This window comes from Mobula birostris, chromosome 13 (assembly GCF_030028105.1).
Source record: "Mobula birostris isolate sMobBir1 chromosome 13, sMobBir1.hap1, whole genome shotgun sequence".
NCBI lineage: Eukaryota > Metazoa > Chordata > Chondrichthyes > Myliobatiformes > Myliobatidae > Mobula > Mobula birostris.
In genome coordinates this window covers 102248936-102319386 of record NC_092382.1, presented here as the reverse complement: position 1 = coordinate 102319386, position 70451 = coordinate 102248936, and the positions used below count along the sequence as shown (strand labels likewise).

At 51.1% G+C, this 70451-nt stretch overlaps 2 protein-coding genes across 2 annotated transcripts; one reads left to right on the top strand and one right to left on the bottom strand.

The window, feature by feature from the left end:
- Positions 1 to 9730: 9730 nt before the first annotated feature.
- On the bottom strand, positions 9731 to 33817 carry LOC140207222 (uncharacterized). The gene is made up of 9 exons (XM_072275628.1): positions 33736 to 33817; positions 33352 to 33438; positions 32798 to 32869; positions 31015 to 31134; positions 27695 to 27811; positions 22045 to 22227; positions 15138 to 15280; positions 13645 to 13709; positions 9731 to 12601 (listed from the first exon to the last, which is right to left on the bottom strand). The coding sequence occupies exons 2-9, from the start codon at positions 33416 to 33418 to the stop codon at positions 12412 to 12414; spliced, it is 957 nt and encodes a 318-aa protein (XP_072131729.1). The 5' UTR covers positions 33419 to 33438; positions 33736 to 33817; the 3' UTR covers positions 9731 to 12411.
- Positions 33818 to 43405: 9588 nt separating this feature from the next.
- On the top strand, positions 43406 to 51783 carry LOC140208132 (C-type lectin domain family 10 member A-like). Its single transcript, XM_072276614.1, has 6 exons — positions 43406 to 43490; positions 44158 to 44247; positions 46644 to 46757; positions 47963 to 48229; positions 49760 to 49902; positions 50933 to 51783. Exons 1-6 carry the CDS (start codon positions 43406 to 43408, stop codon positions 50987 to 50989), a joined length of 756 nt encoding a protein of 251 aa, XP_072132715.1. The 3' UTR covers positions 50990 to 51783.
- The last annotated feature ends 18668 nt before the right edge of the window (positions 51784 to 70451 follow it).

Sequence of the window (70451 nt, the reverse complement as noted above, 5' to 3'; positions counted from 1 at the left end):
GTGTGTGATGGGACGGTACGGAGGGAGATTCACTCTGCATCTGACCCTGGGAGTGTGTGACGGGACGGGATGGAGGGAGATTCACTCTGTGTCTGACCCCAGGAGTGTGTGATGGGACGGTATGGAGGGAGATTCAGCCTGTGTCTGACCCCTGGAGTGTGTGATGGGATGGTGTGGAGGGAGATTCACTCTGTGTCAAAACCCATGCGGGTGCCATGGGACTGTGCGAAGCGAGATCCATTTTCCCTGTTCCTGATTTCCAGAGCAAACGTATTCGAAGTTTTGGGTCAAAAATAAAGAAGGTTGTCATTTCAAATCCACGTCTGCAACATCCTACGAGGGAGCGAAAGAACAATGTTCAAACTTTGATTCAAGACTTCTTGAAATTAATTCAACCGAGGAAGAGGTTATGTGTACACTGTGAGAAGATATATGCACATCAATCACAAACTCGGAGTCAGACACAGAGTGAATCTCCCTCCACACCGTCCCGTCACACATTCCAGGGGTCAGAAATAGAGAGAATCTCCTACCACATCGAAACATCACACACTTCCGGGGTCGGACACAGAGTAAATCTCCCTCCGCACCGTCCCATCCACACTCCCGGGGTCAGACACTGAGTGAATCTCCATCCACACCGTCCTATCACACATTCCAGGGGTCAGACACAGAGTGAATCTCCCTCCGTACCGTCCCATCACACACTCCTTGGGTCAAATACAGAGTGAATCTCCCTCCGCACCGTCCCCATCACACACTCCCCGGGGTCAGGTACACAGTGAATCTCCCTCCGCACCGTCTCATCACACATTCCCGGGGTCGGACACAGAGTGAATCTACCACCGTACTTTCCCATGACACAGTCCTGGGTTTAGTCACCCGAATGAAACTTTCTCCGCACCGTCCCTTCACACATACCCTGAGGTTCAGATACTGAGTGAAGCTCCCTCCACATCGTTCCATCACATACTCCCGGATCCAGACACAGAGTGAAGTCCCCTCTGTCTCGTTCCTTCTCAACCTCCCGGTGTTCGGCACAGAGCGAACATCCTTCCACACCGTCCCTTCGCAGTCTCCCGCGGTCAGGGAAGAATGAAACTCCTTCTGAACCTGAATAAAATAAATTTAATTTCACAGACCTTTGTTTCCAACGTTGACCGCTCTGAATACAGAACATACTGGATCGGAAAATGTAAAGCCGGGTGAGGATTGACTGACCGGGTCTTGTGGTGTGGGAGACTGACATAGATCTGTTGGGAGTCAGTGCGAATGGTTTGGTGACGGACATTGGTGTGCGCGGAGGCAGGTCTCGGGGAGGAGCGGGTCAATACGATTAGTTTGCTGATTGAGATCGGCCTGTCAGGAGAGAGTCGACTGGTGGTATTAGTTTGCGGACTTCACAGGTATGCGAGAACGGGTGCGGTCTGCGGTAGCGGTGTAGTGGCATTAGCTTGGAGACTGACACAGGGACGTGGAGAGAGCGCAGTGATGTGAGATTAGTTTAGAGACTGACGCCGGGACGTGGAGAGCTCTGTAGTGGGAATATTTCGAGAACAGTCTCGGGGCTGTCTGCTGGCTGTATTTTGCTTTCTGTTGAAATTGTTCACCCCCTTTTTGATAGGAAATCGGCCCTCTAATGTCTTGTACGTGACGATGTCTGGAAAGGTCGAATGCATTGAATGTAAATCGTCCAGCGTGGGTTACCCTTGCAATCGTAAGCAGCACCGTTTCATCTGCGAGGCGGCTGCACCTTTGTACCCGGATATTCCTGAGGAGATCCAGCATCTCTGTCAGTAGCCCGTATGGACGATTTGAATCAAGTGGCAACCCTCTCTTTCTCCCTGGTCTCTCACCACAAGTCTCACTCATCCTTACCTGCCCTCACTTCTACTAAAACTCACCCCTCCCCCATCGCACCCTTTCTCCCAATCTCGATCTCTCTTTCCCCCATCCCTCCAGCGTCGCTTTGTCTCCCACTTCCCTCTCTCTCCCATATTATCGAGCCATATCTCGCTCTCCCTCCTCTCTCTCACCTGCTTTTGTCTCCATCCTGTGCCCTTTGATCCTCAATTCCGCGACCCTGGGGGGAAAAAAAAACTGTGCGCACTCACCCTATATATGCACGTTTGTAAGGTCACCCCTAAACTCCAAGAAGTAATGTCCTGACTTACCCCACCTTTGTTCGTAACTCTGTGCCTCGAGTCCTGGCGTCGTCCTCGGAAATCTCCCTCTGCGCTCTTTGCAGCTCAGTGGCATCTTTCCGACTGCAGAGCAACCGAAACTGAACACCGTACCCCAAGTGCGGCCACGCTGAATTGTTCAACTGCAAAGTGATTCCCGACTACTGCACTCAGTGTCCTGACTGAAGAAGATTTGTGTGCCAAATGTCCTGTCTATCTGTATCGCATGTGTTCCACAGGAATCACGATCTCATTTATTATCTGTGAATTATACGCCCTGGGATCTGATCATTTGCAGCATCATCATAGCGGAACGATGTAAAATTTCTGTAAAATACTAAAAGATAATTATAACGCTCAGCTATATTGGCTCGTATTTATCTAGGGCAAACCCCGTCTGCCGCCCACCTTCTCTCCCGGTTACGTCGGTTACTGTAAAACTGCCACCTGATTCAGCTTCCAACATCAATCATCAGCCAGCAGACAATGAACGTTTTACCAATTACACTTTGTAGCTATTACTAAGTCTGCGAGATTAATAGTTCAAAACCAAAAATGAATGGAGAAGGCGCCAGACACCCACAATTTCTTGGCGGAAACGTTCAATTTCTTCGTGCACACGTTGGAGCTCGGGGACCTCTTCGGAACCACTCTGACCCCGCCGACTCGTAGCCTGGGACAACCCGGAGTGATCAGCCTGAGCTTTTCCCGCACGTCCGTCGTCCTCACGGTCTCTCCTCCGGCTCCCCGCCAAAACCTCCTGGTTCCCAGCCATATGAGACACCATATCCCCCCAGGAAAGAATAGCATGGACACCGATTGGTCCATTTACCCTGTTATCTATATTATAACCCAAGCAAAGTGCTAGCTAGAGACAATATCACCATTAAACATAAGATGGAAGCCATTTTAATTAATATACTTAGTAACATGAAAGATTAACATAACATGGAAGCCATTTTGATTAACATACGCAGTAACATAAAAGAAGAAACCTCTTACACTCTCCCCCCTCCCCAAATAAAAGTCATGCCCTCATGACATTAACAGAGTTTACATTGCTCCTTGCAAAACACAAAACCCAACGCAGGTGCGTAAAGCAGCGCCATAACTTCCCAGGGCAGTAGAGATCACACCCTGTTCTCCTGGCGATCTTTTGGTCAACCTCTACGGGGGGTGCGTACTTCTCTGAGACCTCCGTACCTCTTCTGCCCCTCCTCTGATGACTCTTCCAGCTCAGATACCGCAGGTGACACGCCCAACCTACCTGTCGTACACTCACCCTCACCCTCACCCTTACTAGCACTCCTCGGCTCCTGTGAGCCGTCTGCCTCGGGCTCTGGTTTCACCCTTTCTCCCCCTTGTGCCGGTTGTATCTCAGGCTGCTCCTCAACGCCCTCCCTCCTCTCACCTTACTCAGTGTGGGAAGGGCCAGGAGCCCCTTCTTCCGGTACCGGGGAATTACCGAACGGAAACAGGTGCCACACGTGCGAAACATCGTCTTCTGATGACGTATCCCTTTCCGGGGTGGGGACCAGCCCCGTCTCTTTCGCAGCGAACTCTTCTCTCGCAGAGTCCTCGTACTAGGCGTAAACTCCCATTCGTGCTCTTGGTCTACCTTGACAAGCCCCTTCCCATCCTCTGGTCTCACCCGGTAAACACGTAGATTCGGCATCTGGTTCTCTAGCACATAGGGAGTGGCCGCCTATCCATCCGCCAACTTGTGCTTACCAGGTAGTCCTAAATCCCGGATAAGACCCCGATCTCCCGGCAATAGTTGGGCGAACTTCATTTTCTGATCATACCTCCTCTTATTCCGCTGGTTCTGCTTGGTGACCGCCGCCTCAGCCAACTCGTACGCCCTTTTCAACTCCCTCCTCATACCGGACACATACTTCAGATATGGCTTCGAAGATAATTCACCCGCTTCAGTCCCAAAACATAGACCAATGGGCAACCTCACTTCCCGTCCGAACATCAGATAATAAGGCGAGTACCCCGTAGCGTTATTGCGAGTGCAATTGTAATTGTGAACCAAATGGGCGATGTGCTCAATCCACTTACTCTTCTGTCCGATCTCCAAAGTGCCGAGCTTGTCAGCAGGGTCAGTTTAAACCTCTCGGGTTGAGGATCACCCTGCGGGCAATAGGGGGTGGTCCTGGACTTTTCAACCCCAAGCTTATACAGCAATTCATGTATAAGCCTGCTCTCGAAGTCCTGTCCCTGATCACTATGGATCCGCTGGGGAAGGCCATAATGAACAAAGTACTTCTCCCAGAATATCTTCGCCACTGTAGTCGCTTTCTGGTCCTTAGTAGAAAAAGCCCTGCGCATATCTAGCGTAGAGATCCGTGATGACCAAGACTTTAGCGGTGTTTCTAGTGTCTGTCTCATACACAGGACATTCATACACACCAGGTCCATGGGTCTCGCACTCTGCAAGTGGGACAGAGGAGGCCGCCTGCGCAGGCAAGGTCTTCCTCCTGATGCAACGACTACAGGTCTTACAGTATTCTTCACCTCCCCGCCCCCTCATCGGGGGACCTGTAAAACCGGTCCTTGACTAATTCATAGGTATTCTCTACCCCTAAGTGCCCGGAATCATCACGTAGTGCCTGGAGCACAGTCTTCCGATACTTCTCAGGTATGACCAGCTGCCAGCGCCGGGGGTGGTCCGGAGGCGACGTGACCCGGTACAAGACGTGGTTCTTCAGCTTCAACCGAGGCCACTCCTTCTGTAGTAGGAGAACCGAGGCATGCTTCGCCTTCTCCACCTGGCCCATATCGCCCTGCTAACCGCGTACCAGATAGTACCAATGCTCGGGTCATCACGCAGAGCCGCTCCCGATTCCTGAGGGCTCAACTCCGGCAGCTGCCTGTTCCTCCGAGCAGTCAAATTACAGTAAGCAGTGGTAGCGCGTCATCGTCAACCCCCCAATCGATCCACTCCCCGATCCGTTCCTATCGGGGAGTGGATCGATTGGGGGTTGACGATGACGCGCTACCCACTGCTTACTGTAATTTGACTGCTCGGAGGAACAGGCAGCTGCCGGAGTTGAGCCCCTCAGGAATCGGGAGCGCTCTGCGTGATTACCCGAGCATTGGTACTATCTGGTACGCGGTTAGCAGGGCGATATGGGCCAGGTGGAGAAGGCGAAGCATGCCTCGGTTCTCCTACTACAGAAGGAGTGGCCTCGGTTGAAGCTGAAGAACCACGTCTTGTACCGGGTCACGTCGCCTCCGGACCACCCCCGGCGCTGGCAGCTGGTCATACCTGAGAAGTATCGGAAGACTGTGCTCCAGGCACTACGTGATGATTCCGGGCACTTAGGGGTAGAGAATACCTATGAATTAGTCAAGGACCGGTTTTACAGGTCCCCGATGAGGGGGCGGGGAGGTGAAGAATACTAGTACCAATGCTCGGGTCATCACGCAGAGCCGCTCCCGATTCCTGAGGGCTCAACTCCGGCAGCTGCCTGTTCCTCCGAGCAGTCAAATTACAGTAAGCAGTGGGTAGCGCGTCATCGTCAACCCCCAATCGATCCACTCCCCGATCCGTTCCTATCGGGGCTCCTACTTCCCCTTCGCTCCCAACTTGATACATGGCCTTTACTCCCGGGGCGGGGACACTCTCCCATTCCTCAGCCGTGACTGACTCGGCGAGCGCCCGACGAGATAGAGCATCCGCATCGATGTTCCGACTCCCCGGCCGGTACTTCAGGCTGAACTCATAGGCAGACCAGGCCGCTACCCACCGATGCCCAGTAGCGTCCAGCTTCGCCGAGGTCAGCATATAAGTGAGGGGGTTGTTGTCAGTTCTCAGCTCAAACTGGACCCCGTTGTAGATAGTCACTCAACTTGTCCACCACCGCCCATTTCAACGCCAAGAACTCCAGCTTGTGAGTAGGATAGTTTCTCTCAGATGGCGAAAACTCCGGCTGGCAAACGCCACCGGCCTCAATCCGTTTCCCTGTTCCTGGTACAGGACAGTCTCCAGACCAGCGTGACTGGCACCAGTGTGCAGAACATACGGCTTCCGGGGATCAGCAAAAGCCAACACCGGGGCCTGTGCCAGCGCCCGTTTCGGAGATTGGAACGCCTCCTCACATTGAACATCCCACCTGGATCAAAAAGGCTCCCCCGGGTTCAAGTATCCTTCTACCTCCGGCCCACGGTCTCCCTTGCTTTTTTTTCCCCACAGGTGGATAACCACACAATAGCTGGTTAAATGGGTGATTCATTTTCGCATGTCCTTTCACGAATCGCCAGTAATACCCACAAAACCCCAAAAACGAGAACAAGGCCCTCACATTCTAGGGTCTCGGTCAGGTGGTCACTGCGGCTATCTTTGGCGGATCAGCGCCCACTCCATTGCGCAAGATTATGTGCCCGACATAGCTGACCGACGTCTTACAGAACTGACATTTATCCAGGGAAAGTTTCAACCCTTCCTCCTTCAGCCGACTCAGCACCTTCAGCAGCCGCTCCTCATGTTCCTCCAACGTAGATCCAAACACTATCAGGTCATCCAGGTACACCAACACCTCCAACAGGTTCATGCCCCCACTGTCCGCTCCATGAGCCGCTGGAAGGTGGCTGGGCCCCCCTATATGCCTCGGGTCATTCGTTCGATCTCGAAAAATCCCAGGGGGCAGATAAAGGCCGTCTTCAGTTTATCGGCGTCACTCATCAGAATCTGGTAATACCCACTCCGCAAATACAATACACTAGACCACTGCGCCCCACTTAAACAGGCCAATGCATATTCCACCCTCGGGACCGTATACTGGCCGGGGAGAGTGCGCCGGTTCAGGGTCCTATAGTCCACGCACATGCGTACCTTCCCATTTTTCTTCCTTGCCACCACTATGGGGGACGCATCGGGGCTTCGGGACTCCGCAATAATCCCTGCGTCTTTCAACTGCCGCACATCTTCCACATCTGCTGGGGCCAACCGCCGCGACCTCTCCCTAAACGGGGTGTCATTTGTCACCCGGATAGTGTGTCGAGTGCTCTTGGAACATCCCACATCAAACTCGCCCTGAGAAAAGACTTCCCTAACTTCAGCATCTTCTCCACCAGCCTGCTCTTATTCTTCCACTGTACAGGGGAGTCTTTAAAATTAAAGGCCCCGTTTCCCAATAGTTTTCCTCCAGTGGGCTTCACGGGGGCGCTGGACATCACCGTCACCGGGAACAAGTGCGCAAGGGGCATCCCGCGCTTAAAGGTGATCTCCCTCTCCGTTATGTTCCTTACCATCACCTCCATGCGACGTGCCTGTACAGCTGAGGGCCTCTGCAATTCAGGTCTCACCAGCGCCCCAGCCGGGAACCGGGACTCCTCTTCCAGGTCGTGGGGGGGGGCGTCTACCAGCAGGGCCTCGCCCGCCGGTAATCTGGGGAATCTGGGGGTCCCCATCACGAATGCCGCCTCCCCTGGCCGTATCACCTTAGGCCTCGCCGGAGTGCACCACACCGTCCCTCGTTTGTACTCAGGATCCAGCCCCTGGGGGTTACTCACTCCTTCGTACACCGCTCGGAACACGGGATGTACCGGGAGGGTCTCCAGAATGTCCCCCCCCCCGCCCGTCTGCTTACAGGCTCCCAAGAGCCGTCGCACCAGAGGGCAGTTAGTTCCCACCAGTAGGGCAGCGCCACCGGGTTCCACCCGGTCAGGACAGACCAACACCAGCGTCTCAAAGGCTTCTGACACTCCCACGTCTTCCTTCGAAAATTCCAGTCTCACTGACAAGTACCCATCGTACGGGTAATCACCATCACTTATGCCCCAAATCTCCAATTCGTTAAACGGAGTTACTGCCAAATGCTTCAGATATTTGTTGTAGAACGACCGGTACAGTAAGGTAACCTGCGACCCGGTGTCAAGGATGGCTTTCGCAAAGATTCCCTCTAGCCGTAGGGACACGCTGGAACGGGGTCCCACCAGTCCATCCGGAATTTGGGCTTGTTCGTTCCGGGGTTCCATAGAGGTTTTCTGGGAACGTGTTCCTCCCGAGACTCCAGTCCGTTCCCTCACTGAGCCTCTCCTAAGTTTCCCGACACCTCTCCCTTCTTCGTGGACCGGGGACCCTTCCCCCTTGGCGCATCTCGTCTCTCACAATCCTCCGCAAGTGGCCAGCTTTCCCATAGCGGTAGCACACTCCCGGCCAATCACATTCCCGGCGGAAATGCCCCTCTCTCCCACAGTTATAGCACCCGTTACCCGCCACCTCTCTCCTCCCTATACGGCCCCCTGGGGACCCCTTGGATTTCTCTGATCTCACCCCGGCTACCACCTCCTGAACCTCTGAAGACCGTCCCTGAGGGTCCGAGCCCCCTGATCGGCCCAAAGTACACTCCTCGGCCCGAACCGCTCGGATCAGCTGTCCGAATGATAGAGGGGGGCTCCGCTTAAATGGCTGCCGTACACTCCAAGCCACCCTGTCATCCTCCCGCGAACCGCTACATATCCTTAACTTCGCCACTCCGTCCTCCCTCACTACCCCTCGTCGCAGCAACCTCGCAAGCTTTCCTTCCAGCCGGAAAACATAGTCTGAGAGCTTTTCCCCTCTTCTCTGCCCCATCCGTTGAAACTCCGCTAAATGTTTCCAGGGAACTCCTGACAGTCCAAACAATTCCTGCCAAGCGTCCAAACACTCCGCTAGGGAAGCCAAGGGGCGTGCCACCCTCAGATCGCGGACCACACGGGCCGCCCCGCCCCTTAAACTTTCCACCAATCGCTGTCTCTTTTCCTCATCCGAAACTGGCCACACCTCTAACAACTGGGATGTATCTTCATCCCAGATCTCATAGTCATCCTCCCCTTCCGGTGTGGGCCTGGCTCCTGAGAAAATTCTCAGCTTCGGGCGGTGCCCCTCAACCCTTTTCACTAGGGAGGTAATGGCAGCCGCTATCTCGGCAGTCTCATCACCCCACGGGGGCGGGGCCTGGCCAAACCTACCCACTCCACACCTCCACCCCTGGCTACTGCCACCCGCCCCCCCCCCCGCCCGGGGGCCTCCTCTAGCTCCTCCTCCGGCACCTCCTCACTTGCGTCCTCGGGGAGGGTGTGGAGACCCCACGGCCACGCCTCCCCCTGGACGTGGCCTGTCGCTGGTAGTTCCAACGTCATGACGTCGGCACTCGTCCGTAGCAACATCCAGCTGGACTCCAGTTCGTTTCCTCACCTTCTAGCTACAAGTTCTACCTGCCCGATACCTTTAATCAGACTCAACCCTCGCACCAGTGCATCTGCCGGAATGCGGAAATCCACCCCAAACAGCACGCACGCATGATTCACCGGTACATCCTCTAAATCGCACCAACTTACAATCTTATCTCGATCCATCTTCACACCACTTAACGCGACGACTATACAGCTTTACCGAAAATCCAAATCCGGGATGGTGCCCCCACTTCTAACACTCAGTTATATTGGCTCCTATATGTCCAGGGGAAATCCCACCCAGCACCTGCCTGAACGCTTCCCACGGAGTCGGTTGCCGCCCGAATCAATCCCAAACATCAGTCATCAGCCAGCACACCCAGTACGTTTTACCAAACACACTTTATAGATATCACTAAGTCTATGACATTAATATAAATTCGATACAGAAAGAGAAGCAATGAAAAAAAAAAGGCGCCAACACTTATCAAAGTCTAAGATCTTCGCGCGCAACGGTTGGAGCTCAATAAATTCCTGACGACCACCCGGATCCTGTCGACTCACGTTTCGGGACCACCCGGAGTGATCGATCCGAGCCTTCCCGCACGTCCGACGTCCTCCCCGTCTCCCCTCCGACTCCCCCCAAAAACCCCGTCCACAGCCATATGATACAGCATTGTTTCCGAAAACAAAACGATACATGACCACCCATTGGTTAATAACACTCTGCTATCTATAATAATCCAAGCAACTGTCCACTTAGAGACTTTCTCAGCATTCCCCAGTATAACATAACAACAGAAGCCATTTTAAATGTAACGAAAAAGAAAGACCCCGTACACAGGTATCTGAAGCTGAGGGTTTATGAAGCACTGGCGAGGCTTCACGGAGGATTGTGAGTACTTCAGGGTGCCACATGTAATCCGGCCAGATGTGCTTGCATCGGAAAGGGTTGAAAGGAAGTTCACGGAAATGATTCCGGGATCGAAACGCTATCAAATCAGGAGCACTTGATAACTGAAACTCAGATTGATGATGGGGCGGTGGGGGATGGGGGTTGTTGGTGTTGTTGAAACCGATCGACTGTGTAAAGGCCTCGGTAAAGTAGATTTGGAGCGGAGTTTCCCTATGGTGAGAGGGTTTAGGATCAGTGGGCCCACATAGAAGACTGCCATTTTCGGAAGGATATTAGCAGTAATTACTTTGGCTTTAGTGGGGTGAATCTGCGGAATTTGTTGCCACAGCCGGCTGCGGAGATTAAGGCATGGTATTTGAGACAGAGGTTGAGTGATGTGTCATTAGTCATGTCATGAAGGGATACAGGGAGACGGCAGGATATTAGGACTGAGAGGGAAACGGATCGGCCATGATGAAATGGCCGAACAGACTCACGTCCCTGCCTCTCTGTCCTGTGATCGTATTTCGAGGCTCTGTGCTGGTGTGTGTCAGCGTCCCAAAGGATTTACACCGGGCTTGCAAACACGAAGAAAGCATTTTTTTTTTTTTTTTATCGGCAGGCATCCAAGATTCGGAATCTCCATTTCCAGGTTAGCTGTCAGTTTCCCTTTAAGGCTTTGACTGCCAATTATTACCTGTCAGTATTTAAAGGGCTCGTGCTGAAGGGCATCCATTTCTGGTGCAGTACTACAGATTGTGATTTAATCTTTGGATTTCCTTACCGTCGTCTTGTTTATTTCAAGTCTGAGTCTGAGTGTATTCCAGTCAAAACTCTACACCTGTTCACCACCACCCATAGCTCTCTGGTTACAGAAGGTATGGCGAAGTCAGGAGTCTGGGAAAATGTGTCTTTTCATTGAAGACTATGAAATTTCTACAGATGAACGTTGGGAGCATCCTGACTTGTAGCATCGCCGCCTGGAGTGTAGGCTGCAACGGACAAGGTCACTGGAGGCTGCAGAGGGATGTAGACTCAACCAACATCAGAGGCACCGCCTTCCCCAGCATCGAGGACATCTTCAAGATGCGGTGCCTCGAGAAGGCGGCTCCATCATTGAGGCCGCTCACCCCGGGGCAATTTCCCTGCTCAAAACTACCATTAGGGAACAGGTACAGAAGTCTGAACGTTCAACGATTCAGAAACACCTTCTTCCCCTTCACCACCACATTTTTGAACTGATGTGCACCACTGCAAATTGCTGTGGTTTTCATTATATTTGTTTGTAATTGACATTAATTTTACATCTTTGCACTGTACTGATGCTGCAATAAAACAAATTCCAGGCCGTGCAAGTTTCAGGTGATAAATCAAATAGCAATTCCAGTAGAATACACCCGATACGGGGGAACAAGACACTTGGCGCGCTGGTCGTCACCAGCCAGGGCACTGAGTACAGGAATCGGTAGATCACGTGGTGCAAGACGTTGGTGCGGCCGCTTTGCTTTAGGAAAAAGCAAAGAACTGGGTAGAGTGGACAGGGAGTTCTACGGGGATATTGCCAGGACTCGAAGCACAGAGTTATGGAGAGAAGGAAGGGAAGGCTGGGACTTTATTTCCTGGAGCGTAGTTGTAAATTTGCAGACTTCCATAAACACAAGAGGGGCACAGACAGAGGGAATAGGCATAGTCTTTTACCCAGGCTTGGGTTATCGAGTAACAGACGGCACAGGATTGAGGTGAGAGTGGACGGAAAGGAGAAAGAGAGAGAGATCAGGTTGACGTAGGGTTTAGAGAGAACGGGGGGGGGGAAGAGAGAGATAGGGGTAGAGAGGCGTGAGAAGGGAGGAGAGAGGTGAAACAGTTGGACAGAGGGAGCAGAAAAAGAGCGGGCGGAGAAAGGTCGAGGAAATAAGGGGAACTGAGGGGCTAGAGAGAAAGTTAGAGGAGCGGGAAAAAAAAGCGGGAAGGAGGAAATGGCGAGAAACAAGGTGAAAAAGAGAGAGAGAGAGAGAGATTTGTCGGTGTGTGGTGGGGAGAATATGGTTACGCCATTAGGGGGAGATGGAGTAGGGCGGAAGGGCAGAGAGTGTTGGGAGGAAATTTTCAAGGATCCAGGAGTAAAAGTGAAGGAGAGAAAGGAAGAGAAACTGGGGTTAGTTATTTGATTCATGTCGTCTCCACTGGCTGTTGACAGAGATTCTGGATCCTTTCAGGAATATCGCGGAACAAAGGTGCCGCCTTCTCGCAGATGAAACGCCGATCACGTTCGCAAGGGTCTTTCCCTGGGTACGAGCGGCAGTCTTTGCAGTTGGACGTTCCAGAGGACACCTTGTACAGGAGACCCCAGGCAACATTCCTGTCCAAGAGGGTTAAATGATTTAAACAGAGACAAAGCAGCTCCAGCAGAGAACCCGAGCCGAGACGGTCCACAAGCTAATCCCATAAAATCGCTCTCTCCTAACAGACTGAGTCAGTCCGCAGACTCATTGCACTCATCCACTCGCTCCCCACAGCCCCGTGTCAGTACCCAGACAGATACCACGATCCCAATGTCTCCTCACAATCTTGTGTCAGTCCCCAAACTAATTGTACTGACCCAATGATACCCTACAGCCACGTGTCTCCCCAAACGAATCCCACAGACTCGCTTTCTCACCACAGTCCTCTGTCAGTCCCCATACGAATTGATCTGGCCCACCCTCTCCTTTCAGATCTGTTTCAGTCCCCGAACAAACCCCACTATCCCACCGTCTCCCTACAGACTTCTGGCTGTCCAGAAATGAATCCCTCTGGTCGACACTCTTCCCTCGGCCCTATGTCTTTCCCAGATTAATCGTGTTGCCCCTCGCTCGACCCGAAGCTTCCTGTCAGTCTCCGAACATATCCCACTACACCGGGCTCTCACCGTCGCCCCTGGTCCGCCTCCAGACTTATACCACAGGCACCCTCTCCCCCCCTCCGTCCGTCAGTTCGCAAACTAATACTATTAACCCACGCTGTGTCCACCGCTCTGTATCGATCTCCAAACTACTCCAGTTGTCCTACTCTCGCCACTCAGATCTTTATCATTCAGCAAACAAAGGTCGCTGTTGCTCCTTCTCCTCACAGCCCGGCGACTATCTCCAAAATAATCCCACTTCACCGCGCTCTCTTCACCGACATGCGTCAGTACCGAAAAAATCCCTGTCTGCTCAGCACTCTGCACTGCCCCCTGGCGGTTTCCGAAATATTCCAACTGGCCTGTCTTTCCCCGACAGACACGTGTCGGCCTCAAAATGCTTCCATTGCAGCACACTCTCCCGACAACCACGTACAGTCTCATCACAAACTAATCCCAATCTCTCCCGTCACGACTAAGTCAACGCGAACTCTCACCCCACAGATCAGTCCAAATCTCACCCGTCTTCGCATTGTCCAATCCAGTATGCACTGTTTCTTGACACAAGATTGTCGGATACAAATCTCTGGGAAATTAAATTTATTTGATTAATGCCGAGAATCGAAAGGTATCTACAAAGCTTATCTCTGTTGATTACAGCACGAATCAACAATGGGACCGTGTGGAGGGAGCTTCTCTCTGTGCCTGACCCCAGGAGTGTGTGATAGGACTGTGTGGAGGGATATTCACTCTGTTTCTGACCCCGGGAATGGGTGATGGGACTGTGTGGAGGGAGTTTCACTCTGTGTCTGAGCCCGGGAGTGTGTGATGGGACGGTGTGGAGGGATATTCACTCTGTGTCTGACCCCGGGAGTGTGTGATGGGACGGTGCGGAGGGAGATTCACTCTGTGTCTGACCCCGGGAGTGTGTGATAGGACTGTGTGGAGGGATATTCACTCTGTGTCTGACCCCGGGAGTGGGTGATGGGACTGTGTGGAGGGAGTTTCACTCTGTGTCTGAGCCCGGGAGTGTGTGATGGGACGGTGTGGAGGGATATTCACTCTGTGTCTGACCCCGGGAGTGTGTGATGGGACGGTGCGGAGGGAGTTTCACTCTGTGCCTGACCCCGGGAGTGTGTGATAGGACTGTGTGGAGGGATATTCACTCTGTGTCTGACCCCGGGAGTGGGTGATGGAACTGTGTGGAGGGAGTTTCACTCTGTGTCTGAGCCCGGGAGTGTGTGATGGGACGGTGTGGAGGGATATTCACTCTGTGTCTGATCCCGGGAGTGTGTGATGGGACGGTGCGGAGGGAGTTTCACTCTGTGTCTGAGCCCGGGAGTGTGTGATGGGACGGTGTGGAGGGAGATTCACTCTGTATCTGACCCCGGGAGTGTGTGATGGGACGGTGTGGAGGGAGATTCACTCTGTGTCTGACCCCGGGAGTGTGTGATGGGACGGTGTGGAGGGAGATTCACTCTGTGTCTGACCCCGGGAGTGTGTGATGGGACTGTGTGGAGGGAGATTCACTCTGTGTCTGACCCCGGGAGTGTGTGCTGTGACTGTGAAGAGGCAGATTCACTCCGTGTCTGACCCCGGGAGTGTGTGTTGGGACGGTGTGAAGGGAGATTCACTCTGTGTCTGACTCAGGAAGTGTGTGATGGGAAGGTGTGGAGGGATCTTAACTCTGTGTCTGACACAGTAGGTGTGTGATTGTACGGTTTGAGAGAGATTTGCTCTGTGTCTGACTCCGGGAGTGTATGCTGGGACGGTGGGGCGGTAGCTTCACTTTGTGTCTTACATCGAGAGTGTGTGCTGGGAGTGTATTGTCGGTGTACACTCTGTGTCTGACTCCGGGAGAGGTGATGGGACGGTGGGGAGGTAGCTTCACTCTGTGTCTGACTCCGGGAGTGAGTGCTAGGAGTGTATTGTGGGTCTAAACCCTGTGTCTGACCCCGGGGTTTTTTGATGATTCCTGTGTTACTTTGGGATCTTCTCGTGGTTGGACACTTACCGCTTCATCCGTTGAATTGATTTGCAGTAGCCTTGAATCACGGTTTGAGCACTCCCGCATCGCTGAGTAGAAAGATCTCCCAAAGGTGGACACGTAATAACACCGGTCTTTGTTTGAGATCCAGTCCTTGGAACACGTTTGCTCTGGAAATCAGGAACAAAGACGAGTGAGAAACTGCGTGAATCTCCCTTCGCAAATTCCCATCACACATACCGGGGGTGACACACAGAGGGAATTTCCTTCCACGTGGTCTCATCACGCACACCTGAGATCAGACACAGAGCGAATCTCCACCCACGCCATCCCATCACACTTTACCAGGGTCAGGCACAGTGTGACGTTCCATCCACACCATCCATCACACACTACCTGGGTCAGGAACAGAGTGAATTTCGTACCACACTGTCTAATCGCACACACCCGGGGAGTGACACAGAATGAAACTCGCTCCACAACATCTTATCACAGATTCATAGGGTCAAGCATGGAGTGAAGTTCCCTCAGCATCGTCCATCTCCGGTCAGTCACAGATTGATCTACCTCTGCCCCCTCCACTGATACACTCATAGAGTCAGACACAAAGTGATGCTCGCTCCACACCGTCCAATCACAGACTCGGGGTGTCAGACGCAAAGTGATGCTTGCTCCATACTGTCCCATCACAGACTCGGGGTGTCAGACGCAAAGTGATGCCCGCTCCACACCGTCCCATCACAGACTCGCGGTGTCAGACACAGAATGATGCTCCCTCCAGACCGTCCCATCACAGACTCGGGGTGTCGGACGCATAGCGATGCCCGCTCCACACCGTCCCATCACAGACTCGCGGTGTCAAACACAGAATAATGCTCCCTCCACACCGTGCCGTCACAGACCCCAGGGATCAAACACGGAGTGAAGTTCACTCCGCAGCACCTCGTCACACAGCCTCTGCGTCAGACCCAGAGTGAAGTTCCCTCCGCCCTCTGCCATCGCACAGCAATGGGGTCAGACACAGAGAGATGATCACTCAGATGTGTGAAATCAGACACATTCACCGGAAGGCACAGTGTCCTACCTAGTCACTCACGGATTCAGACAGTGACTGACATTCTTATCCCCCCACACGCTCCCGGGGTCAGAAACATAGTGAAGCTCCCACCACACCCTCCTTTCCCAGCGTACTCTCCCGTGGTCAGACGTGGAGGGATGCTTCACCTCTGCTGCTCGTCAGAAATTGGCAAATTTCATCCTTCGTCCATTTGAAAGTTCTGAGCTTCGTTTCGAAGATGGAGAGGCTGTTGTTGAGAAAATATAGATTCTGGAAACAGTCATTGTTAGAGAGTTTCAGTTGATGGATCTGTTGTTGACAGTGGGTCTGTGTCCTGTTCATCTCCTGATCCTGTTCCCAAGGTAGCTGACATTTTTTGTCGGAGATGATCTGAGACTGACGGATCTGTGATACTGAGAGATATGGTGAAGGACGTTCAGCGTTTACAGTGAGGTGTGAGACAGCAGTACGGTATGGGCGGGTCGCGGTGAGAGATGTGTCAGTGTCACCGTGCAGTGCTGCGCGTTTCATGCTGAGGAGCGTGTAGGTGTCACGGGGACGAGTGTTGCAGTGAGGATGCGACTGTTTTCGTGTCCCAGTGGGAGGCGTGCTGTGTCACGGTACGGATGGTGTGTGTGCCACGTTGAGGGGCTTGTCATTGTCAGGAATGAGGGGCGTGCCGGTGTGACAGTCAGGAGTGTCGATGCCACCGTAAGGTATGAGTTTGCGTCATTATCGCGGTGATGGTTGTTTCCGTGTCACAGTGAGGGACATGTCGGTGTTGCGCTGAGCAACACTAAAGACAGCAGAGCAGCAGTCACTGGAGTTCCTGCGAAAAATGAGGGAAGTGCAAGGGACATCTATTCCACAGAAGAAGACATTATCGAATGGTAGAAGGACCCGACCATGGCTGACAAGTGGAGTCAGAGCCAAAGTATAAACAAAACCGAGGACGCACAAAGAAGCCAAACCTAGTGGGAAGTATGCGGACTGGGAAGCTTTTACAAACGCGGAGACGGAACCTAAGAAGGTTAGTAGGAAGATGGATTACGAAAGGGAGCTGGCGACCAATATCAAAGAAGATACTAAAAGTTTTTTTTTTTTTTTAGTATATCAAGGGAAAAAGAGACTCTTGGGTAGATATGTGTCCAATACAAATTGATGCTGGAACTATTGTAATGAGAGACGCAGAGATGGCATAGGAGCTGAATGCTTATTTTGCATCAATCTTCACAGTGGAAGACGTCTGCCGTACACCGGACATTCAAGAGTGCCAAGGAAGTGAAGTATGTGCAGTGAAAATGACGACTGAGAAGGTGCTCAGGAAACTTAATGGTCTGAGGGTGGATAAATCTCCTGGACCTGATGGAATGCACTCTCGGGTTCTGACGGAAGTAGCTGGACAGATTGCGGAGGCAGTAACAATGATCTTTAAAGAGTCGATAGATTTTGCCACAGTACCGGGTGACTGGAATATTGCAAATGTTACTCCGCTATTTAAGAAGGGTGGGAAACTCTCGACCGGCTACCCTGACATTAGTGGTTGGGAAATTGTTCTAATCGATTGTTAGGGATGAGATTACGGAGTACCTGGAGGCACATTACAGGATAGGCCACAGCCAGAAAAGGAACATCCTGCCTGGCAAACCTACTGCAATTCTTTGATGAAATTACAATCAGTGTAGACAAAGGAAGTGTAATACATATGGTGTGGATTTTCAGAAGGCATTTGATAATGCACCGCTCATGGGGCTGCTTAGAAAGAAAAGAGCCCATGGAATTACAGGGAAGTTATTAGTGTGGGTGGAGCATTAGCAGGTCGGCAGAAAGCACAGAGTGGTCAGAAAAGGATTTTGTTCTGGCTGACGGCCGCTTACCACTGGAGTTCCACAGGGGTCGCTGTTGGCACCGCTGCTTTTTACGATGCATGACAATGATTTAGTCTACGGTATGAATTGATTAGTGGTTAAATTTGCTGTTGATACAAAGATACATGGCGGAGCGAGCTGTGTTGAGGAAACAGACAGCCTGCAGATAGATTGAGAGAGTTTAGGGGAATAGGAAAGAAGTGGCAACTGAAGTACAGTGTTGGAAAGTGTATGGTCCTGTACGTTGGTGGAATAAATAAACAGGCAGACACTTATATAGTGGGAAAGAGAATTCAGAATGCAAAAATGCAAAGGCACTTGGGAGTCCTTGTGCAAAATACCCTAAAGATTAACTTCTAGGTAAAGTCGATCGTGAAGAAGGCGAATGCAATGTTGGCATTCATTTCTACAGGTACAGAATATATGAGCAGGAATCTAATGTTGAGGTTCTGTAAGACACTCATGAGACCAGACTTGGTGTATTGTGTGCAGCTTTGGGCTACTTATTTTAGAAAGGATGTCCCAACGTTGGAGAGGGTTCAGAGAAGATTGGCGAGAATGATTCCAGGAATGAAACGGCTACCGTATGAGGAACGTCTGGAAGCTCTTGGGATGTATTCCTTTGAAATCCGGAAAATTAGGGAGGGATCTCACAGAAACATTCCGAATGTTAAAAAGCTTGAACCGATCAGATATGACAAAGTTAATTTCATGGTAGGAGATTCCAGGACAGGAGTGCAAGACTTCATGATTGAAGGACGTCCATTTAGAACTGAGATGCCGAGACATTACTTTAGTCAGACGGTGAGAAATCCGTGGAATTTATTGGCACAAGCGCCTGTGGAGGCTAAGTCATTCGGTGGATTTAAGGCAAAGATGGATAGGTTCTTGATTAGCCAGGGCATCAAAGGGTATGCCGTGAAGGCACTGGAGTGGGGATGACTGGAAGAGTTGGATCAGCCCAGGACTGAATGGCGGAGCAGACTTGATGAGTCAAATGCCCTACTTCCACTCCTCTATCTTACAGACTTATGGTCTTGTGTCCCTACGTTCTCGTCTCACCTTCTAGTCGGAACAACCTTCCTACCGCTATACTATGTATTCATTTTAAAATAGTATGTATTTCAATAAGATCTCCTCTTACTCTTTTGAAACCCAGAGGGTGCATGGAGAGAAGGCAGGTACAGGGTTCTCAGTTGGACGATTAGCCATGATCATTCTGAATGGCGGTGCTGGTTCGAAGGGCCGAATGTCCTACTCCTGCACCTATTTTCTATGTTTCTATGTTTCACTCCTGTCATCCTTTTTTTCTTCACATAATTGAAGAATGTCTTGTGGTTTTCCTTTACCCTACTCGCCAAGGCCTGCTCATGCCCCCTTCTTGCTCTTCTCAGCCCCTTCTTAAGCTCCTTTCTTGCTTCCCTATATTCCTCAGTAGACCCATCGATCCTTGCTTCCTAACCCACATGTATGCTGCCTTCTTCCACCTGACTAGATTTTCCACCTCATTTGTCACCCATGGTTCCTCCACCCTACCATTCTTTATTTTCCTCTCCGGGGCAAATTTAACCCGAACATCCTGCAGGAGATCTCTAAACATCGACCACATGTCCATAGTACATTTCCGTCTACTCTACCCCATTCCACTCTCCCTTGATAAGACAGGAAATGAAACAATTTCAGCCCTATCTCACCGTGGTCAGACACAGTCTGCTGCTCTTCTTCCCCGTCGCATCACACAACACAGGGGTTAGATATGCAAGAAGCTCCCTCCACACCATCCTATCACACACTCCGGGGTGAAAAACAGAGAGACGTCTTCTCCACAAACTCCCACCATAAAATTGAGCGGTCAGGTATAGAGTTAAGCGCCTCTCACAGTGTCCATTTGCACACTCTTGGGATCAGGCACAGTGTAGCTGCTTCAGCACCTTCTGATTACTGACACCCGGAGAAAGACATGGAGTGAAGCTCTTTCTCACTCTCCCATGACACACGAGCAAGGTCAGAAACAGTCCCATCACAGACACCCGCAGTCAGTTATACAGTGTAGGTCTCCGCAAGCCATTCAGTCACACACTTCCTGATGGGTCAGACACAAATCTGGGTTCCATCCACAATGACCCGTCACACACTCCCGGGAACAGACGAAGAATGACGCTCTTGTCTCACGGGCCCATCATACTCCCCCGGTGTCAGACACAGAGTGATGCTCCTTCCACACTGTCCCGGGTTCAGCCTCAGACTGAAGCTTTCTGTCCACCACACCATCACACACTCCTTGGGTCAGGCATGGAGAGAAGCTCCCTGCACACTGTCACATCACACAGTCCTGCGGGCAAACACAGAGCGAACCTCCACCCACGGTACCCCATTACTCCCGCCCGTGATCAGATAGGAAATGAAACGTCTCGGCACCATCCCACCGCATACTCCCGTGGTCCGACACAGTATGATGCTCCTTCTACCCCGTCACATCACACAACACAGGGTCGGGAAACTGGAGATGCTCCCTCCGCACCGTTCTATCACGCAACCCTCGTATCAGACACAGAGCAGAACACCATCCAGGCACGCGTCACTGTTCCCGCTGTCAGTCACACACATGATTCCCCTCCGAAACGCATTCACCCACTCCCTACCCCCGCTATTCCTCCCCATCACACGCACACTGTGTCACAAAGAGAGTCCAATGATACACACACGGGGTGAGACACAGATTTAAGCTTCCTTCACACGGTCAGATCACACACTAAAATGGTCAGGCGCAGATGGAATCTCGCTCTCCGCGGTCTCATCACACACTACACGCTTCAGACGTGGAGCGAAGCTCCCATCCGCATTGTCCCATCACCCACTCTCGGAGTCAGACACCGAGTTTAGCTCCCTCTACAAAGCCTCGTCACGTACTGCCTGGGTCAGACACAGAGTGAATCTCTCTCTCCATGGGCTCAGCACACATTCCAGCGGTCAGCCGTACGGTGATGTTTCCTGCACACCGTCCAATTACACCCTTACACGTGCCAGATTCTGAATGTTACTCCTTCCACACCGTTTCATTACACACTCACGGGGTCAGACACAGAGTGAAGCTAAGTCCACACCGCCCCTCATATACTCGCTGAGTAAGAGATCAGAATTTAGAACCTTCTCCAAAGTCCAATCTCACACAGCGTTGGTCAGACACACTGTGAACCTCTCTCTCCACAACCCCATCACACACTCCAGCTTTTAGACACGGAAAGAAACTGCCTTAGCACACACGACAAATATCGGAGGGAGACCTATTCTCCCTCTCCGTCTTCTTAACACACCACAGAGCAAACTGTCTGACACAGAGGGAAGCTACCTCCTCACCGTCTCATCACACACCCCCGAGAATAACACAATGCGAATCTCCCTCCTCACATCCAATAACACACTCCCGTGGTCAGACACAGAATGAATCTCCCTCCACACGGTCACATCACACACCACCGAGTCTAACAAAGTGTGAACCTCCCTCCTTACGTTTCATCACACACTCCCTGGCGATTCACAGAGTAAAGCTCTCTCTGAACCGTCCCATCACACCCGCCTGTGTTCACACACAAAGCGAAGTACCACCCTCACCCTCCCAGGGCACACTCACGGGGTCAGACCACCTTCACAACATCCAATCAATCCAGTGTCACATAGAGTGAACTCCCCTCTGTACTATCCCATCACACACTCCCAGATATTCACAAAGTCAGACATAGAGTGAAGTTGTAATGTTATGTCGCACAATCCCGTGGTCAGACACAGAGTTAATCCACCTCCACACCGTCCCGTGACACTCTCCTGGGTTCAGTGACAGAGGGAAACTTCCTCCACGCAGCACCATCACACACTCACCCGTCAAACACAGAGGGAATCTCCTTCCATACGATCTCTTTGCATACTGCCGATGTCTAGCACAGAGTCACTCTTCCTCTCTCTCTCGCGCCCTGTGATGAGGAGCGGGTTAAAGAAGGGGATGATGGCTCACCTCTTCTGCTGGTCAACAATTCACAGATTTGAGCCATGCTGCCGTTGACAGATTTGTACTTCGTTTCCATCTTAGTGAACTGTTGACGGAGATCAGATATCTCAGATATCTTGAATTGAAGGGTTGAGTTTAACTCATGGCAGTTTCGGTCGAGGTTGATCATAGATTGACGAATCTGTGATACTGAGAGAGATGATGAAGGATGTTTAGCGTTTACAGTAATACCTGAGTCAGCATCAAGCTACCGAGCGGGTCACAGAGAGTATTGTGTCAGTGTCACGTTGAAGGTTGTCACCGTGAGAGACGTCGGCGTGTCGTGTCACGCTGAGGGGTATATTAATGTGTTGGTGAAGGTTATGTTGTTGTCACAATTGGGGTCTGCGTCAATATCGTGCAGGTTGTGTTCGAGTTGCTCTGAAGACCGTGGCGGTGTCACCGTGATAGGTGATTCTGTGCCCCGGCGAGAGTTGTGCTGGGTCGCAATGAAGTGTATCGCGATGTCACGGTGAGTGAAATGTCAGAATAATGGTCTTGGTGTTGTCACGGTGAGTGGAGTATCTGTGTCATGGTGTGGGGTGTGCTTGTCTCACAGAGAGGAATGTGTTTGTGTCACGGTGACAGACATGTCATTGCCACGGTGGTTGTAACAGTGTCAGGCTGAGGTGTTTTGGTATCACGCTAAGAGGTTTGCCTGTGTCAGAATGAGGCGTGGGTAATTGCCTCAGTGAGCGGTGCATCGGCGTTATGTTGAGCGGTGATACTGTCTCGGTCAGGGGTGTTACAGTGACTTCTGAATCTTTGTCACGAGGCGGTGCAGATCACGACGAGGAGCGTGAAGGTGTCACAGTGTACGGTACCACAGTGTCACAGTGAAAACCGTGTCGATGTCATTTTGAGGTGTGTTTCGCTGCTGCCTTGAGGAGTTTATCAGTAACACGGTCAGTGGGAATGTCGATGTTACAGTGAGGGGTACGTTGCGGTCAGTGTGACTGCCACGGGTGTGTAACGTCCATGGTCCGTGTCCGTGTTGCGGTTAGGAGTGTATCTGTGTCTCGTTGAAGGTCGTGGCCGTGATACGGTGACTGAATTGTTCATGTTCTGGTGAATGGCGTGCCGGTGTCAGGATGAGTCTTGATTGTGTTACGGTGAATGCCGTGTCTTTATCATGGTTATAAGCCATATGACCAGAAAACAAAGGAACAGAAGTCGGCCATTCGGCCCATCGAGTCTACTCCGCCATTTTATCATGAGCTTATCCATTCTCCCATTTAGTCCCTCTCCCCCGCCTTCTCACCATAACCTTTGATGCCCTGGCTACTCAGATACCTATCAATCTCTGCCTTAAATACATCCAATGACTTGGCCTCCACTGCCGTCCGTGGCAACGAATTCCATAGATTCACCACCCTCATGCTAAAAAAAAACAAAAAATCTTCGCATCTCTGTTCTGAATGGGCTCCCTTCAATCCTTAAGTCATGCTCTCTCGTACTAGACTCCCCCATCATGGGACACAACTTTGCCACATCCACTCTGTCCATGCCTTTCAACATTCGAAACGTTTCTATGAGGTCTCCCCTCATTCTTCTAAACGCCAAGGAATACAATCCAAGTGCGGACAAGCGTTCCTCATATGTTAACCCTCTAATTCCCAGAGTTATTCTCACGAATCTTCTCTGCACCTGCTCCAACGTCAGCACATCCTTTCCCAAAGAAGGAGCCCAAAACTGCCCACAGTACTCAGATTGATGTCTCACCAGCGCCTTATAGAGCCTCAACATCGTATCCCTGCTCCTATACACTGTTCCTCCAGAAATCAATGCCAACATCGCATTCGCCTTTCTCACCACCGACTCAACCTGGAGGTTAACCTGAAGGGTATCCTGTACGACGATTCCCAAGACCCGTTGCATCTCAGAACTTTGAATTCTTTCCCCATTTAAATAGTAGTCTGCCCGTTTATTTCTTCTGCCGAAGTCCATGATCATACTCTTTCCAACATTGTAATTCATTCTTCACTTCTTTGCCCATTCTTCCAATCTATCCAAGTTCCTCTGCAGACTCTCCATTTCCTCAGCACTACCGGCCTCTCCACCTATCTTAGTTTCATCAGCAAACTTAGCCACAAAGGCATATATTGCATAATCCAAATCGTTGATATACAATGTAAAAAGAAGCGGCCCCATCACGGACCACTGTGGAACACCACTGGTAACCGGCAACCAGCCAGAATAGGATCTCTTTATTCCCATTCTCTGCTTCCTGCCAATCAGCCAACGCTCTATCCACTTATGTAACTTTCCTGTAATTCAATGGCCGCTTATCTTGTTAATTAGACTCATGTGTGGCCCCTTGTCAAAGGCCTTCTGAAAATCCAAATATACAACATCCACTGTATCTCCCTTGTCTAGCCTACTGGTAATTTCCTCAAAAATTTATAATAGGTTTGTGAGGCAGAATTTCCCTTGAAGGAATCCATGCTGAGTTCTGCCTATCTTGTCAGATGCCTCCAGGTACTCTGTAACCTCAGCCTTGACAATCAACTCCAACAACTTCCCAACCACCGAAGTCAAGCTAACAGGTCTATAATTTCGTTTTTGCTTCCTTGTGCCCTTGTTAGATAGCGGAGTGAGATTTGCAATCTTCCAGTCCTCCGGAACCATGCCAGAATCTATCGACTTTAGAAAGATCATCGCTAATACCTCCGCAATCTCCACAGCTGCTTCCTTCAAAACACGAGGGTGCATTCCATCTGCTCTGGGAGATTTATCTACCTTTAGACTATTCAGTTCCCTGAGTAATTTTTCTGTCGTTTTTGTGACTGCGCACACTTCTCTTCCCTGCCATCCTTGAGTGTCCAGTATACTGCTGATGTCTTCCTCAGTGAACACTGATGCAAAATACTCGTTCATTTCCTCCGCCATCTCCTTATCTCCCATTACAATTTCTCCAGCATCATTTTCTATCGGTCCTATGTCTACTCTCACCTGTATTTGACTCTTTATATACATGAAAAACCTTTTAGTATATTCTTTGATATTATTTGCTAGTTTCCTCTCATAGTTAATCGTTTCCCTCTTAATGACCTTAGTTTCCTTTTGTAAGCATTTAAAGATTTCCCAACCCTCTATCTCCCACTACTTTTGCTTCCTTGTATGCCCTCTCCTTAGCTTTAACTTTGGCTTTGACTTCTCTTGGCAACCATGGTTGCATCCCTTTTCCACTCGAAAATTTCTTCTTTTTTGGAATATACCTGTCTTGCACATTCATCGTTCCTTGCAAAAACTGCAGCCACTGCTACTCTGCTGTCTTTCCCGCCACTCTCCTTTCCAGTCAACTTTGGCCAGTTCCTCTCTCATGCCACTGTAATTTCCTTTACTCCAGTGAAATAACGACACATCAGATTTCGGCTTCTCTTTTTCTAATTTCACAGTGAACTCAATAATGTTATGATCACTGCCTCCTAAGGGTTCCTTCACGTCAATATCTCCAATCACCTCCGGTTCATTACACAATACCCAATCCAGTACAGCCTATCCCCTAGTAGGCTCAACAACAAGCTGTTCTAAAAAGCCATCGCGCAGACATTCTACAAATTCTCTCTCTTGAGATCCAGTGCTGACCTGATTTTCCCAATCTACTCGCATGTTAAAATCCCCCACAATTATCATAACACTGCCCTTCTGACAAGCTTTTTCTATTTCCAGTTGTAATTTGTAGTCCACATCCCTGCAGCTCTTCGGAGGCCTATAAATAACTGCCATCAGGGTCCTGTTACCCCTGCTATTTCTTAGCTCAACCCATAAAGATTCTGCACCTTCCGATCCTATATCACCTTTTTCTAATGATTTAATATCATTTCTTACGTCCCCCTCTGCCTACCTTCCTATCCTTCCGATACACCGTGTATCCTTGGACGTTCAGCTCCCAGAGACATGCACCCTTTAGCCAGGTCTCAGTGATGGCCACAATATCATACCTGCCAATCTGTAGCTGTACGACAAGATCATCCACCTTATTCCTTATGCTGCGTGCATGTAAGTACAACACCTTAATACCAGTATTTGATACTTTTTGCTTTGATTTCACTGTAAATTTATTGCACTGCAACTCATCCCAATGGCTACACATTTGCCCCATCACGTGCCTATGTTTCCTGACATCTTTACTGCTCACTATCTTAGATTTATTTCTGTTTTCCCCTTCCTCCGCTCTATCATTCCGGTTCCCATTCCCCTGCCAAATTAGTTTAAACCCTCCCTAACAGCTCTATTAAACTTTCCTGCCAGGATATTGGTCGCCTTCGGGTTTATGTGTAACCTGTCCTTTTTGGACAGGTCATACTTCCCCCAGAAAAGATCCCAATTATCCAAGAATCTGAACCCCTGCCCCCTACGCCAGTCTCTCAGCCAGGCATTCATCTGCCTGATCCGACTACTCTTGCCCTCGCTTGCACGTGGCACAGGTAGCAATCCCGAGATTACTACCCCGGAGGTCCTGCTTCTCAGCTTCCTTCCTAACTCCTGGAAATCTCTCTTCAGGACCTCCTCCTTTGTCCTATCTATGTCATTAGTACCAACATGTACCAAGACAACTGGCTGCTCACCCTCTCCCTTTAGAATATTCAGGACTCGATCCGAGACACCCCGTACCCCGGCAGCTGGGAGGCAACATACCATGCAGGTAACTCTGTCAGGCTCACAGAATCTCCTGTCTGTTCCCCTGACTATGGAATCCCCCACGACTACCGCATTTCCCTTCTCCCTCCTTCTCTCCTGCACAACAGCGCCAGTCTCAGTACTAGAGACCCGGTCACCGTGAGCGCCCCCTGTCAGGTCATCCCCCTCAACAGGATCCAGAACTAGATATTTGTTGCTGAGGGGGACAGCCACAGGGGTGTTCTCCACTATCCGGGCATTTCCTTTCCCTCTCTTGACAGTGACCCACTGTTCTGACTCCTGTAGCCTAGAGATGACTACTGACTCCTGTAGCCTAGGGATGACTAACTCCCTGTAGCTCCTGCTATCACCTCTTCACTTTCCCTGATAAGCACTAGGTCATCAAGCTGCAGCTGCAGATCCCTAACACGGTCTTTGAGGAGCTGCAACTCGGTGCACCTGGCGCAGATGTGGCCATCAGGGAGTCTGGAAATCTCCCAGGATTCCCACATCTGACACCCTGAACAAAGCACTAACCCTGCAGGCATGCTATCTAATTCTACACGAATGAAACAGGAAAAATAAGTCTACTCACCCACTTACCTCGCCAAACAGACAAACTTTTTAAACCGTTAGCTGTGAGAGCCCTGCTGTTCCTGTCTGTCCGGGCCGATTCGCGAAAGGGGTGGGGGGGGGGGAGAGAAAACAAGAGTTGGCGCTTCGCTCTCGCCTCTTCCCGTTTATCACCGAAGCCCGTTGCAGCCAAAGCCCTACACTCTGCTACCGCTGACACCGCTGCCCGCTCCGACAGCTGCCCGGCAGTATCATTGGCATAGTGGGAAATGTGTCAGTGTTACGGCCAGAGATATGGTCGGTGTTACGGTGAGGGGTGTGTTGGTGTCATGTTCAGGGGTGTGCCGTCATCACTGTGAGATTTCACGCGAACATTTCATTCCACACTGTTTGTCCACTCTCTGACTCCATCCAGACTCACCATAGATCGAGAGCCCGGCCACTATGGCGATGAGGACGGACGTAAATAGGCAGAGTAGGCAGATCTTCATGTATCGTCTATTTTCGATGTGCTGTTTCGGCTCCTGTTCATGCGCACCTGTAGAGCGCGCATTTAGTGTGTGTCTGTCTGAGTTCAGCCGTGTCCCCTACTGCGACCCCCTTCCACCCACCATTCACGCTTTCTCCTTCCACCACGATCACGAGAAGAAGGATATGGCCACCTCACTATAGGAAGGATGTGGAAGCTTCGGAAAGGATAGAGAGGTGATTTACCAGGATGCTGCCAGGTTTAGAGAGTATGCATTATGATCAAAGATTAAGGGAGCTAGGGGTTTCCTCTTTGGAGAGAAGGCCGATGAGAGGAGGCACGATAGATCTTCAAGGTTTAAGAGGAATAGATAGAGTGGACAGCAAGCGCCTCTTCCCCAGGAAACCATTGCTCAACATAAGAGGACATGTCTTTAAGGGAAGGGATGTGAAGTTCAAGGGAGATATTAGAGGAAGTTTTTTTTTACTCAGAGAGTGTTTGGTGCGTGGAATTCACTGCCTGAGTCAGTGGTGGAAGGAGATACACTCGTGAAGTTTAACAGACTACTAGACAGGTATATGGTGGAGTTTAAGATGTTTATTTTATGGGAGGCAGGGTTTAAGGGTCGGCACGACATTGTGGGCCGAAGGGCCTGTACTGTGAAGAACTATTCTATGTTCTATGTTAAGTCATCCTCTCCCTCTCTCAATCCCATCTATTTTTATCCGTCATCGCTGAGAGTCCTAAATCCTGTACTGGGCAAAGGCTGTCTAATGTCTGGCTGTTTCTGTTTCTGCTTCTGAGCTGAACTGTGAAGTTAGAGTCGAGGACGTTGTCTTCGTGAACTTCAATTGGACATTTGACTGGGACCCTCAGAGGAGGCTTATACAGACGATTAGGAAACCTGGGATCCACGGGGAATTGGTCGTCCGGATTCAGAGTTTATTATTTTTCATAGTTGAATTGCTGTTACACAGCTTTGTTCTTTTCTTACACGTGGGATATATGACGGTCTTGTAGGGATTAACATGTTGTGGGGGGTATGGTAACGTAGTGGTTAGCAAACGCTTTACATTACCAGCGAACCGGGTTCAGCTCCCGCTGCCGCTTGCATTGAGTTTGCACCTTATCCCGTGAGCCAGTAGGATTCTTCCGGGTGCCCCGGTTTCCTCCCACATTCCAAAGACGCTCCAGCTGGGACATACATCGGTCAATGTCAATTATCCCGTCATTAGGCTAGGAATAATTTGGGGAATTGCCGGGCAGCGCGGCTTGAAGTGCCGGAAGAGCCGATTCCACACCGTTTATTAATAAATATGTAAATCCAAGGACAATTTTAAAGCTCTGAATTTCAAGGTTGTATATGATGCATTAGGACCGACTTCAAAGAAACTGAATATGAGTGGGTTGGTAAAATTGCATATGACATAAAATTCGTGGTGTGGTGGACAGTGTAGAAGATCGCCAATACATTCAGTGGGTTTGGATCTGTTAAAGATCTGAGTCAATAATGGTAGATGAGTTTATCCCGGGTTAGTGTGAGGTTTTGCGCTCTGGAAATTCAGTTGTATAGGGACAGGACACCTGCAACGGCAAGGCGCTTAACTGTGCATTCGAAAGAGATTTGGGCTTTATTACGCAGGTCAATGGGGTGTAACAGAGTTGACTGCAGACGGGCCTTTTATATAAATCTTCTGGTGGGAGTTTCATTCACAAGATTGCGATGCATGGGATTCACGGTGAATGGGCCATTTGGATTCGAAGTTGACTTGCCCACCGAACAGAGTGGGCGGCGGTCGCAGGTTGGCCGCCCGTGACTGGTTGTGTTCCGCACGGATCGGTGCCGCCTGTGGCAAAGACTTGGACGGAAGCTTCGTGTTCAACACGGCTTTGTGCGTTTAGGACATGCTGCCTCGCAGATACCGTAAAGTATTTACACACACAGAACACAGACTGACCAGCACAGCCCCTCGGCCCACAAAGTTGTCCCCGATACATGAATTCCTCATCAAATGGATAACCATCCTCATCTCTTTTGCCTACACAATCTCCATATCTCTCCGTTTCCTTCACATTCATCGGCTTACCTAAATATCTCGTTAAACTCTTTACTGTGCCTGTCTCTAACCCCAACCCAGGAAGCGCAAATCCAGGCACCACTCTCTGTGTCCAAACAACAGACTCTTTACACCTCTATTCAAACCTCACCAATTCACTTCGGTTGCATGCACTCTGGGATTTGATATTTCAGCCCCAGGGGAGAAAATAAAAAAAGATACGGTTTGTCTGTCTATCTCTTTTTCTCATAATCTAACAAAACTCTATCAGATCTCCTCTCGTCATCCTCAGAGCCGGTGAAGACAACTCAATTCTCTACATCCTCTCCGCACAGCTTGTGCCCTCTCATCCAGGCAGCATCCTGGTAAACCACTTCTGCAGCCTCTCCAAAGTTTCGGCATCCTTTCTGTAATGGGGCGACCACAAATGAACAGGAGGCAAAGTGTGAGGATAAAGGGTGTGTTTCCTGGTTGGCTGCCGGTGACTTGTGGTGTTCCACAGGGTTCCGTGTTGTGAATTATTCCTTTCTATATTATGTCAAAGACTTGGATGATTGAATTAATGCGCTGTGTGGAGATTGGTGGAGGAGAGTTAGCTTTGAGGAAGGAAGGGGCCGTAGAAGGACAGGAGTCACAGGTGGACAGGGCGGTGAAGAAGGTGTTTGGCACGCTCGCGTTCACCGGTCAGGACACTGAGTTCGGGAGTTGGGAGGTCACTTTGCAGTTGTACAAGATGCCGGCGAGGCCGGAATCGGAGCTGGGTGTTTAGCTTTGTTGGCCGTGTTGTAGGAAAAATGTCACTCAGCTGGAAAAAGTGCAGAGGGAAATATACGAGGATGTTGCGGGGACTCGAGGGACCTAGTTAGGAGATGTCGTGCAGTTCTGAACTTTAATCCTTGGAGCGTAGGACTGACCTTACAGAGGGACATTCTTCCTTGGAGTGCACTGGTGACCTTACAGAGGTGTATAAAACCACGAGGGGCACAGACAGGGTGAATGCGCATATCAAGGAGAATCGCGGAAGAGAGTGCACACGCAGAAAGTGAGAGAGTAAAAAAATAATTGGGTACCCTTGTGACAAAAGTTTGTAACCAATTGGCGGTCCGTATGTGGAACGAGATGCAAGAAATGTGGCTGAAGGAGAGAAATGTTAAGCACTTAAAATACACACACTTCCGCATATGACATAATGAGGTCATAATGGTGAACTCTGACCTGTTTGGGCATTGGTTGTCTGCTTGCGGGATCCTGCGGCAATGGGAGGGGCCTCGTCCTCACCGATGACGGGCTCGTCTTTCGGACAGTTCACCTCTGCGTAGGTGCAGCTCAGACCAGCTGGGGCGTCGAGCGAGGGAGGATGAGAGAGAAGGGAAGAGAAAGAGGAGGGAGGACAGCGACAGCGAGCAGTTAGAGGCGAAGGGAGAGCAGGGAGAGAGAGTATGTTAAGTGAAGCGGAGAAAGGATGAAAGACAAAGAGAAAGAAGTTGAAGGAACGGGTGAAGACGGGGGAGAAAAAGGATGAGAGATGGATGGAAAAGAGGAGACAATGATGAACGATAGGGCAATGGACGACGAATTGGGAGTGAGTGAATGGGGAGAGAGTATGGGTATGAGATACGGAGAGAGTGGCAGAGGGAAGAACGGAAGGGAGAGGCAGAGGGGCGAGAGAAAGCAAAGAGAGCGGAGGAAGATAGGAGACAGATAGAAGGAGAAAATTGGGAGTGCAAGGGGGTAAGAGGCAGAAGAAGAGAGAGAATGTGAGAGATGGGAAGGGAGAGGAGGGAAAGCATGAGCGAGAGGGAAAAAGGGGAAGGGATCATCAAAGAGATGATGTTGCGGAGCGGGAGATAAGCGGAAAATGGGGCGAAGGGGAGAGAACAAGGAGAAAATGAAGGAAGGAGAAACGGGGCAAATTGCAGAAGGTCAGAGAATGAGCACAGAATGAGGGAAAGAGTGCGAAGGAGAGAGCGAGAGTGAGGAAGGGAGAATGGTGGAGTGTGATAGAGGGGCCAATACGGAGAGTCGGGCAAGTGAGGGAAGGGAGAGTGGTTGATATTGGGGGAAAAGGGGGAGTGGGTGGAAGAAGGGCGGGAAAGAGGAGGGGAGAGTTTAGTGGGAAGGGAGAGAGGGATGGGGAGAGAGAGAGGGGTGTTGATAGACGAGCGAGTTTAGAGAGAGTGGGCAAAAGAAGGGGAATGGAGAGAGGGGTAGTGGGAGAAAGTGGTAGAAAAGATGGAACGGTTTAGAAGGGAAGGGAGAGTGGAGGGAATGAGGTGTGAGGAGCAAGGGGTAAAGGAGAGGGGAGAAGGGAGGGGAAGTAGGGAGAGAGAGGAGGTATAGGAGAAAAGAAAAAGGGAGACAGGGTGATCAGAAGAGAGAGAAAGATGGTTAGAATTTTCGGAGAACCGTTCAAATTCTGCAACGCTGTCTCCTCTCCGCCTCCTCCATGCCCCCCCTCGTCCTCAGCACCCCTCCAATGGTGTTCCCGACTTACCAACCCCTCCCACAGATGTCCCTCCTTTCCTCACCGACCGCTCCAACGGCGCTCCTTCTGCTCCGTGCCCCACACAGCTCCCCGTCCTCAATGTCCCTTTATCCTCACCGATGATTCACACGGCAATCCCTCCTCACCCAATTCCATGGCACACTCACCACTCCACGCCTCCCAGAGCACCCCTCCTTTCCGACGCCTTCCACAGCACTGCCCCGTTCCCGATCCCACAACGCTCCGTCCACACATCCCCTCGCAGAATGCACCGTCCCCACCAAACACAGCTCCTTTCTGCCATGGTGCTGAATACCCACCGTACCTCACAGAGCGCACCCTCCACACCGACACTCCCACAGACCTCCCACATCATGGCCAAAGCCACCGGTTCCCTCCTTCTTATTCTACAGCAGCTTATCATTAGGGTCAACTGTGCGCATGCGCTGAGATCTCTCGACAGGAGCGGACACGTTACCTAAACACAGTCAATTCAACAAAAATGATACTGACCTCCATCTCTCCGGACCCGAGGAGCGGAGAGGGCCGTGACGTTAAGTTCCACGTACGATACATCAGGTTCAGCTGGGAACACAACAGTAAGGGTGAGAATCAGGTTGAAGATCCCTCCGCACCGTCGTATGATACACTCCCGGGTTCAGACACAGAGTAAAACTCCCTCCACAACTTCACATGACATACTCCCGGGTTCTGACACAGAGTGAAGCTCCCTCCACACCGTCCATAACACCCTCCTGGGACAGGCACAGAGTGAAACTCCCTCCACACAGTCCAATCACATATTCCCTAGAGAGAAACACAGTGAATCTCTCTCCACAATGTCCCTTCACAGATTCTCGAGTCAGTCACTGAGTAAATCTCCCTTCACAGCGACTCGTCATAAGCTCCTAGTGTCAGGCACCAAGTAAAGCGCCCTTAGCACTGACCGACCAACCCTCCTCCCCGGTGTCAGGCACAGTGTGTAGCTCCGTACACGCTATCCCATCGCATATTTCCAGGGTGTCAGACACAGTGTTAAGCTCTCTCCTTCTCTCCGCACCACTCACCTCTCGAAGGAGATTGTGAGTCCGCTCCTGCGAAATGCATGTTCGCGTAGGTCTCGCTCTCATCCATCCTATCGAGTTCTTGAGCTCCTGAAAGATATGGGAGAGTGTTTGAGCGTGTGTGGAATGAAAGTGGTGGGGGCAGGGTAGTGTGAAATAGAGGGAGAGGAGAGATATGGAGAGTGCTGGACATGGGACACAAACCCAACCCACTCTCTCTCTTCCTCGTCCTCTGTCTTCTCTGTCTTCCCTTCCTTATCGCACGGCACTCTCTCTCTCTCTCTCTCTCTCTCTCTCTCTCTCTCTCTCTCTCTCTCTCTCCTCTCTCCTTCCTCAGTTTTCTCCCATTCCCACTCTCTTTCCTACCACATCTCCCACTACACTTACCGCTTCCGACTTGACGAAGGTGGGGAAGGCGTTGGGTGTTATTTTTGCCTCGGGACACCCATCCCTCTCTCACATTCTCCAGTCCAATTCCCCACCCTCCCCCCTCGTTCACTCCGACTCTCTTCTTCCTGTTTCTGTCCCTTCTTTCCACATCCTCCTTTGCTTCCCCTTTCCCTCCCCCACACCGTTCCTCTTTCCCTCTGCACTACTCGTCCCTCCGTGTGCCCTTCCCCCACCCCTCTCCCTCACTACCACCCTCACCCTCACCCGCTCCTTTTCTCCCTCTCCCCATTCCACCCTTCCCCACTACCTCCCTACCTCCAGCCGTTCCTGAAGTCTTGAATTGTGTGTCTGCTTCTAAGATTGCGTGTGTGTGTGTGTGTCTGAGAGCCGTTATGAAGCAGAGGAAAGAGGAAGGAAGCGGAGGCGTGGAGTGGGCGGGGACGGGGTGGTGAGATTGCACATAGGAAAGGAATCACATGGTAGCTTTATCTACACAGAACTGTGGACAGGCTCGGAAGCCCTAGGGAGCTACGGATTTACTCTTTGGAGAGAAGGAGGATGAGAGGAGACATGATAGAGGTGTACAAGATAATAAGAGGAATTGATAGAGTGGATAGCCAGCGCCTCTTCCCCAAGGCACCACTGCTCAATACAAGAGGACATGGCTTTAAGGTAAGGGGTGGGAAGTTCAAGGGGGATATTAGAGGAAGGTTTTTTTACTCAGAGAGTGGTTGGTGCGTGGAATGCACTGCCTGAGTCAGTGGTGGAGGCAGATACACTAGTGAAGTTTAAGAGGCTACTGGAAAGGTATATGGAGGAATTTAAGGTGGGGCTTATATGGGAGGCAGGGTTTGAGGGTCGGCACTGCATTGTTGACCGAAGGGCCTGTTCTGTGCTGTACTATTCTATGTTTTGTTCTATGCACAGAATCGAGAGACTGGTATACGATGTAAGGGGAGTAAAACCCTATCGTTCTCAGAAATCCCGGTGAACACAGAGAGGGTGAATTGTAGAGGAGGGGCTTGGGTTGGACCCAGAGATCTGGAGGTCTGCTGGGGATGGAGTGGTCCACGTAAACAGGGAGTAGCTTCGGGGAGTTTGGGGATGAGGGAGATCGGTACAGTCGAGTAAGGAGGTGAAGGATTTAATAGGTGTTTAGGGAAAAGAGGGGGTGATGGAGACGGGGGAGTACTCCGAGGTAGAAAGGGGTAGTCGGTGACAGAGAGTCGGTGTAAGGGATAATGGAGGGGCCGGATACTCCAGAGGTGTCAGGAGCGCATGGAGCTGGTCAGTGGTGAGGGGTGAGAGATCTTCTGCGCTCTCTGTTTCGGGGCACAAGGTAAGAACACCCTTCAGTTGGGTTAACGCTGTCCAGGTGTCGGGCCCCGATGATGTACCTGGAGTGGGCCCTGCAGACCTGTGTCGACAAACAGACCGGATTGCCCGAGGCTCTTCCTCAGTCTCTCACTTCTGCATTGGAAGCATCCCATCCGCTTCAAAAGGGCGACGATCATACCAGTGTTCAGGGAGGGCGGGGTGAGCTGCTTCGGCGACTATGGAGTGTAAAATAACGCGTTAGTGTTTATTGGCTGGAACATAGAAATCTGCAGTACATTGCCTGCCCTTCGGCCCACAACGTTGTGCCGTCCAAGTAACCTTCTCCAGAAGCTGCCAAGAATTTCCCTATCACATAGCCCTCTATTTTACTGAGCTCCATGGACAATCCAAGAGTCTTTAAAAGACCCGTTTGTATCGGCCTCCACCACCGTCGCTGTCAGTGCGTTCCCCGCACTCACCATTCCCTGTGTGAAAACCTTGCCCCCGACATCTCCTGTGTACCTACTTCCAAGCACCTTAAAACTGTGTCTTCCCGTGTTAGCCATTCCAGTCCTGGGGATAAAAGCTTCTGACTATCCACACGACCAATGCCTCTCGTCATCTGATACACCTCTATCAAGTCACCTCTCATCCTCCGTCGCTCTCAGGAGAAAAGGCCAAGTTCATTCAAATTATTCTCATAAGCCTTGCTCCCCAATCCAGGCAACCTCATTGTCAATATCCTCTGCACCCTCTCTATAGTATACACATACTTCCTGTACTGAGGTGACCTGAAATGAACACACTATTCCAAGTGCGGTCTGACCAAGTTCTTATATAGGTTTAGCATTACCTCCCACGGTTGATGAAGGCCAATACACCATATGCCTTCTTAACACGGACCCGAAGATCTCTATGATCCTCCACACTGCAAGGGATCGCTAATAATATTAAGTTATGTCTTCAGATGTGACCTGCCGAAATGAACCACTTCACACTTATAGGCGTCGAACTGCTTTCGCCAGTTGTCAGCCCAGTTCTGCATCCTATCGATATCGCGCAGTAACCTCTGACAGCCCTCCACACTATCCACAACACCCGCAACTTTTGTGACATTGACAAAGACAGTAAGCCACCTTCCACCTTTCACAGCGACGAGGGGTCCCAGAACAGATCCCTCTGTTGTACAGCAGGTCTCTGGCCTCCATGCAGAAGGACCCTCTGCGATGTGTCTGTCTCCACATTAGGTCTACTGCTGTTGTCATCTCACTTGCTCTCCTCTGGGCCCGGGACCATCTGGACAATAGCAGAACTTACGTCAGGCTGCGGTTACCTGGCAACAGCTCAGCGTTCAGCACAATCGTTTCCTCAGTTCGAATCAGCAAACTGCAGATCCTGGGCTGGTGCATCTCCCTCTGCAACAGCACGTTTGTCTTCCTCATCCGGGAAACCACGGTCAGTGTAGACCGGTGATGACATTCCCGATCTACAGGTAGTGTTGCGGTAGCAGAGAGGCTGCAGAGGGTCTTGTACTGGCAGAGGAAATACAGTGCAGGGAAGTGTATGGTCATGCAATTTGCTGGAAGAAATAAAAGTGCAGACTATTTTCCAAATCGAGAGAAAATATAATAATAACCGGGGCAGCAGGATTTGGGAGTCTTGGTGCAGGATTCCCTCAGGATTAATTTACAGGTGGATTCGGTGCTGAGGAAGAGAAATTCAATGTTCGCATGCATTTCCAGATTACTGGAATATAAGAGAAAAGGTTTAAGTTTTAGGCTTTACACGACACTGGCGAGGTCTCATTTGTAGTATTATGAGCGATGTTGGTCCCCTAATATATAGATGGATTTGCTGACTTGGGAGATTATACGACCAGAAAACACATGCGATGAAATAGACCATTCAGCCCATCAAAACTGCTTTGCCATTGCATTCATGGCTGCTGCCGGATCCCACTAAACCTCATACTCCTGCCTTCTCGCCATATCATTTGATTCCCTGACATATCATAAAACTGTCAAATTTCGCCTAAATGTACTCACAGGCTTGGCCCCCATCATAGTTTGTGGTAGAGATTTCGCAATATTCGTTTCGCTCTGGCAACAGAAACTCCTCTTTGCTTCTAATCGAAAAGTTCGCCAGGCAATTCTGAGTATGTGCCCTCTCGTTCTGCATATCCCCACCATCGGAAACATCCTCTCCACATCCACCGTATCTCGTCATTTCAACATTCGGTAGGTTCAACAACATCACCCCTCATTGTTCTAAATTCCAGTTAGTACAGGTATAAGGCTGCGAAAACTCCTCATATGTCAACCCCAGACTCAACTTGTACATTAATCTTCTGGGAGTCTTGCACAAGGGATTCTAAGTCCCTCTGCACCTATGATGTTTGAAATTTCTCCACATTTAAATAATGGTCTACCCTATTGTTCCTTTTTGCCGAAACACATTATCATACATTTTCCAGCACTGTATTGAATATGGCAGTTTCTTGCCATTTTCCAATTTGTCTAACTCCTGTTGCAATCGCATTGCTTCCTCAGCACGAGCAACCCTTCCATCTATCTTCGTATCATCCGCAGATTTTGGTACGAAATAGTGCAAATCATTATCCAGATAATTGTCAAACAATGCTGAAATACAGGACTGGATACTGACAAATCAGGAGCACCACTACTCACCGGCAGCCATCCAGAAAAGGCCATTGCTATTCCCTCTCGCTGCCTCCTGCCTGCCAGATATTCCTCTATCCATTGCAGTATCCTTCCTTGAACGCCATGGGATTTTGTCTTGTTAAGGAGTCTCTCATATTGTGCCTGATCAAATTCCTTCTGTAAATCAAGTAAATGGCATCCACTTCCTCTCTTTCGTCCACTCTGTTTGCTAATTCCTCTATCTCTCTCTCTCTCTCTGTCCTTCAACTGTCCATCCCTCTTCCCTCAATTTCCCCGCCCTTCACCCCCTCACCGTCTCCTCTTCTTCCATCCTCGTCACTTTCCTCATTTTTCTACGTACTCCCTTTTCCCCTCTCACTGTACCTCACTGCCCACCATTCTCTCACACTCTGTCATTTCTCTCGCTGTCGCTCGCAGACCGTCTGATTTCCATCTACTCAGAGCTGAATATTGGGAAAGACGAACCCCATCGATAAACATGAGGATCCTCCCATTGCCTCGGGACCCGGCGAGTTGCAAATCACTGCACAACCAGGTCAGAGTTCGCGACAATGGCGTCATTCTGCAGGGATCACGCGTCATATGCCCAAATGCCTTCATGTCTAGCGCCCCGACCACGTCTCTGGGCCCTCAATCCGTAGACGGGCAACAGCCTGGTAACAAAAGGTTGTCGCTCTGCTCCCCAATTAAATGTCTTTCCCCTCTCACCTTACACCTCTGCGCTCTTTTCCTCAATTTTCAAAGTTTGGGGGAAATAACTGTGCGCATTCATTCTGTCTGTGCCCCTCGTGCCTGTAACTAACCCTGAAAGGTCATCCCAATGCTCCAAGGAATAAACCACTCTCCATAACTCAGTCCGTCTCGTCCCGGCAGCAACCTCGCCAATCTTCATCTGCACTCTTCCCATTTGGGTAGCATCTTGCAGACGGTCGACCAGAACCGCACAAGCCACTCCAAGTGCGGCCTCACCTACGTCCTGTACAACTGCAACGTCACCTCCCCACTCCTGCGCTCAGTGAACTGACTGATGATGGCCTGCGCGTCAGACTCCTTCTTCACCGCCCTGTCTACCTGTGATCCATTTTCTGGGTACAGTGTTCCTGTACCGTGTGTCCGTCTGTTCTACAACACTCCTCAGTGTTCCTCCGGATCGCTGTGGAAGACCTACCCTGGGTTGTCTTACTACAGTACGATAGCTCGCACGTATCCGATCTAAACTGCATTCGGCCCACTTCCGCAGCTCATCGAGATCCCACTGTAAGAGGAAACTGTCTACACTGTTTACCCCACCACCAACGTTACTGTCGTCTGCAACTGACCAACCATGTTTTGTATAATCTCCTAGAAATGGTAGATACAGTTGACAAGGATCACTGGTCCCACCGCCGACCTCCTGGTGAACACCGCTAGTGACGGGCTTCCAGTCTGAGAAAAGAACTTCAACACTGAAAGTGAGCTCCTCACGCATAGCCAATTGTACATCCAGTCACTCATTCCTCTGGGACCTTGTTAAAATCTGTGTACATTACATCTGCATTACATCTACCATCTCGATCTGATCAGTGAGCCGCACTAAAATTAGTCAGACAGATCTCCGTGGGTTCCACATCACCCTCCAGTGTACTCTACCATCTGACACCTTGTTAACAGCCTTGTACACAGTGACATGCAAACGTCTGGGCACCCCAGGTTAAAGTTTCTGTTACTGTGAATAGCGAAGCGAGCCAACGAGAAACTGATTTACAAAAGGCAGAAAGTTAAAGATGACACATTGCTTTAATATTTTAAGCAAGAAAACTTTTTATTTTCATCTTTTACAGTTTCAAAAGAACAAAAAAAAGAAAAGAACCGAAAGCAAAATTTGGGCACCCTGCATGGTCAGTACTTAGCAACACCCCCTTTGGTAAGTATCAGAGCTTGTAAACGCTTTTTGTAGCCAGCTGGGAGTCTTTCAATTCTTGTTCGGGGGATTTTCGCCCATTCTTCCTTGCGGCGGTAACAAAACCCAATTTCCCTCGGGATTAATAAAGTATATCTATCTATCTATCTATCAAGAGGCTTCTAGTTCTGTGAGATTCTTGGGCCGTTTTGCATGCACTGCCATATTGAGGTCTATCTACGGATTCTCGATACTGTTTGGGTCGGGGAACTGTGAGGACCATGGCAAAACCTTCAGCTTGCGCCTCTTCCGGTAGTCCATTGTGGACACTGAGGTGTGTTTCGGTTCATTATCCTGTTGTAGAAGCCATCGGCTGATTTACAGTCTATGTGATGTTTGCTTCCAGAATTTGCTGGTATTTAATTGAATTCATTCTTCCCTCTACCAATAAATGTCCCCCATGCCACTGGCTGCTAAACAAGCCCAGAGCATGATCAATACACACCCGTGCTTAACAGCTGGGGAGGAATTCCTTTCATGGCGTTCTGCACCTTTTTTCTCCAAACATGCCTTTGCTCATTGCGGCCCAAAGGACTTGATACCAAAATGCATCAGGTTTGCTTACATGTTGCTTTGAAATTTTTGAATAGACCTTTTTGGCAATATGAGCAAAGGTACTTTTAGAAACATAGAAACATAGAAAATAGGTGCAGAAGTAGGCCATTCGGCCGTTCGAGCCTGCACCGCCATTTATTCTGATCATGGCTGATCATCCAACTCAGAACCCCGCCCTAGCCTTCCCTCCATACCCCCTGACCCCCGTAGCCACAAGGGTCATATCTAACTCCCTCTTAAATATAGCCAACGTACTGGCCTCAACTGCTTCCTGTTGCAGAGAATTCCACAGATTCACCACTCTCTGAGTGAAGAAGTCTTTCCTAATCTCGGTCCTTAAAGGTTTCCCCTTTATCCTCAAACTGTGACCCCTTGTTCTGGACTTCCCCAACATCGGGAACAATCTTCCTGCATCTAGCCTGTCCAATCCCTTTAGGAGTTTATACGTCTCAATCAGATCCCCCCTCAATCTTCCAAATTCCAACGAATACAAGCCCAGTTCATCCAGTCTTTGGAGAAAAAGGGTGCAGAATTTCATAAAAAGAATCTGTCTCCAACTGTTAAGCACGGCCGTGGATCAATCACGCCTCTGTCAAATTAATTAGGGAGATTTCCTTTGGTTCCACATCAGCCTCCGGAGCGGTCCACCATCTGAGTGCTTGTCGATAGCCGTGTATAGGTCTCTGCACGCTTCTTCATTTCGATGGGGGGTGCAGAAGAGAGAATGTCCGGGATGGTTTGATGATGATGGCTGCATTAACGAGGAATCAGGAAGTGCAGACAAAGTTCATGGAGGGGAACCTGGTTTCAGAGATGAGCTCACCTCTTTCCAGAACATTCTGCAGTTTCATGCGTCCAAGGGCGGAGCAGCTTCAATATCTTCAGTGAGGAACCAAGACGGTTCATGCAAGCAGGACAGTAGAAGGGTTGTATTGGGAAATTCAGTAGCATTTTTTCCATTTTGTCAGCTACTCTCTATAATGGCGTGGGATCCAGTGTGATTTGACTGACTAATTTGTTCCGATTGGCAGATGTAATTTACGGTGAATTTAACAATTCCATTATCAAGATCCCACATAGTTGATCGCTCTGGAAGTGTAAGAGTGGGAGGTACGGAGAGACAGAGACTGAATGGAGCGGTGAGACTGAGAGCGAGAGCAGAAGACAAATGGGGAGGGAGATGCTAGATGGCGTGACACCCAGGGAGAGTTGTCGAACTGATTTGTTGCTCCTCTGCCGATCTCCCCAGTTAATCGAGATCCCACTGTCAGAGAAAACTGTCTTCCCTGTTTCACACGCGACCGACTTTAGTGTCGTATGCAAGCGTAACAACCGAGTCGCATATAATCTGCAACAAATGGTCGATGTAGTTGACAATGACCACGGGGCCCACCACGGATCCGCCGGTGAACATCGCTGGTGCTTGGCTTCCAGTCTGAGAAACGAACTTCAACCCCTAACCTTTGCTTCTCACGCCGGGCCTATGTCCAGTCAGCTATCCCTCCCAGCGTCGCCGACCATCTTTCAGAGCGGTACATCCTGTGAGACCGTAAGACCAACAGACATAGGAGCAGAGTTAAGCCATCTGGTTCATAGAGTCTGCTCCGCTATTCTGGCATGGCTGATGTTTTTTTTTTTTCAGTCTCCTCCTCAACCACATTTCCTGACCTCCCCGTGACGTTTAATGTCATGTTCAATCAAGAACATTTTAAATTCTGCCTTAAATACACCAAACGACCTGGCTTCCATAGCTGCATTTGGTAATACATTCCACAAATTCACCACGCTCTATCTAAAGACATTTCTCCGCATCTCTGTTTTGAAATGGCGCTCCTCTAGCCCAAGTCCGTCCCCTGTTGTCACCGACTGTGCCACCACGGGAAACGTCCTTTCCACATCTGCTCTGTCTAGGCCTTTCAACATTAGAAAGGATTCAATGAGATCCCCCCTCATCCATCTGAATTCCAGCGAGCACGGACCCAGAGTGATCAAACGTCCCTTGCATGGAAATTCTTTCATTCCTGGAATCATCCTTGTGAACCTCCTCTGGACCCTCTCAAATGCGAGCATATCTTTTTCTCAGATGCGGGGCCCAAAAATGCCCATAATTCTCATGGTGAGGGGCCACAGGTGTCTTATAAAGCCAAGACCGACACCTGCGGAACACCACTAGTCACTGGCAGCCAGCCAGAAAATGAACCTTTTTATTCCCACTCGTTCTCCTACCGTATTACACGTTCTCTCACTCGAACCACATTAGTACCTTTCCTGTAATATCATTGACTCTTAAATTGCTAAGCAGATTCATGTGTGGCACCTTGTCAAATGAAATCTGAAAGTCCGAAAATGCAGCATCCACTGCAGCCCCTTTATCTATCCTAATTGTAATCTCCTCAAAGAATTTCAACAGGTTCGTCAGGCAGGATTTCCCTGAAGGAAGCGATGCTGACTTTACACTACCTTGCTCTGTTTCACGAAGTACTCCATCACCTCATCCTTAACAATTGACTCGAACATCTTCCCAACCACTGAGGTCAGGCTAACTGGTCTATAATTTTCTTTATGCTGCCTTCCTCCTTTCTAAAAGCGTGGTGTAGCATTTGCTATTTTCCAGTCCTCTGGCACCACGCCGAAGTCCAGGTTTCTTTCCAGTGCCACCACAAACTCTCGTGCTCCCTCTTTCAGGACCGCAGGGCGCAGTTCCTCTGGTTCGTGTGAATTGTACAACTTTAGGTCTCTCTGTCTTTTGAGCACCTTCTCTCTTGTTACAGTAACTTTTATTCTTTCACACATTACAGCATCAGGCATTCTGCTAGTGTCTTCCACTGTGACTGCTTTCAAGTTTGAGCATCTGTTCACTTTTGGAATATACTGTATGTGCCCTGCGCCTTCCTCATTTTCTGCAGCAGAGAAGGCAGAGAAGGTACAGAGAGAGAGAGAGAGAGAGAGAGAGAGAGAGAGAGAGAGAGAGAGAGAGAGAGAGAGAGGCATTGCATGAAAAGGGAAGCTTGAGCTCGCCACGGGTAGAAGAAGACTAGAAAACCCAGTGGAGGGAACGAGTTTGGAGGGGAGCTGTTGACGCTACGTGGAGGGAGGGGGCTGACTCACTTCGGTGGGGTTAGGTGTTTATCCTGGGGCCGTGGTTTCTCGCAGAGAGGGCGTCTGTAGCCCGGCGATGAGCAAGAGCAGTGGGAGCGTCCGACGCGCAAAACAGAATCCAGCCAGGGGGATACAAATCTCCAGGAAAACAGAAGCTCTGTGTGAGTGACACAAATCTCTTTGATATTCCTTACACACGCCGTCCTTCTTTACTTCCGTCCTTCCATTCCATTCCTCTCTCAACCCCTTCCGACTACTTTCGCTCCATCGTCTACATTCCTTCTCCCTCATCCCTCCCTTCCTGCACTCCTCTTTCTTCTCCGTACCACACTCTCTATCCTCCCTCTTCTCTCCGCTCCCTCCCATTCTATATCTCTCTCCCTCTCTCTCCTCCCTATCCACGCCCCGCTTTTCTTCCTCTCTCTCCCAATATCCCCCCCCCATTTCTCTACCCATCTCCGTCGTCCCCTCCCGTTTCCCCATCCCCATCACTCCCTTCTTCGCCACCCCTCTCAGAACACTCCCTCTCCTCTCATGTCCTCTACCTACTCAGTCCACCGTCACCCACTTAAATCTCTTCAGCGACCCCTAGTCTCCTGCTCTTCTCTCCCTCCCCCTCTTTCACCCCACTCTCACTGCTGCTCCCCCCTCCACTCTTATCTTTCTCGACAACCCTCTTGCACAAACTCCACCCACACTTCCCGCAACACACTGCTTCTCGGTCCCTCTTTGCATCAGCTGCTCATCTGCTGTTTACTGGTGTCGGTCTGACTCACTTGTCAGCACGGGTTTCTTCTGACCGCGGTTGCTTCCCCTTTCTGAGTTTAGTGATACAGAGAATCGGCGTCAGGGTGGACGACAGCGTGACTTACATGAATATGAAGCTCACAAAAGCGGACGCACGGTCTCCTTCCCGAGGTGAGTGGGGCAGAAGGTTGGAGGGAGGGAGTTTCAACCTGCATCCGACCCAGAGGGCGTGTGATGGGATAGTGTGGAAGCAGCGTCACATTGCGTCTGACCCTAGGGGGTTGTGACTTTTCAGTGCGGAGGGAGCTCACATTGTTTCTGACTCCGGCATTCTGTGAAGAGACGATCTGCAGGGAGATTCAGTCTTTTCTGAACCCCAGCGTGTGTGATGAGACAGTGTGGAAGCAGGCTCACCATATGTCTCACACCAAGAGTGTGTGATGGGGCAATGATGAAGGAGTTTCACTTTGTGTCTGAATCCCCGTGTGTGACATGGGGTAGTGTGGAAGGAGCTTCACTCTGTGTCTGACCCAGAGAGTGTGTGATGAGACGGTATGTAGGGAGCTGCACTTTGTGTCTGATCCAGGTACTGTGTGATGGGACGGTATGTAGGGAGATTCACTCTGTGTCTGATCCCAGGACCGTGTGATGGGACGGTATGTAGGTAGACTCACTCTGTGTCTGTTCCCGGGACTGTGTGATGGATTATTGAGATGGAGCGTCACTGAATTCATAATTCCAGGAGTGTGTAATGGGATTATATGGGGGGGGCGGGGGAAAGTCTCGCTCTGTCTGTTACTCACAGTCGTATCCCTGAGGGTTTTGGCGTTTAAACGGACTCCAATCAGAGATCGGGAGCAAGAAATTTGTCACTGACACGTTCTGTTCCCAAGGCTCCATCTGAACAGCTTTTCTGTGGCCTCCAGTCTCCTCCCCTTCCTTCCCCTTCCCTTAGCACACAATTCCTTCTCTGTGATTCTTAACTGTGTGAGAGAGTAGCCGGAGGTCCGGCTCCATATTCGTACCAAAAACATCGGTTTTTATAGGAAAGCAGTTATACAAAGTGAGTTCAGTGATTCAGGTTTTAAATTGAAGGACAGGGCCAGTACCCGTCCCAGTGAGGCCAGACATAGGAAGACAGTACAGGTTAGCGCGCGGCTGAAAAATAGGTGCAGGTGCGATGGCTTCAAAATTTGGTACATTGTGATTTTTCAAAGGAAGGTGGGATCTGTACAGAAGAGATAGAAGATAGTTTACACCTAAGCTGGAGAGGAACGAATATCCCGGCGGGAATGGTTGCCGATACTGCGCATGACGGTTTTGGGCAGTGTTGTTAAACTCGGGTTGCAGGGGAATGGGATTCAGAGTTCCAGAGCAGACAGCGGAGTTGAAATGGAGACAGATGGTGTTAAGACCCCAGGGGAAGGCTGGAATTAATCTGTGGAGCATGTTGCGACTGGAGTCCTGATCTGTGTATATTTCGGGTTTCCCTATTGTCAGACATCAAGAAGCGGAAGGAATTGAAGGAGGAGGGGTGAAATTACTAGGTATGGAGTGAGCCACCCTCTGTGTCTGAGTCAGACAGAAAGATGGTTTTGGCGACTCCAAGCAGAGCTCAGGAGCCAGGTAAATGTCACTCACACGGGTTGGCGAGTGCACATTAAAAAACAACGATTTGCGGAAGTTTCGGAGTGAGGAAAGTCAGGTCTCTGGTACTGAGCATGGTTTTGTGCCTCAGAAGGAAAGCAGGGAGAGGAAGATGAGAAAACTGTAGAGAAAGGGGCTTCTGATATTTGTTTCTTTGGGTTCACTTCCAAAGAAGTTACAACCGGTACTGAAGAGACCGTTTCGCTTCAATACAAGTTGCATTCAACGATTCATGAATACCCATGATTACAGCGAAACTGGTCTGGGTTATTGCAGGACAAAAGTTCACAACACAAAACCAAAGGTCACACACGGCACAAACTACAGATAAAATGTAGAAGATAGAAAGATAACAAGCGGATGTAGAATGTCAGGAAAAGCATTCATGCAATATCTGAGTTTTTCATATAGATTCCATATGTATCTCGGGCTAAGGGGCAAGCTGATGCAGGTACATATCATTACGAGAGACAGAGATGGATCAGGCAACCGGTGCATTTCTCCCACAGAGAGTAATGTATAATACCGCGGAATGGAAGGTGAGAGGGTATATCTTTATGGGAGATATGAGAGGCAGGAATTTGTTTACACAGACAGCGTGGGTGACTGGAAAGTGCTGCCAGGGGTGGTGGTGAAGGCGATACGATGGAGGCGTTTAATTGGCTCTTTGACGGGCATGTGGATGTGCAGGGATTGGAAGCAGTTGGACATTGTGTCGGTAAAAACGAGTTAGGTATAAATTATAATTTGTTCAGCAAATATTTTGGGCCGAAGAGTCTGTAATGTTCTGTTATGTACGCTCTCTGCTCTGCATGAGGGAAAGAGGGTGATTTGAACTCAGGGGGTGGGGAGAGCAGGAGTGGGGGAGATCAGAGAATATGACGATAGATTGACAATGGCAAGAAACGATTTTTCCACAGACGACATGGGCATTGAACGCCCCACAAGAAGAGACAGATTAGATTCAAGCATATGGCTAATCTGCGTTTTAACAACGACCCTAGTTCTCACGGGTATCTGCTGGAGGATTCATGGTGAGCTGAACAACGGTCGGAACGGCAAAACCGCAGAGAATAAAAATGGACACTGTGACAGCGACATATTCCCAACATTTCCCAGAAACACCCTTTACGGTGATATCAAAGCGCCCTTCACTGTGGTACTGACGGGAATCTCAGCATGACCACGACACGTCACCTACCGTGACACCGACACAACGCCCACCAACACATTCCTCACCATAATACCGATATATCCCTCAAACTGATGCCAACACATAACATAATGTAATCACGATTCACTGTAACACTGAAACGACTCTAGTGGCACCGACAGGTCACGCAACGTTGTCACATTCCTCAGTGTGACACAGACACGTCCATCGCTTTGAAACCGACTCATCTCTTATCATGACAGTAACAGCCGATCCACTGAAACACCGTCATAACACTCGCCGAAACACCGCACACTGACACCGACACCGACACGCCCTTCACCGTGACACTGACACACCGCTGAGTGTGACACCTGCAGCTTCCTCAACGTGACCCGTCCAGCTCCGCATCGTGACAAAGACTCAGAAGGCACTCGAACGCACTCAGTGAGGCAATTACCCAAAACTGACCCTCACACAGGCAAACTCCTCACCGTGATACCGACACCTAAATTCACAAATGCACAGACATAGTCCTCTCCATGACGCCGACACACACCTGAGCGTGACACTCTCACACACACCGCGGCCATGACATGCCTGTCACGGTGACACAGACATGCTCCTCTCAATGAGACCAGCACCCACACATTGTAAAGATACTCCATTCACCGTGACACCACCGGACCCCTCAGTCTGAAATTACCCTCACTCTGACATTTCCCTCGGCGTGACGTCCAGATACACTTCATTCTGACCCGGCACCCCTCTCGCCGAGGCACAGAAACAACTGTCACAGTGACACCGACACGTTCCTCACAGCAACTCGAACATGCCCCGCTCGATACTGACGCAGACCCCACTGTAGCAACAAAATCTGCACCGGGACATTGATATATCCCTCAGCGTGACACAGACACGCCCCTCAATGTGGCGCCGACGCCCCTCACTGCGCCATTAGCACATCCATCACTGCGACACCCTTCACCGTGACACTGACACATCACTCTCTGTGACTCGTTCGGTAGCGTGACGCTGATTCACGTGTCACTGTAAAAGCTAAACATCCTTCACCATCTTTTTCAGTATCACAGATTCGTCAGTCTATGATCACCTCCGACCGAAACTACCACGAGTTAATCTCAACCCTGAAATCCAAGATATCTGAGATCTCCCTCCTGGATCCCTCTCAGCGAACTTGTCTCAAGAGTCTTTCTGCGATCAGCTCTGATGTGTCTGTTCTTGAACGAATGCACACTGATCTCCGTCACCTGTTCACTGAGATGGAAACGAAGTTCAGATCTGTCAACGAGACCAAGGCTCAAATTTGTGAATTGCTGACCAACAGAAGAGGTGAGGCATCATACCCCTCTTTAACCCCGTCATCATCACAGGACAGGCATAGAGAGTGGACGCGGCACTCTGTGCTTGACATCAGGGGTGTGTGAAGAGATGGTATGGAAGGAGATTCCCTCTGTTTTTGTCCCGGTGTGTGTGTGTGTGTGAAGGTGCTGCGTGGAGGAAGTTTCCCTCTACCACTGAACCCACGAGCGTGTGACGGGACAGTGTGGAGGTGGATTCACTATGTGTCTGACCACGGGATTGTGAGACGTAACATTACAGCTTCACTCTCTGTCTGACTCCGGAAATCTCTGATGTGACAGTATGGATCGAGCTTCACTCTGTGTCGGGCAGGCGGATTGTATGATCGGACAGGGCCCAGAGAGCTTTATCCCATGTCTCACCTTGAACGGCTTTATGGTTCCATGCACAGAGAGTTCCACTCTGAATCTGGGATGAGTGATCGGACGTTTCAGAGGGGGCTTCACTCTGCGACTGAATCCGGGAGTGTGTTGTGTGATGCGATCGTGGAGGAAGAGCTTAAGTCTGTGTCTGAATCAGGGAGTTTGTGATGGGACGGTGCGAGTGGAGCTTCACTCTGTGTCTGACTCCCGGAGTGTGTAATGAGATTGTCGAGAGGGAGCGTCTGCGTCTGAATTCGGGAGTGTGTGATTGGACTATGCAGAGGGAGATTCACTCTGTGACTGAATCAGGGAGTGTGTGATGGGAAGGTGTGAATGGAGCTTCACTGTGTGTCTGACTCCAGGAGTGTGTGATTGGACTATGCAGAGGGGCGTTTTACTTTATGTGACACCGGATTGTGTGATTGAATGTAATGGAGAGAGGTTGTCCCCGTGAGTGTGCCATTGGAAGGTGTGGGCGGTGTGGAGGGAGACTCACTCTGTGTCTGACCCCGGGAGTGTGTGATGGGACGGTGTGGAGGGAGATTCACTCTGTGTCTGACCCCGGGAGTGTGTGATGGGACGGTGTGGAGGGAGATTCACTCTGTGTCTGACCCCGGGAGTGTGTGATGGGACGGTGTGGAGGGAGATTCACTCTGTGTCTGACCCCGGGAGTGTGTGATGTGACGGTGTGGAGGGAGATTCAGTCTGTGTCTGACCCCGGGAGTGTGTGATGGGACGGTGCGGAGGGAGATTCACTCTGTGTCTGACCCCCAGAGTGTGTGACGGGACGGTGTGGAGGGAGATTCACTCTGTGTCTGACCCCGGGAGTGTGTGATGGGACGGTGTGGAGGGAGATTCACTCTGTGTCTGACCCCGGGAGTGTGTGATGTGACGGTGTGGAGGGAGATTCAGTCTGTGTCTGACCCCGGGAGTGTGTGATGGGACGGTGTGGAGGGAGATTCACTCTGTGTCTGACCCCGGGAGTGTGTGATGGGACGGTGTGGAGGGAGATTCACTCTGTGTCTGCCCCGGGAGTGTGCAATGGGACGGTGCGGAGGGAGATTGACTTTTTCTGATCCCAGTCGGCGCAACGGGATTAATGGACGAAGATTCACTGTTTCTTGTTCCTGAGTTTCAGAGCAAACGTGTCCCCAGTACTGGACCGAAAAGGAAGGCTGGTGTTATTTTATATCCACGTCCGTAAAATCTTATGATGGAGCGAGGGAACATTGTTCAAAATTTGATGCAAGGCTCCTGGAAATAAATTCAAACGTGGAAAAGGTATGTTTTACCGTGGGAAGAGATATCTACAATAAAGAACTCCCGTGGTGTGACGCACAGTGGAGTTTCCTTCACACCATCTCACCACACACTCTTGGTATGAGACACAGTGTGAAGCTCCTTCCACAACGTCCCGTCACAAACTTCCAGGGTCAGAGACCGTGAATCTCCCTCAACACTGTTGCATCAAAGACTACTGGGATCGGAAACAAAGTGAAGCTCCCTACACACCGTCCCGTCCACACTCCCGTGGTCAGTCACCGTGAAGCTCACTCAACGCCGTTCCATCACATACTCCCGGGATGAGACACAGAGTGAATCTCTTTCCGGACCGTCCCATCACACACTCCCGGGGTCACACACAGAGTGAATCTCCCTGCACACCGTCCCATCACACACTCCCGGGGTCAGGCACAGAGTAAAGATCCCTCCACACCGTCCCATCACACACTCCCGTGGTCGGACACAGAGTGAATCTCCCTCCTCACCGTCCCATCGCATACTCCCGTGGTCGGACACAGAGTGAATCTCCATCCACACCGTCCCATCACACACTCCCGTGGTCAGGCACTGGGTGATTTCCCCTCTGTACCGTCCCTTCACATGGACAGGCATTGAGTGGGTCTGGTTCTAAACATTAATGAAGGGATTTAATTTAACAGAATTTTGTTTCCAATGACATCATTCGATACACAGCGTACTGGATTGGAAAATGCGCAAACAAGTGAGCTTTGGACTGTTGCTGGCTTGTGGTCTGTGAGTGCGTCAGTGCGGTTAGTTGGCTGACTGACACAGCGTTGTCGAGAGAGGGCTGTGCAGTGAGATTAATTTGGGAAATGACTCGGGATTTTAGGGGGAGAGCAGTGCAGTGGGATTCATACGGTGATGTACTCGGGGCTGTGGGAAGAGCAGGGTATCATGGGATTAGTTCAGAGACTGACATGGGGCTGTGGGGAGATGAGTCGGATTAGTTTGGCGACGGTCACCGGTTGTCTGCTGACTCTGTTGAAATTGTTTTAACCTCTGATAGGAACGTCGCCTCTTATCTTCTGTACAAGCTGAACTATGGATGGGTCACCTGCAGTAACTGCGACTCGTACGCATGGAGTTACGATTGCAAAGGTGAATACAGATTCATCTGCGAGAAGTCTGCATATTTATACCCAGATATTCCTGAAGAGATCCAAGGTCTCTGTCAACAGCCTGTCGGGCCGACTTCAATCAAGTGACTACACCCTTCTTCTCCCCATTCAATCTACCCCACTCTGAAACCCTCATAATTTCATCCCCTCTCACCCTCTCTGCCCCTCCCTGCTACCCTATTCTCCTCCTCTACTCGCATCCACATTGTCCCCAGTACTCCCCCTCTCCCCATCTGAACTACTCTTCTCCCCTCCAGGCCCCACTCTCTCCTTCTTTCCCCATTTATTCCCCCTTTCCACCCGTCTTCTCTCTCTGCCCTTTTTATTCCCAACTAATTCCGCTTCTGCCCCTTCCTCTCCACCTCGGACCCCATTTTCCGCCTCTCCTCTCTCGGTTCCCTCCACCCACTCTCGCCTCAATTCTGTGCGCACTGACCCTCAGTTCACCAACCCAGGGGGAAAAGATTGTGCACATTCACCCTATCTGTGCCTCTCCTGGCTTCATACTTACGCTCCAAGGAGCAAAGTCCGATCCTTCTTGCCTTCTCTCCATAACCCAGACCCTCGAGTCCCGGCAACATCCCCGTGAATCTCCCTTTGCACTCTTTCCAGCTCAGTGGCATCTTCCCTACAGTAGCGCGACCAGAACTGAACACCGAACTCACAGCGCGACCTCACCGACCTTTTGTACAACCACAACGTGACCTCAGTACGGTGCAAAGATGTAAAAATCACGAAAATTGGTAACATTAATAAATACTGCAAAGCAGTGATTACCGAGAGAGTGTTAAAGTGTTCAGGAAGCGTTCTCAATCTGATGGCGGAAGGGAAGCAACTGCTTGTAAATTGTTGAGTTTCCCGGCTCCTGTAACCCTCCCCGATGGTACCGATGAGCACAGGGCAATTCCCGGCGGGAGATGGTTCTCGCTGATGGATGCGGTCTTCCCGAAGCATTCCTTCTTCAACGTGTCCACGATGGAGGAGAGGGTTGCGTCCGTGATGGAGCTGGCTGAGTCCAGAACCTTCTATGGTCTATGGCGACCCTCTGCGTTGCAGCGTCCAAACCAGGCGGCCATGCGACAAGCCAGAATGCTCGACACCGTACAGCCGTAGAAATGTGCGAGTCTGGTATGATGTTAAAACCACTATCTTTATTGGTAACTACTTATAATGTAGTAACTTTAACAAGATAAACAAAAGTTAACGGTGTTATGTGTAGACAAGTGTGTAAACCCAACTATTGAGTTTGGGGGAAAAGGCTTAGCGTCTTTAGATGGAAAAGCAGGAATGTTCAGTAATCCACGAAATAAATTATTGGGGAGAGACATTTGTAATCCAAGGTAAAACGTAGAGAAAAGGTAAGTACAAAATATTCCACAGGGTTCACGCTGGTAAAACCAGATAACAGTCGCCGTACGTCTTGTCCGACGTGTCTTTCCAAATGCACATAGGAATTATTACCGATAGTGATCTGTCACGGGAATATCGTTTTCCAGCGGTTACCACACAGCATACCCAGGCAACCTAAAATCCACTGCTATAGATCCTACGAAATGACCATCATACATTCATTGTGCACTGTGTGCCGATGTTTAAAAGATCCTTCTGGGCACAGGAGATTTCCAAGGCTCAGCTGCGACAAGCTGAAGGTACCAGGGTCCCCACCCTTTCCCTTTCTCTATTACGACTGAAGGTCTCTCTCTCTCACTGTGTTTAATCTGCACAAACCAGGGCAGCCAGTGACTGACGTCATAAACCCGCCTCCTTCAGGCGCTCTTAAAGCGATAAACAGAGTCAATGAAACCTGCGGGTTCGTAACAACACCGACCCATAACACACTGATAGGGTCAGACACAGAGCGAAGCTCCCTCCACACTGTCCCATCACACACTCCCGGGGTCAGACACAGAGTGAATCTCCCTCCACACCGTCCCATCACACACTCCCGGGTTCAGACACAGAGTGAATCTCCCTCCGCACCGTCCCATCACACACTCCCGGGGTCAGACACAGAGTGAATCTCCCTCCGCACGGTCCCATCACACTCTCCCGGGGACAGACACACAGTGAATCTCCCTCCACACCGTCCCATCATACACTCGCGGGGTCAGACACAGAGTGAATCTCTCTCTACACCGTCCCATCACACACTCCCGGGGTCAGACACAGAGTGAATCTCCCTCCGCACCGTCCCATCACACACTCCCGGGGTCAGACACAGAGTGAATCTCCCTCCGCACGGTCCCATCACACTCTCCCGGGGACAGACACACAGTGAATGTCCCTCCACACCGTTCCATCACACACTCCCGGGGTCAGACACAGAGTGAGTCTCCCTCCGCACGGTCCCATCACACACTCCCGGGGTCAGACACAGAGTGAATCTCCCTCCGCACCGTCCCATCACACACTCCCGGGGTCAGACACAGAGTGAATCTCCCTCCGCACGGTCCCATCACACACTCCCGGGGTCAGACACACAGTGAATCTCCCTCCGCACGGTCCCATCACACTCTCCCGGGGACAGACACACAGTGAATCTCCCTCCACACCGTCCCATCATACACTCCCGGGGTCAGACGCAGAGTGAAACTCCCTCCACACCGTCCCATCACACACTCCCGGGGTCAGACACAGAGTGAATCTCCCTCCACACCGTCCCATCACACACTCCCGGGGTCAGACACAGAGTGAATCTCCCTCCACACCGTCCCATCACACACTCCCGGGGTCAGACACAAAGTGAATCTCCCTCCGCACGGTCCCATCACATACTCCCGGGGTCAGACACAGAGTGAATCTCCCTCCGCACCGTCCCATCACACACTCCCGGGGTCAGACACAGAATGAATCTCCCTCCGCACGGTCCCATCACACTCTCCCGGGGACAGACACACAGTGTGTGATCAGACAGCGTGGAGGGAGATTCACACTGTGTCTGATCACCGGAGTGTGTGATTGGACGGTGTGGAGGGCGCTTCACTCTGTGCCTGACACCGGGAACGTGTGATGGGAAGTTGTGGAGGCTGATTCACTCTGTGTCTGACCCCGGGAGTGTGTGATGGGACGGCGTGGAGGGAGATTCACTCTGTGTCTGACCCCGGGAGTGTGTGATGGGACGGTGTGGAGGGAGATTCACTCTGTGTCTGACCCCGGGAGTGTGTGATGGGACGGTGTGGAGGGAGATTCACTCTGTGTCTGACCCCAGGAGTGTGTGATGAATCGGTGAACAGGGACCTCCACTTTTTGTCTCATCCTGGTAGAGGTGGGAGACGTGTAGATATCACTGCTCCTGATGTGACACATACCGCTTCGTCCGTTGAATTGATTTCGAGGAGCCTTGAATCAAAGTTTGAACACAGTTGCCTCGCTCCATCGTAAGATGTTTCAGACGTAGAGAAGAAATAACACCTGTCTCCAGATCTTTTCCAATCCTTCGAGCAGTTTTGGTCTGGAAATCAGGAATCAGAAAAAAATGAATCCCCACACAGCTTTCCATTAAACACTCAGGGGGTTAGAGACAGAGTGAAGTTCCCTCCGCACCATCCCATCACACATTTCCGGAGTGAGACACAGAGTGAACGTCACTCGACATCGTCCCACCGCACACATCCGGGTCAGACACACAGAGTGAATCTCCCTCCACACCGTCCGATCACACATTTACACATTTCCGGGGTCAGAAAGAGTGAAGCACCTTCCACACCGTCCCATCACACACTCCAGGGTCAAACACACAGAGTGAATCTCCTTCCACACCGTCTCATCACACTGTTCTAGTGTCTGACACAATATTAACCAATCTCAATCTCTCTCTCTCTGTCTCTCTCTCTCGCTATCTCTTGTCTGTTCCCTCTCTCTCTCTCTCTCTCTGTCTGTCTCTCTCTCTCGCTATCTCTCCCTCTCTCTCTTTCTCTTTCTCTCTCTCTATCTCTAACTCTATCTCAATCTCATTTTCTGACTCTCTCTTCACCTCCTCGGCCTCTCTCTCTGGTGAGTAGCGGCGTAAAAGGGCGACGTTGTCTCACCTCTGCTCCTGTTCAATAATTGGCAAATTTCAGCCAGATTTCTGTTGAGGAGAGAAACGTTTTGCACACAGGCGCTGTGGGAGAGATTCAGACGGGAATTCTCGGATGTCTTTGATTCAACTGTTGAGTTCAAATTATGGATCTGTTGTCGGCATTGTGTCTGTATCCTGGTAATTTCTTGATTCTGCTCCGAAAGGAGCTGAGACTGACGAACCTGTGACACTGAGGGAGATGTTAACGGATGTTTAGTGTTTACAGGACGTGTGAGGCAGCGTCACGGTGCTGGGCCGGTCGCCGTGAGTGTTGTGTCAGTGTCACGGTGCAGTGCGCCAGGTTGATGTTGAGGAACGTGAGGGTGTCACGGTGACTGGAGTGTCTGTGAGGAGTTTCTCAATGTCAGCGTTGAGGGGCATTTTGGAGTCAAGCTGAGGGTTGTGCTGGTTTAACAGTGAGGGCGTCTATCTCACCGTGTGTGCCAGTCTGCGACATATTACGGTGATGATTGATTCCTTGTCACAATGAGGGACATGTCGATGTTGCGGTGAGGGACGTGTCGGGACACCGCGATACGTATTTCTTTGTCTCGGTGAGAGGTGTTCCCGGTCACAGTGAGGTGTATCTTGATGTCACGGTGAGGGATATGTCGCAATCACAGTGAGCTGTTTGTCTGTCTCATGGTGTAGGCAGGGTGAGTTGGAGTGACAGTGGAGGGTTTCCTGGCATCACGGAGAGTTGTCGCCTTGAGGAGTTATTCAGCGACACGGTCAGAGTCATCTCGAGGTTACAGTGAGGAGTGCGTTGCTGTCACTTTGAGCGCCATGTCTGTGTCTCGGTGGAGGTCGTGTTCGTGTCGCGGTAAGGAGATACCTGTGTCGTGTACAGGGTCGTGTCAGTGCTACGGTGACAGGATTATTGGTGATATGGTGATGGCTTATTGGTTGTCATTTTGAGTGCTTGTACAGCGGTAAAGCCCGTGTCTTTATCACGGTTAGAGCTGTGTACAATGAGGGACGTTTCGGCATCGCTGTGAGGTTTTACGCTGACAATTGATTGCACTCTGTTTACGGTCTGATACCACCCGGAGCCCGTTTGACTCACCATAGATCGAGAGCCCGGCAGCTATTACGACGAGCGCCAAAGTAACTAGGCAGAGCAGGCAGATCTTCCGGCACGGTCTATTTCCGATGTTCTCTTTCGGCTCCTGTTTACGATCCCCTGTGGAGAGCCCATTCAGCGTGTGCGTGAATTCAACCGTGTACCCGCACTCGGACTCCCTTCCGCCCACCATCCGCGCTGCCTCATTCCACCACGATCACCCCCTCGCCCTCACAATCACATCTACTTTTATCCGTCATCGCTGACACTCCAAGTTCCTTGACTCGGAAAATGCTGACAAACGTCTGACTGATTCCAGAGATTCTCTTTCTCGCTCGAAGGTGATCGATGAAGTTAGAAACGTGGATGTTGTCTCCGTGAACTTGATTTGGGCGTTTGACTAGTCCCTGAGGTTCCTGAGCTATGTTCTTTTTTTCACACGTGGAATATATGACGGCCTTGTGGGCATTAACATGTTGTGGGCGGAACGGTAGCGTTGTGATTTTAAAACGCTTTACGGTACCAGCGAGCCGGGTTCAATTCCCACTGCCGCCTGCAATGAGTTTGCACCTACACCGTGACTCAGTGGGATTCCTCCGGGTGCCCGGGTTTCCTCTCACAGTCCAAAGACGTACCAGTTGGGAAGTTGACAGGTCACTGTAAATTGCCCCGTCATTAGGCTAGGATTAAATTGGGGAATTACCGGGCAGCGCTGCTTGAAGTGCCGGAAGAGCCGATTCCACACAGTATATTTATTAAACATGTAAATCTAAGTACAATTTCTAAACGCTGAATCTCAAGGTTGAAAATGATACAAAGAGCTGATTTGAATAAAGCTGGGGATAAGTGGGTCGGTAATATTGCAGACGGCACAAAGATTGATGGTACGGTAGACAGTGTAAAATATCGCCAAAAGATTCACTTGGTTATGGATAAGTTAAAGAAATGGATCGAAAAATGGCAGATGGGATTTAGCTCGAGTTCGTGTGAGGCTTTGCGCTATGGGAAGTCAAATGCAAAGGGACAGGACACCTGCAACGGCAAGGCGTTTAACTGTGAACCTCGAAAGAGATCTTGGGTTGATCGCGCAGGTGAATGGGTTGTTAAAGAGTTGACTGTTGTCGGGCAACTGGCAAAGTCGCTCTCGTCGGAGATTCATTCACAAGATTGCAATGCATGAGATTCAGGGAGAATGGGCAATTTCTATTCCGGATTGGCTCGTCCACAGAACACAGAGGGCGGCGTGACTGGTGGTGTTACGCAGGGGTCGGTGCTGTCTGCGGCAAAGACTTGTAGTCTTAGCACATCCTGACCTGTAGATTTTGTAAAATCGGTTTATTATTGTCTCACTAGGAACGCAGACCGACGAGCACAGACTTTTGCCCCACAATATTGTCCCCGATACATAGAACGTATCATAGAACATAGATACATAGTGCTACAGAGAACGACAAAGGCGAGAGAGAGGCGAGAGAGAGGGAGAAGACGACATAGGGCAGGAGAAAACGGAGAGAGGGACTGGGGGAGTGGGGGCGGACGGGAAGAGTGGGAGAGCTGGGGAGAAAGTAGGGCAGAAATGGGGAAAGGTTTGCAGGAGTGCGGAGAGGGAGAATCTGGAAGCGAGCAAAGGAGGAGAATGGGGCAGGGGAGGGGCGGAGAGGGTGGGTGGGTAATGTGAGGGTGGAGGAGAGAGAAAAAGGGTAAAGAAGATGTTGCCGAACGCAAGGGGCTGATTTATGGACAGAGGCCGGGCAGGTTAGTCGATAATTCTTGGAGCGTAGGGGTGACCATACAAAGGCGTATAAAACCACGAGCGCTGAATGCGTACAGTTATTTTCCCCAGACTTGGAGAATCGAGGATGAGAGCGCAGAGGTCTGAGGGGAGAGGGGAAATGGATTTAACTGGGGAGCCGTGTGACAACCTTTTATTACCCAGATGGTGGTCAGTCTGTGGAACGAGCTGACAGAGGGAGTGGACGAAGCAGATGCATTAGAAACTTGGTCACGCTGGTGAATGTCACGTGACCCCTATAAAATTACGTCAGTTCTACGAACTCTGACCTGTTTGTGCAGTGGTTGGCAGCCCGCCGGGTCCCGAGGCAATGGGAGGACCTTCGTCCTCATCGATGCGGGGTTCCTCTTTCCGAAATTTCACCTCTGAGTAGGTGGAGTTCAGACCGGCTGGGGGAGAGAGTCGGACAGTCAGATAAGGAAGAGAGTCAGAGCCGTAGAGAATGGGACAGGGTGGCGGAGAGAGACAGAAGAGAGAGGGGGTGAGGGAAGAGAGAGAGGGATAACTGAGGGGGAGAGAAGGGGTGAGACAGAGAGAGAGAGAGGGTGAGGGGGGTGTAGAGGACAGACGTGGAGACAGAGAAAAGTCGAAAACGATGGTCAGAGAGGAGAGTGCGGGATGTTGGCATTGGGCAGGGAAATGCGAGACAAAGAATGGGGAAAGAGAATGGGGAGAGAACGGGCAGAGAGTGGGAGGGGGAGAGGGGAAGAGGGGAGACTATGTCGGCGGAGGGCGGAGGGCGGAGTGAGAGGTGTGAGAGATGAAGGAGAGGGGAATGGGAAGGGAGAGGGAGGGACAGTAGAAGAGAGAACAAGAGAATTTCAGAGAGACGGGAAAGAACAAGGCGGGGGAGCGGGAGAGAGGGGTGAATCAAGAAGAGGAGAAGCCATGGAGGGGAGATGAACGCCAAACTTAAGGACAGAGAGAGGTGGGAAGAACGAGAAGGGTGGATGGGGTGCGGAGAAGAGTGAGCAGAGAGAGTTGGAACGAGTGCGAGGGTGAACTGAGAGTGGTATAGACGGTGACTGTGGCAGAGGAGAGACGGGAGAGAGAAGGGGCAACGACAGAAGGCGAAGAGAACGGGACAGTGGGAGACAGTAGGAGAAATTGTGTGAGAGGGGGACAGGGGAGAGAGGGAGAGAGGAGACGCAGTTAGAAAGGGGAGGGAGGTGAGAGAAGGGGAAAGAGGGAAAATTGAGTGGGATTAGAAAAGGGAGAGAGTGGTTAAGATTTTATACCAAGCTCCTTCCTCACTGCCTCTCCCACTTTTTTCCCTCCTCACCACCCCGATACGGTGCCAACTCCACTCCACCAACCCCGCCCCACAGCGCTCGCTCCTCATTGCCCCTTCCTCCACACGGCACATCCCATGCTATCTTTCCCCACCGACACTTCTCACAGCAAACTATCCTCAAACCATCCCACGGCGCTCCCTCAATTCCGCAACACTCCGCACTGACTATCAAAGAGAGTTTCCTCCCCATCACATCTCTCACACGGTCCCTCTGACTTATTCTCAAACAGGGAATCATTAGGGTCAACTGTGCTCTTTCCCTGAGATGTCTCGGCAGGATTGGACACATCAGCTAAACACAGTCAAACCACGAAAGATAAAACTGACCTCGATCAGTCGGGGCCCGGGGACGAGAGCCGGTCTTGAAATTAATGTCCGCATAAGATACATCAGGTTCAACTTCGGACAGAACATCGAGAGTCAGACACTGAGTGATGCTCCCTCCACACCGTCCCATCACACACTCCCGGGGTCAGACACTGAGTGAATCTCCCTCCACACCGTCCCATCACACACTCCCGGGGTCAGACACACAGCAAATCTCCCTCCACAACGTCCCATCACACACTCCCTGGATCAGACACAGAGTGAATCTCCCTCCACACCGTCCCATCACACATTCTGGTGGTCATACAGTGAGATAATCTCACTCCACACCGTGTCATCACACATTCATGGGGTTAGTCATGGACTCACGCTCACTCCACACTATCCCATCACACACTACCCCTGTCAGACATAGAGTTAAACGACCTCCACACCGTCCCATCACATGGACCCGTGGTCAGACACGGAGTGAATACCCCTCAACACCGTTTCATCTCACACTCTCGGGGTCAGACAACATATGAAGCTCCTTCCGCGCCATCCCATCACACACTCCCGGGGTTAAACACAAAGTTAAGCTCCCTCCACACCGTCACATCACATACTCTCGGGGTCAGAAACTTCGTGGAGCTCCCTCTACACCATTCCATCCCACACTCCTTCAGTCAGACATAGAGTAAAACTACCTCCATACCGCACCATCACATACTCCAGGGTCAGACACAGAGTGAAGCTCCCTCTACACCGTCCCATCACACACTCCAGGGACAGACACAGAGCGAAGCTCCCTCCACACCGTCCCATCTCTCACCCCTGAAGTCAGACAGAGGGCGAAGCTCCCTCCACACTCCCGGGTGAGACACAGTGTAAAGCTTTCACCACACCGTGCCATCACACAATCCCGGGGACTGACACAATGTGAAGTAACAGCCACACTTTCCCATCACACACTCCTGGGGTCAGGCACCTAATGGAGCTCCCTCCACACCATCCCATCACACACACACACACACACACACACACACCCTGTCGCACACAGAGTAAAACTCCTTCCACACCAACCCATCACACTGTTCCCTGGTCAGACACAGAGCAAAACGATCTCCACACGACCCCATCACATACACCCGTGGTCAGACACAGAGTGCATATCCCTCCACACAGTCTCATCACACACTCCCGGGGACAGACACAATGTAAAACTCCTTCCACACCGTCACATCATACACTCCCGGGGTCAGACACAACTTGAAGCTCCTTCTGCACCGTCCTATCACACACTAAATGGGTCAGAAGCCCAGTGGAGATCCCGCCTCACCATCGCATTACACACTACCCTAGCCAGACACAGAGCAAAACTACCTCCACACCGACCCTTTACACACTCACCTGGACAGCCACAGAGAGTATCTCCCTCCATACGTTCTCATAACGCAATGACGGGGTTTGATCGGGAGCCACGCTCAGTCCGGACCATCCCATCACCACTCCCGGGGTCAGACACAAAGTAAGGCTCCCTACACACCGTCCCATCGTACACTGCCTGCGTCAGAATCAGAGTGAATCTCCCTCCACACGGTCCCAGCACACACGCCCGGGGTCAGACACAATGTGAAGCTCCTTCCACACCGTCACATCACACATTCCCGTGGTCAGACCCGAGTGGAGGTCACTCCATACCATCCCATTACACAGTCCCCAGGTAACATACAGAGTAAAACAACCTCCCACGGTCACATCGCACACTCCCGTGTTCAGACACTGAGTGGAGCTCCCTCCAAACCATCCAATCACACACTCCTGTGGTCATAAACAGTGATACTCTAACTCCACACCATCTCATCACACACACACCCTGTCACACACAGAGAAAACGACCAACACACCGTCCCAACACACACACCCATGGTCAGACACAGAATGAATATCCCTCCACAATGTCCCATCACATACTCAGAGGTTCAGAGACCCAGTGAAGCTCCCGCCATACCATCACATCACACAGTACCCCAGTCAAACACGGAGTAAATCTACCTCCACAGCGTCCCATCACAAACTCCCGTGGTCAGACACAGAGAGAATCTCCCTACACACCGTCTCATCATACACTCACGGGGTTAGACACAGAGTGAAGCTCCCTGTACACCGTCACATCACACACTCCAGGGAAAGAGACAGAGAGAACCTCCCTCCATACCGTCCCATCACTTACACCAAAGGTCAGACAGAGAGTGAATCTCCCTCCACACCGTTCATTCGCACACTCTCGGGGTCAGACGCAGAGTAAAGCTCTCTCCACACCGTCCCATCACACAGTCCTGGACTCTGATACAATGTGAAGCTCCTTCCACACCGTCCCAACACACACTCCCGGGGACAGACACAATGTGAAACTCCTTCCACACTGTCACATCACACACTCCCGGGGTCAGACACCAAGTGGAGCTGCATCCACACCATCCCATGACACACTCCGCCAGTCAGACAGAGAATAAAACTACCTCCACACCGTCCCAACACACACTCCCTTTTTCAGGCACAGAGAGATTCTCCCTCCACACCGTCCCATTACACACTCCCGGGGAGGGGGAGAGGCGGAGAGAAGAGGTGAGACAGCGAGAGAGAGGCTGAGGGAGAAAGGGGAGAGAGAGGACAAAGACGTGGAGACAGAGAGAAGTCAAAAACGATGGACAGAGAGGGGAGATCGCGATGTGCGCATTGGGCAGGGAAATGCGAGAGAAAAAATGGGAAAGAGAACGGCGAGAGAACGAGGGGAGAGTGGGATGGAGGAGAGGCGGAGATGGTGTCGGGGGAGGGCGGAGTGAGAGGTATCAGAGAGAAAGGAAAGGGGAATGGGAAGGGAGAGGGAGGGAGAGTACAAGAGAGAAGATAATTTAAGAGAGAGGGGAATAGAGCAAGGGGGGGAGCGTCGGGGAGCGGGAGAGAGGGGTAGATAGAGAGGAGAAGAAGGCGTGGAGGGGAGAAGAGCGCCAAACTTAAGGACTGAGAGAGGTGGGAAGAACGGAAGAGGTGGACTGGATGCGGATGAGAGTGAGCAGAGAGAGTGGGAACGAGTGCGCGGGAGAACCGAGAGTGGTAGAGGCGGTGACTGTGACAGCGGAGAGACGGGAGAGAGAAGGAGCAACGAGAGAAGGCGAAGAGAACGGGACAGTGGGAGACAGTAGGGGAAATTCTGTGAGAGGGGTACAGGGGAGAGAGGGAGAGAGGAGACGCGGTTACAGAGGGGGAGGGAGGTGAGAGAAGGGGAAAGAGGGAAAATTGAGTGGGATTAGAAAAGGGAGAAGTGGTGAAGATTTTTTACCAAGCTCCCTCCTCACTATCTCTCCCACTTTTCCCCCTCCTCACAACTCATCTCCACCGACCACGCCCCACATTGCCCCTTCCTCCACAGGCACATCCCATGCTATCTCTCCCCACCGACGCTTCTCACAGCACTCTCTCCTCGAACCAACCCACGGCGCTCCCTCAATTCCGCAACACTCCGCACTGACTATCAAAGAGATTTTCCTCCCCATCACATCTCTCACGCGTTCCCCCTGACTCATTCTCAGACAGGGAATCATTAGGATCAACTGTGCTCTCTCCCTGAGATGTCTCGACAGGATTGAACACATCAGCTAAACACAGTCAAACCAACAAAGATAAAACTAACCTCGATCAGTCGGGTCCCGGGGACGAGAGCCGGTCTTGAAATTAATGTCCGCATAAGATACATCAGGTTCAACTTCGGACAGAAGATCGAGAGTCAGACACTGAGTGATGCTCCCTCCACACCGTCCCATCACACACTCCCGGGGTCAGACACACAGCAAATCTCCCTCCACAACGTCCCATCACACACTCCCGTGGTCAGACACTGAGTGAATCTCCCTGCACACCGTCCCATCACACACTCCCGTGGTCAGACACTGAGTGAATCTTCCTCCACACCGTCCCATCACACACTCCCGGAGTCAGACACAGAGTGAATCTCCCTCCACACTGTCCCATCACACACTCCCTGTGCCAGACACAGAGTGAATCTCCCTCCACATCGTCCCATCACACACTCCCGGGGTCAGACACACAGAGTGAATCTCCCTCCGCACAGTCCCATCACACACTCCCGGGGTCAGACACAAAGTGAGCCTCCATCCACACCGTCCCATCACACACTCCCGGGGTCAGACACAGTGTGAATCTCCCTCCACATCGCCCTATCACACACTCCCGTGGTCAGACACTGAGTGATGCTCCCTCCACACCTCCCTATCACACACTCCCGTGGTCAGACACAGAGTGAATCTCCCTCCACACCTCCCTATCACACACTCCCGTGGTCAGGCACTGAGCGATGCTCCCTGCACACCGTCCCATCACACACTCCCGGGGTCAGACACTGAGTGAATCTTCCTCCACACCGTCCCATCACACACACCCGGGGTCAGACACTGAGTGATGCTCCCTCCACACCGTCCTATTACACACTCCCGGGGTCAGACACAGAGTAAATCTCCCTACACACCGTCCCAGCACACACTCCCGGGCTCAGACACAGAGTGAATCTCCCTCCGCACCGTCCCATCACACACTCCCGGGGTCAGACACAGAGTGAATCTCCCTCCGCACCGTCCCAGCACACACTCCCGGGGTCAGACACAGAGTCAATCTCCCTCCGCACCGTCCCATCACACACTCCCGGGGTCAGACACAGAGTGAATCTCCCTCCGCACCGTCTCATCACACACTCCCGGGGTCAGACACAGAGTGAATCTCCCTCCACACCTCCCTATCACACACTCCCGTGGTCAGACACAGAGTGAATCTGCCCCCACACCTCCCTATCACACACTCCCGTGGTCAGGCACTGAGTGATGCTCCCTGCACACCGTCCCATCACACACTCCCGGGGTCAGACACTGAGTGATGCTCCCTCCACACCGTCCTATTACACACTCCCGGGGTCAGACACAAAGTGAGGCTCCATCCACACTCTCGCATTACAGACCCCGTGGTCATGCACAGTGAAATCCCTGATCACCATAGCTTTACGTATTCTCGAGGTCACCCACAGGGTGAAACTACCTCCACAATGTCCGACCATACACTCCCGCAGTGAGACAGAGAGTGAAACTCCCTCCACACCGTCTCATCACGCTCTCACGGGGTTAGACACGGAGTGACGCTCCCTCTACACTGTCTCATCACACACTCCCAGGGACAGATACAGTGTGAAGCTCCTTCAACACCGTCCCATCACACACTAAATGGGTCAGAAACCCAGTGGAGATCCCTCCTCACCATCGCATCACACACTACCCTACCCAGACACAGAGTAAAACAACCTCCATACCGACCCATTACACACTCCTGTGGTCAGCCACAGCGAGTATCTCCCTCCATAGCTACTCATAACGCACACACGGGGTTTGATAGGGAGCCGCGCTCAGTCCGCACCATCCCATCACCACTCCCGGGGTCAGACACAAAGTTAGGCTCCCTCCACACCATCCCATCAGACACTCCGCCAGTAACATACAGAGCAAAACCACCTCCACACCGTCTCATCACAGACTCCTGTGGTCATAAACAGTGATACTCTAACTCCACATTGTCTCATCACACACTCACGGGGTTAGTCATAGAGTCACACTCACTCCACACCATCTCATCACACACTCCCCGTGTCAGACACAGAGGAAAACGACCAGCACACCGTCCCATCACACACACCCGTTGTCAGACACAGAATGAATATCCCTCCACACCCTCCCATCACACACTCACAGGTTCATAGACCCACTGAAGCTCTCGCCACACCATCACATCACACAGTACCCCAGTCAGAGACAGAGTAAATCTACCTCCACAGCGTCCCATCACAAACTCCCGTAGTCAGACACAGAGAGAATCTCCCTACACAGTCTCATCATACACCCACGGGGTTAGACACAGAGTGAAGCTGCTTGTACACCGTCCCATCACACACTCCAGGGAAAGAGACATAGTGCATCTCCTTCCACACCGTCCATTCGCACACTCTCGGGGTCAGACACAGAGTAAAGCTCTCTCCACACCGTCACATCACACACTCCCGGGGACAGACACAATGTGAAACTCCTTCTACACCGTCACATCACACACTCCCGGGGACAGACACAATGTGAAACTCCTTCTACACCGTCACATCACACACTCCCGGGGACAGACACAATGTGAAACTCCTTCTGCACCGTCACATCACATACTCCCGGGGACAGACACAATGTGAAACTCCTTCCACACTGTCCCAGCACACACTCCCGGGGACAGACACAATGTGAAACTCCTTCTACACCGTCACATCACACACTCCCGGGGACAGACACAATGTGAAACTCCTTCCACACTGTCCCAGCACACACTCCCGGGGACAGACACAATGTGAATCTCCTTCTGCACCGTCACATCACACACTCCCGGGGACAGACACAATGTGAATCTCCTTCTGCACCGTCACATCACACACTCCAGAGGTCAGACACCGAGTGGAGCTCCATCCACACCGTCCCAGCACACACTCCCGGGGTCAGACACAATGTGAAACTCCTTCTACACCGTCACATCACACACTCCCGGGGACAGACACAATGTGAAACTCCTTCCACACTGTCCCAGCACACACTCCAGAGGTCAGACACAATGTGAAACTCCTTCTGCACCGTCACATCACACACTCCCGGGGACAGACACAATGTGAAACTCCTTCTGCACCGTCACATCACACACTCCCGGGGACAAACACAATGTGAATCTCCTTCTGCACCGTCACATCACACACTCCCGGGGACAAACACAATGTGAATCTCCTTCTGCACCGTCACATCACACACTCCCGGGGACAGACACAATGTGAATCTCCTTCTGCACCGTCACATCACACACTCCAGAGGTCAGACACAATGTGAAACTCCTTCTGCACCGTCACATCACACACTCCCGGGGACAGACACAATGTGAAACTCCTTCCACACTGTCACATCACACACTCCGGTGACAGACACAATGTGAAACTCCTTCTGCACCGGCACATCACACACTCCAGAGGTCAGACACAATGTGAAACTCCTTCTACACCGTCACATCACACACTCCCGGGGACAGGCACAATGTGAATCTCCTTCTGCACCGTCACATCACACACTCCGGGGACAGACACAATGTGAAACTCCTTCTACACCGTCACATCACACACTGCAGAGGTCAGACACAATGTGAAACTCCTTCTACACCGTCACATCACACACTCCCGGGGTCAGACACCGAGTGGAGCTCCATCCACACCGTCCCAGCACACACTCCCGGGGTCAGACAGAGAATAAAACTACCTCCACACCGTCCCAACACACACTCCCTTTTTCAGGCACAGGGAGCTTCTCCCTCCATAAAGTCTCATTACACCCTCACGGGGTTACATACGGAATCATGTTCAATCCAGACCATCCCATCACACAATCTCCAGGTCAGACACAGAGTGCAGGTCGCTCTACACCGTCCCATTACACAGTCCCGGGGGAGGGGGAGTGAGTGAGAAAAGAGGTGAGACAGCGAGAGAGAGACTGATGGAGAAAGGGTGGAGAGAGGACAGAGACGTGGGGACAGAGAGACGTCAAAAAGGATGGACAGAGAGGGGAGATCGCGATGTGCGCCTTGGGCAGGGAAATGCGAGAGAAAAAATGGGGAATGTGAACGGAGAGACAGAGGGAGGGGGAGAGGGGGAGAGGGGAATACGGTGTCGGGGGAGGGAGGACTGAGAGGTGTCAGAGATAAAGGAGAGGGGAATGGAAAGGGAGGGAGGGTAGAAGAGAGAACAAGGGAATTTCAGAGAGAGGGGATAGAGCAAGGGGGGAGAGCGTCGGGGAGAGGGAGAGAGGGTTGGATAGAGAGGAGAAGAAGGCGTGGAGGGGAGATGAGCGCCAAACGTAAGGGCAGAGAGAGGTGGGAAGAAAGGGAGGGGTGACGGGGTGCGGATGAGAGTGAACAGACAAAGAGGGAATGAGTGCGAGGGTGAACCAAGAGTGGTAGAGACGATAACTGTGACAGAGGAGAGACGGGAGAGAGAAGGAGCAACGAGAGAAGGCGAAGAGAACGGGACAGTGGGAGACAGTAGGGGAAATTGTGTGAGAGGGGGACAGGGGAGAGAAGGAGAGAGGAGAAGCGGTTACAGAGGGGGAGGGAGGTGAGAAAAGGGCTGACAGGGAGAATTGAGTGGGATTAGAAAAGGGAGAGAGTGGTTAAGATTTTATACCAAGCTCCCTCGTCACTTTCTCTCCCACTTTTCTCCCTCCTCACACCTCATCTCCACCATCCCCGCCCCACATTGCCCCTTCCTCCACACGGCACATCCCATGCTATCTCTCCCCACCGACGCTTCTCACAGCACTCTCTCCTCAAACCAACCCACGGCGCTCCCTCAATTCCGCACCACTCCGCACTGACTATCAAAGAGAGTTTCCTCCCCATCACATCTCTCACGCGTTCCCCCTGACTCATTCTCAGACAGGGAATCATTAGGGTCAACTGTGCTCTCTCCCTGAGATGTCTCGACAGGACTGGACACATCAGCTAAACACAGTCAAACGAAGAAAGATAAAACTGACCTCGATCAGTCGGGGCCCGGGGACGAGAGCCGGACTTGAAATTAATGTCCGCATAAGATACATCAGGTTCAGCTGGGGACAGAACATCGAGAGTCAGACACTGTGTGATGCTCCCTCCACACCGTCCCATCACACACACCCGTGGTCAGACACAGAATGAATATCCCTCCACACCGTTCCATTACCCACTCACAGGTTCAGAGACCCAGTGAAGCTCCCGCCACACCATCACATCACACAGTACCCCAGTCAGACACAGAGTAAATCTACCTCCACAGCGTCCCATCACAAACTCCCGTGGTCAGACACAGAGAGAATCCCCCTACACACTGTCTCATCATACACTCACGGGGTTAGACACAGAGTGAAGCTCCTTGTACACCGCCCCATCACACACTCCAGTGAAAGAGACATAGTGAATCTCCCTCCACACCGTCCATTCGCACACTCTCGAGGTCAGACACTGAGTAAAGCTCTCTCCACATCGTCCCATCACACATTCCTGGGCTCTGATACAATGTGAAGCTGCTTCCACATCATCCCATGACACACTCCAGAGGTCAGACAGAGAATAAAACTACCTCCACACCGCCCCAACACATACTCCCTTTTTCAGGCATAGAGAGATTCTCCCTCCACAAAGTCTCATTACACCCTCACGGGTTTACATACGGAATCATGATGAATCAAGACCATCCCATCACACAATCTCCAGGTCAGAAACAGAGTGAAGATCGTTCCTCACCGTCCCATTACACAGTCCCGGGGGAGGGGGAGAGGGTGAGAGAAGAGGTGAGACAGCGAGAGAGAGGCTGAGGGAGAAAGGTTGGAGAGGGGACAGAGACGTGGAGACAGAGAGAAGTCAAAAACGATAGACAGAGAGGGGAGATCGCGATGTGCGCCTTGAGCAGGGAAATGCGAGAGAAAAAAAGTGGGGAATGTGAACGGGGAGATAGAGGGAGGCGGGAGAGGGGGAGAGGGGAAGAGGGTGTCGAGGGAGGGCGGACTGTGAGGTGTCAGAGATGAAGGAGAGGGTAATGGGAAGGGAGAGGGAGGGAGGGTAGAAGACAGAACAAGCGAATTTCAGAAAGCGGGGCAAGTGCAAAGGTGGAGAGCGTCGGGGAGCGGGAGAGTTGGGTGGATAGAGAGGAGAAGAAGGCGTGGCGGGGAGATGAGCGCCAAGCTTAAGGACAGAGAGAGGTGGGAAGAACGGGAAAGGTGGACGGGTTGCGGATGAGAGTGAGCAGAGAGAGAGGCAACGAATGCGAGGGTGAACCGAGAGTGGTAGAGACCGTGACTGTGACAGAGGAGAGACGGGAGAGAGAAGGAGCAACGAGAAAAGACGAAGAGAACGGGATAGTGGGAGACAGTAGGGGAAAATTTTGTGAGAGTGGGACAGGGGAGAGAGGGAGAGAGGAGACGCGGTTAGAGAAGGGGAGGGATCAGTCGGGGCCCGGGGACGAGAGCTGGTCTTGAAATTAATGTCCGCATAAGATACATCAGGTTCAGCTGGGGACAGAACATCGAGAGTCAGACACTGAGCGATGCTCCCTCCACATCGCCCTATCACACACACCCGGGGCCAGACACAATGTGAGGCTCCATCCGCACTCCCGGGTGAGCCACAGAGTAAAACTCTGAACACACCGTCCTATCACACAGACCCAGGGACTGACACAATGTGAAGCTCCATCCACAATTTCCCATCACACACTGCCGGGGTCAGACATCTAATGGAGCTCCTTCTACACCATCCCATCACACAGTCCCGTGGTCAGACACAGAGAGAATCACTCTGCACACCGTCTCATCATACACTCATGGGGTTAGACACAGAGTGAAGCTGCCTATACACCGTCCCATCACACATTCCAGGGAAAGAGACAGAGTGAATCACCCTCCACACCGTCCCATCACACACTCCCGGGATCTGACACAGAGTAAAGCTCTCTCCACACCGTCCCATCACACAGTCCTGGGCTCGGACACAATGTGAAACTCCTTCCACACCATCACATCACAAACTCCCGGGTCAGACACCAAGTGGAGCTCCATCCACACCATCTCATGACACACTTCCCCAATCAGATAGAGAATAAAACTACCTCCACACCGCCCCAACACATACTTCCTTTTTCAGGCACAGAGAGATTCTCCCTCCACAAAGTCTCATTCCACACTCACGGGGTTACACACGGAATCATGCTCACTCCAGACCATCCCATCACACAA

Excerpts from the sequence above, each read along its gene's own strand:
- LOC140207222 (XM_072275628.1), bottom strand. The coding sequence starts at position 33,418 with ATGGATGAGAGCGAGACCTACGCGAACATGCATTTCGCAGGAGCGGAC. Across the intron at positions 31,135-32,797 it reads TCGGGTCCGGAGAGATGGAG|CTGGTCTGAGCTGCACCTAC; the intron begins GTCAGTATCATT and ends TCGACGCCCCAG. Across the intron at positions 13,710-15,137 it reads TCAATTCAACGGATGAAGCG|AGATTTGTATCCGACAATCT; the intron begins GTAAGTGTCCAA and ends TTAATTTCCCAG.
- LOC140208132 (XM_072276614.1), top strand. The coding sequence starts at position 43,406 with ATGAGCAAGAGCAGTGGGAGCGTCCGACGCGCAAAACAGAATCCAGCC. Across the intron at positions 43,491-44,157 it reads CAGGAAAACAGAAGCTCTGT|TGATACAGAGAATCGGCGTC; the intron begins GTGAGTGACACA and ends TTCTGAGTTTAG. Across the intron at positions 46,758-47,962 it reads TATCTGCTGGAGGATTCATG|TATCACAGATTCGTCAGTCT; the intron begins GTGAGCTGAACA and ends CATCTTTTTCAG.